This window comes from Lolium perenne, chromosome 3, assembly GCF_019359855.2.
Source record: "Lolium perenne isolate Kyuss_39 chromosome 3, Kyuss_2.0, whole genome shotgun sequence".
NCBI classification, from domain to species: Eukaryota; Viridiplantae; Streptophyta; class Magnoliopsida; order Poales; family Poaceae; genus Lolium; species Lolium perenne.
The window spans coordinates 302,055,619-302,127,707 of NC_067246.2; the positions used below are offsets into that span (position 1 = coordinate 302,055,619).

General features: G+C 42.0%; 1 long non-coding RNA gene across 1 annotated transcript; it reads left to right on the forward strand.

Annotated features, from left to right (window-relative positions):
• Positions 1–28,568: 28,568 nt before the first annotated feature.
• On the forward strand, positions 28,569–37,347 carry LOC127340218 (uncharacterized). The gene is made up of 7 exons (XR_011756184.1): positions 28,569–29,133; positions 29,222–29,470; positions 31,596–33,227; positions 33,316–33,564; positions 34,834–34,917; positions 36,264–36,945; positions 37,046–37,347. It is a non-coding gene; the product is annotated as an uncharacterized lncRNA (long non-coding RNA).
• The last annotated feature ends 34,742 nt before the right edge of the window (positions 37,348–72,089 follow it).

Here is a 72,089-nt window from a genome sequence, read left to right on the forward strand (position 1 = left end):
AAATAATTTTTATCTATTTAAAGTAATTCTTGGTCAAACAAAAAGCTCGTAAAACGAGGGCGCCTTATTCCTTGAAACGGAGGTAGTAATTCAAATGGGGTATGTGATACATGTAAAATGCATACATGAATTTTGTCCTTTATCACATATTTGCAGCATATATATGATGATAATACCATATTTTACATTAATTTATGGGGATTTACCAATAATTCCCTTTATTTGGTTTATAACTCTGCAGAATAGGAATTCCATGTTTTGTGTATTTTTTCAGTTTCAGAGATTTATACAGAGTCAAATTGACTTGAGATTTTTGGAGCGTCATTTTTTCATCGAGAGAAACACCCTGGGACCTGGAAGCTCACCTAGAAGGGCCTGAGGCCCAAAAGAGTCCAGGTGCCCGCTTTTGGCCATCGATCGTCCAAATTGCGTGATCTTTTCCTCCAGCGACGTATTTGGACCTAAAATTCACCATATATATATGGCCCCGAAGAGAGGAGAGCTCCGAAGAAGACAGAAACACGAAAACAGAGGCAGCAGCAACGAAGATTGGATGGGGAAACTACGCTGGACCCGTCGGAGGGATCTCCACCTTCTCCAATGTCTTCATCATTATCACCATGATCAAAGGGGAGAAGTCCACCTCTAAACTACGGGTTTGTGGCAGTAGTTTGATCTATTTCTCCCATGTTCTTCATTGTTCTTAGTGCCATATGAGCTGCCCAATATGATTGTGGCCATATTTGTAATACCTATGTGGTGGATCCTTACTCTATGATATTGTGATATGAGATCTGAACATATTATGTGTAAGATGTATTGTTAGATGCATATTATGTATTGGTTCTATACCTGGGCATTCTTCGGGCCGGGCCAGGCTTTGTGCCGGGCCTAACAAAGCCTGACGCAAAAAACCCAGGCCCAGGCCCAACCCGACCATCGGGACTAACTTTTAGGCTCAAGCCCGACCCATCACTGCAAAAGCCCGTCGGGCCTCGGGCCTCGGGCTGGGTCTCTTCCCTATTTCATGCATTTCTCAAGCTCGGGCCCGTCCCATCAAAGTCATCGGGCCTAAATTTTTGGCCCAGGCCCGGCCCACAAGCATGCTCCGGCTGGACCAAACCCGGAAATTTCGGGCCGGGCCGCGTGATACGTCTCCAACTTATCTATAATTTCTTATGTTCCATGCTAGTTTTATGACAATACCTACATGTTTTGCTCACACTTTATATCATTTTTATGCATTTTCCGGGACTAACCTATTAACAAGATGCCGAAGCGCCAGTTCCTGTTTTCTGCTGTTTTTGGTTTCAGAAATTCTACACAGAAAATATTTTCGGAATTGGACGAAACAAAAGGCCACAGCCCTATTTTCCACAGAATGTTCCAGAAGTCCGAAGGAGAGACGAAGAGGGGCCACGAGGCGGCCACACCATAGGGGGGCGCGGCCCCACCCCTGGCCGCGTCGCCATATGGGGTGGGCTCCTCGGGACTCCACCGACGTTGCCCTTCCGCCTATATATTCTCCCAGATGCGAAAACCCTAAGGCAATAAGTCATATTCCACGAAGAGTTCCGTAGCCGCCACCATCGCGAAGACAAGTTTCGGGGGACAGAATCTCTGTTCCGGCATGCCGCCGGGACAGGGAATTGCCCCCGGAGTCATCTCCATCGACACCACCGCCATCTTCATCGCCGTTGTTGTCTCCCATGATGAGGAGGGAGTAGTTCTCCCCCGAGGTTGAGGGCTCTACTGGTAGCTATGTGGTTCATCTCTCTCTCCCTGTTGCGGTCAAAACCCACCGGCGGGCAGCGACGGGCAACACAGTAGAGCCGGGAACAACTTAGGGCTGCGGCTGGCCCTGGTCCCTCCGAGCGACGGCCCGCAAAGCCTCTGGTACACACGTCCGATGCTAATGCAAGGGCGTGCCACCTGACCTATACCTGGTCAGGAAGGTGATGGAGATGCCTCGCTTAGTTTCCTGCATGGCATACACGTAAACATTAAATACGAGCCTCGATCGGCTCTCAGGTTATCCTGTGAATCGGCTCAAGGAGCCGATCCACCCATGATTCGTACGAGGTGCACGAATATATGGTGGTCCTGCTTGATCAAGATAAAGCTAATGCGATCTACGACGATTTAGGGTTTTCACCGCATAATCGGATCATCCTACTCACGATTGGGCCTCGCGGCCACGCACGGTGATCGTAAGCCGATCCTAGACAAGGTCTAAAAACCAACACGAGGTTGATCCCCGGAACATCCTGTCTAGGACTAGCAAACGACACCCTACGTGCCGCTGGATCCTCCAACCCTTTGTAAGGCCTAACTATTGCAGATATTAAACTAATCCTTGAAGAACAAGGAGCAACCGTAACGGATCGGATCTACTAAATAATGATCAAGCGGGGTGCCGCCCCCACACCTAAGATAGGTGTGAGGGCGGCTAGATATGCAAGGGTTGCACTACGATAGCATGTAATACGAGGAACAATGCTAACCCTAACATATCTAAGATAACTACGTTGCTCGCCATCAAAAAGGCTTCAGTACGAGCAACGCATGAACAACATAAAGCTTCTGCTGCCTAGATCGCAAGATGCGATCTAGGCAGCATGATGCTTACCGGTAGAAACCCTCGAGACGAAGGAGTTGGCGATGCGCCGAGATTGATTTGTTGGTTGAACGTTGGTTGTTGTTTATTCCATAAACCCTAGATACATATTTATAGTCCAGGGGACTTTCTAACGTGGGAATAATCCCCACCGTGCACGAGACAAACTCTACCTAAACGACACGTATCCTACTATGTTACAGATACACGGGCCAACTAGCCCAAATTTTGCATGTAAGGCCGATTCACGTTATTCTTCCATGTATATTCTTCAAATCCATCTTGATCGCGGCCCACCTCTGACTCGGTCAAATTCTGGTGATAACACATGCCCCCCTGGTTTTGGAATTGGTAATTCCAAAATCACTCTGCCTTTTCTTCGTCGGGTCATGTCGTGGCAGAACCGTTGCAGTATCCTTCATCATGATGCCTTGCCTTCTCAACTTCTCCGCGTGACCTGGCAGTTTTTTTTTTAGGCACCACTTCCTCGAAAACTGCTGTGGCATTGAATTTCCACTATATCCCCTTTTATTTAACCGCTCCGAACAGTTTATTTCCGCATCCCCTTCGCATTAGCACTCCCAAAAGCCCTCCTGCGCCACCATGTCTTCTTCCTCCTCTGCGCCATCGGATCTTTCCAGTCAGTCCTCCTCTTCCCGCGAGCCGACGCCGGAGCCGAACCAGGAGGAAGTCCACGCGGCGAACATCCGCAGCGCCATCGAAGCCGGGGAGGAGTCTAGCCATGACTTCTCCATCGGGTCGGAGGACGACAAGTCCCTGACCGACGGGGAGAGCGACCTCCGCTTCCTCGCCAATGGGGAAACGGAGGAGGAGAGCGATGACGGTCGCTTCTCCTGCGATGACTTCACCTCTCCCGAGGAGGAGGAGGAGGAGAAGGAGGAGGAAGAGGAGGAGGACGACACCCTCTCCGACGAGCCGCCGGCCAAGCGCTTCTGCCCCTGGCCGGGGAACCTCAGCGACTTCGACAGCGACGACGACGACGCTGACGAGGAGGACGAGGACAACGAAGGCCCGGTCGGCGGCCGCTGGAGCAGCGACGACGAGCCCGCCGGGAGTAGCGCCGACAGTGGCGACGACGGCGACGATGAGGGCAGCGACGGCCCATAGATAGGACCTTTAGTATAGGACCAGTAGTAGTAGATGGGGCAATGTACCCCCTAGTACTTCCTTTTGAGAGCAATCAGCTCTTTATGTAAGAAATCTCGTTTATCAATGAAGAACTTCTCCCAATTTGATTTTGCCGATTTCCTTTGAGCTTAATTTAGCCGATTTCCTCTCATACTGATCCTGCCGATTTGTCCCCTTAGCCAATGCGTAATGAGCCGATAACCATGCATCGGTCCTTTAAAATTCACTCTTCAATTCTTCAACTGATGATTTTTTGAGATCTGGTAGACAATGTAGAGTCTTCAGGAAAGCCTTTGAATTCTTCCAACCAAACCTAATGGTCACTCATCATTTTGTGAAGAAGGTTGCGACGAAAGATCAGCCGATGGTCCCCCAATCGGCTCCTGAACAGAGCATCCACCAGGCCTGCTGCCCCCCGAGCCCTTGCATCGGCTGTAAAAAAATTTTTACTGGCCGATTTTTCCTATCAGCCCCAATATTTTACTGCACAAATGTTCTCCTCTGCATGTTCACATGTTCATCTGGTTTAGGTGCCCCCCGAGCCGAATCTGCCAGGTGACTGCAGATATCGGCTTTGTGGTTAGCCAAGGCACTGCACTTGCACGTCGGCTCTGCTAGGATCCGTGTTGACTTTCATCCACCGACGTGACCGCTGCCCAATAGATCGATGTTGAACACAAACAGAACATGTGGTGAAGATAATTTTGGCCGATTGCTGGAATCGGCCTCCATATTGATTGAAACGCTCAATGAAGGTCTTGTAATGTTCCTCCATAACTCTTTGGAGCCGATCCCAAGGATCGGCCTCGCCATGTTTGCTCATTGTTCTGCTCTTGCTACATGGTCAGGCCAGTGGATAAAACCAGCTTAACCCTTCCCTTCATCACGTCGATGCGCTCGCAGTCGTCCAAATTGATACCTGATAGTGGCTCTTGGCCTGCTGCTTCCCAAGCGTTCATGCCAGCCGTTGAAATTTCGGCTGAGTCATCGGCCTGGACGACCTCTACCTCATCTCTATCCCACTGTATTATGCATTGGTGCATCGTGGAGGGAATGCAGCAATTGGCGTGGATCCAATCTCTTCCTAGCAGAACAGCATAAGTGCTCTTGCTATCGACGATGAAGAACGTCGTAGGGATAGTTTTCCTTCCTACGGTCAGATCCACATTCAGAACACCTTGTGCGTCAGATGCTTGGCCGTTGAAATCGCTCAGTGTCACGTTGGTCTTGATCAGATCTGAGCTAGAGCGTCCCAACCTCCGTAGCATAGAGTAAGGCATAATGTTGACTGCCGCTCCGGTGTCCACCAGCATCTTATTGACAGGCCTCCCATCGATATAACCTCGCAAGTACAAGGCCTTCAGATGTCTGTAGCTTCTTTCTCGTGGCTTCTCAAAGATAACCGGCCGTGGGCCGCAGTCAAGTTGTGCCACAGGTGCCTCGTCAAATCCTGGAGCACTGAACTCCGAAGGAAGGATGAACACCATGTTTGTGCCAGCCGATGTTTCATCATCGGCTTTCCTTTGCTTGGGGCGCCACTCCATTTTCCGTGGACGACCCTCTTCATCCAGGGTTCGCTGAACTTTCGCAGCCAGATCAGGTCGCGCCTTCCTTAGCGTATGCAGGTATAACCTTTCGGCTTCCTCCAAGCCGCGCAATCGCTGAACCCTGCGCTTTTGGGAATGGCTGAGCCCGTCAGGGCACCACCTTGGACGGTGGTACCTGTCTTCTTCTTCTTCTCCCTCGTCTTCTGAATCTTCGAGATCTTCCAATCGAGGGGACTCAGCGCGTTTGCTTTGTGTCGGGAGAGGCCCTAGACGTTTGAACACGGACACGTTGGCTGCCTCCTTCTTCTTCTGGTTGCATTCTGGGCAATTGCCGATTGTGGGCAATCGGCTCATTCCTGAGTCCCAGCAGTGTCTGAAGAAAGGGCAGTCCCAGTGCCTATCGTTGTCGTCTTGCTCCCTTGATTTTCCTTTGGCACGGCGCTCGTGCTCCTCCTCATCGCGATCATGCCGACGATGTCTTCTGTCTTCTCTAGCCAGACGATCTCTTTCATCTTCATCACTGGATCGTCGGCGTCGGTCATACTGACTCACATACTTGTTGAGGAGGTGATCAGAGAGGGGTCGCTGATATCTTATGTTCTTCACTTCTCCCTCTGTGACGTAGCGCTTGCCATCATGACGGAGCCGATCGCATGGAGCGGCCTCCTCTGTTCCTTGCTACGAGAGCAGCTGCCCTCGTCTCCATCCTTGCCAGCGTGGTTTCCAAGTCCTACCATGTTGATGCTGAACGAGGATCCTGGCTGGCAACCTTCAGGGTAAGTGCATTCCACCATGTTAACGGCGGGAAAGGGTTGGGTGTCGACCTTCATGGCGTACTGGTTGAAAATCAGACGTCCTTGTTCTATCGCCATTTGGATCTGCTGACGCCACACCCTGCAGTCGTTGGTGGCATGGGAGAGCGAGTTATGCCATTTGCAGTATGGCTTTCCGTTCAGCTCTTGTACCGTGGGGAATTTGAGACCTTCGGGTATCTTCAACTGCTTCTCCTTGAGTAGGAGGTCGAAGATTTGCTCAGTTTTGGTCACGTCAAAATCAAAACCCCTGGGCGGACCTGGTGGCTTAACCCATTTGCAGGACACGGGGGTTGCCCCCCGAGTCCATTCAGCCACTGCTACCTCTTGATCTCCCGCAGAAACTTCGTCTTCCTCTGCCTCGACCAGGACTACTGCACGCTTGAATTTGTCCTGGTACAAGTCCGGGTGGCGCTGTTCATATGCCGACAGTTTCGAACCATGTGCGCCGGTGAGGGGTAGTCTGCTTGGGAGGCCATGTCCTTGAGCGGTGCTGCAAGGCCCGCTACGCCAACTCGATCGCTTCCTTTTCGATCACACGAACCGAATAACATCGGTTCCTAAGATTCTGAAGCGCTGGATGTATTCTGTCACGGTTTCTCCACGCTTCGACGTATTTGTGCTAGATCGGCAAGGCCGGACTCGGAAGCCTCGAGTGGTACTGCGTATGGAACTGTTCTTCCAAGCTTCCAAGTCCGGATCGCGTCTCGGTGGCAACGAAGTGTACCACCCGAAAGCCGATCCCGTGAGGGACTGTGAGAAGAGCCTCACGCGTAGTGGATCCGACACTGAGGCCGTTCCTAGCTGTGCCAAATATCGGCTCACATGCTCGATGGAGCTGGAACCATCTGATCCACTGAATTTGGAGAAATCAGGGAGCCGATATTTAGGTGGTAGCGGGATCAACTCGTACTCGTCGGGGTACGGCTTGGAATAGCCGATTGCCCTCCTTTTCGGCACCATGCCGAACTGGTCTCTCAGTATGGTACTGATCTGATCCGCTGTGCTGGCTGCAGGAGTTGAACTACGAAGATTCGCCGGGGTGGCGTACTTAGCCAGCCATGCTTGCTTTTCCAGCTCGAGCCAACCGCAGGAGCTGAGCTCACGGAGGTTCGTCGGGGTGGCATATTTAGTTAGCCACGTCTGCTTCTCAAGATCTGTTGCTGACGTTCCTCCTGTTTTCCCAGAAGTCCCTGATGTTGTGGCCTGGTTTGTGAGCGCCCAGTTACCGCAATCTGGCACATACGTGCACATGTACCCGTGAGGGATCTCCTTAGGCGCCTCATGCAAGAACTGGCAGTCACTAGGGTCACCACCGATCTTGTAGACGATGAATGCCGGTGAATTCGGCACTTCTGGTGCTGCCAACGCAAATGGCAGCGGTGGACGGGACTGGAGTGGCAACTCTCCTTGATGCGTCCCGAGAGCTGGTCCTGACGGCGAGTACTGGTGCCTCATGATCTCCTGGATCACCCGAAGAGCGACACGCTCCAACGTGTTTACCAGGTTCTCAGAGTGGCGGTGTAGCGAGTGAGCCACCAAGTAGTTGATCTCCTGCCGCAGGGACCTGGTGCGTTCTTCTGACGGGGCGGAGAGGTCTATCCCATCGAGTGCACCATCAGGCGTGAACCCCTTCCACCTGATGCCATGTGAACGGGTTCTGTGGAAAGAGCCGATGAGGTCGGCTTCGAGGATCGCTTTGACCTCGTCATACTTCTTCTTGAGCTCGTCGGTCAGATCCGCGTACGTGACTGGAGTGCCGTCCGCCATCTCAGATGTAGATGGCGATGTGGTTGATGAAGAAGCTTGTCCCACCGGGCGTGCCAGAATGTGTTGCGGTCAAAACCCACCGACGGGCAGCGACGGGCAACACAAAGAGAGCCGGGAACAACTTAGGGCTGCGGCTGGCCCTGGTCCCTCCGAGCGACGGCCCGCAAAGCCTCTGGTACACACGTCCGATGCTAATGCAAGGGCGTGCCACCTGACCTATACCTGGTCAGGAAGGTGATGGAGATGCCTCGCTTAGTTTCCTGCATGGCATACACGTAAACATTAAATACGAGCCTCGATCGGCTCTCAGGTTATCCTGTGAATCGGCTCAAGGAGCCGATCCACCCATGATTCGTACGAGGTGCACGAATATATGGTGGTCCTGCTTGATCAAGATAAAGCTAATGCGATCTACGACGATTTAGGGTTTTCACCGCATAATCGGATCATCCTACTCACGATTGGGCCTCGCGGCCACGCACGGTGATCGTAAGCCAATCCTAGACAAGGCCTAAAAACCAACACGAGGTTGATCCCCGGAACATCCTGTCTAGGACTAGCAAACGACACCCTACGTGCCGCTGGATCCTCCAACCCTTTGTAAGGCCTAACTATTGCAGATATTAAACTAATCCTTGAAGAACAAGGAGCAACCGTAACGGATCGGATCTACTAAATAATGATCAAGCGGGGTGCCGCCCCCACACCTAAGATAGGTGTGAGGGCGGCTAGATATGCAAGGGTTGCACTACGATAGCATGTAATACGAGGAACAATGCTAACCCTAACATATCTAAGATAACTACGTTGCTCGCCATCAAAAAGGCTTCAGTACGAGCAACGCATGAACAACATAAAGCTTCTGCTGCCTAGATCGCAAGATGCGATCTAGGCAGCATGATGCTTACCGGTAGAAACCCTCGAGACGAAGGAGTTGGCGATGCGCCGAGATTGATTTGTTGGTTGAACATTGGTTGTTGTTTATTCCATAAACCCTAGATACATATTTATAGTCCAGGGGACTTTCTAACGTGGGAATAATCCCCACCGTGCACGAGACAAACTCTACCTAAACGACACGTATCCTACTATGTTACAGATACACGGGCCAACTAGCCCAAACTTTGCATGTAAGGCCGATTCACGTTATTCTTCCATGTATATTCTTCAAATCCATCTTGATCGCGGCCCACCTCTGACTCGGTCAAATTCTGGTGATAACACTCCCATGTGTGATCTTTATGTGATCATGAGCTTTGTAATCTAGTTGAATATGTACATGTTACTCTTGTCTATTATGCACTTTAGAGGTTACTTTAATATGAACTCCGGAGTCACTCTCCACGGTGTGATGGTGACAGTGTGCGCATCGTGTGTGATTCCTTTATGACGTTGTGGAGCTTGTTTACTTCGGCTTGAGGTGTGCTTTTGTAGCCCTACACAATGAATGGTGTTTGTTATCCAACAAGAGAGTGTTTGAGAGTAGCATCTATTTATTCAATTATGTGATCATTATTGAGAGTGTCCACTAGTGAAAGTATGATCCATAGGCCTTGTTTCTAAGCATTGAAACACCGTTTCCAACAAGTTCTGCTACATGTTCGCTTGCTGCCATTTTTATTTCAGATTGTAATTACTACTTATAATCATCCATATTACTTGTATTTCACTATCTCTTCGCCGAACTAGTGCACCTATACATCTGACAAGTGTATTAGGTGTGTTGGGGACACAAGAGACTTCTTGTATCTTAATTGCAGGGTTGCTTGAGAGGGATATCTCTGACCTCTACCTCCCTGAGTTCGATAAACCTTGGGTGATTCACTTAAGGGAAACTTGTTGTTGTTCTACAAACCTCTGCTCTTGGAGGCCCAACACTGTCTACAGGAATAGAAGCGTGCGTAGACATCAAGCTATTTTCTGGCGCCGTTGCCGGGGAGGTAAGGTAAAAGGTATTCACATCCTCCGACTACTAAGCTATTTCCTAGCACTATTGCCGGTGTGTGAGTGTTCGAAGCTATTTCCTTTAGATTCTGCAATTATATCTTTTTGTTTCTTGTTTTTATTTCACTAGATAGGCTTAATGGAAAACAACAAAAAATTAGAGATCTTTATGAACTTTATCTTGAATTAGGACATGATGTGTTTGAAGAGAGAATTAAAAAACCCATGGAACTTTGTTTGCAAAATAGTTGTGGCAATGTTATTAGTATGAATGTTTTGAACACCATTGTTGCTAATGCTATGGAAAATTCTAAGCTTGGGGAAGCTTGTTTTGAGGAGCATGATATTTTTAGTCGTCCAAGCATGGAGGAGAAAATTTACTTTGATGATACTTTACCTCCTATATATGATGATTACAATGATGACTATCATATTTTCAGTCCACCTACTATTGAGGAGAAAATTAATTATGATTACAATATGCCTCCTATTATGATGATTATGGTGATGAGAATAATAATGATAGCTATCTTATTGAATTTTCTCTCACTACAATTAATAGTAATGACTATGCTTATGTGGAGAATAATAGTTTTATGCATGTAGCTCATGATAAGAATGTTTCATGTATAGTTATATTGTTGAGTTTGTTCATGATGCTACTGAAAGTTATTATGAGAGAGGGAAACATGGTTATATGCATCTTAATAATATTAAGTTTCCCCTCTTTATATTGAGAATCTTGAAGTTGCGCTTGTGTTGCCTTTCTATGCTTGTTGCTTTGTGCTTTCAGTACTTGTTCCCTTACAAGATTCCTTTTCATAGGAAGTGGGTTAGACTTAAAAGTGTTTCTTATTTACTTTTGATGCACTCTTTTGCTTCAACTCTTATTTCTTGCGAGAGCATCATTAAAATTACTGAGCCCATCTTAATGGCTATAAAGAAAGCACTTCTTGGGAGATAACCCATGTTTTTATTTTGCTACTGTTTTGTTGTGTCTTGGAAGTTGTTACTACTGTAGCAACCTCTCCTTATCATGTTTATTTCTTTTTTGTGCCAAGTAAAGTCTTTGATAGAAAAGTTGATACTAGATTTGGATTTCTGCGTAGAAACAGATTTTTAGCTATCACGAATTTGAGTTGATCTCTCTGTAGAAAACTCGTAAAATACTGAAAACCTTCATGCGTAATCCTCAGATATGTACGAAACTTTCATTAAACTGGAGCTTTTCCATCTGAGCATGTTAAGTGCCTCGAAAAAATTCATCTTTATGGACTATTCTGTTTTGATAGATTCTGCCTTTTATTTTGCATTGCCTTTTTACTGTGTTGAGTGGATTTCTTTGCTCCATTAAATTTCAGTAGCCTTGGGTGATATCCAGAAGTGTTGGGAATGATTGTGTCCTTGCTGAACATGTGAATTTTTGATTATGCACTAACCCTCTAATGAGATTGCTTTGAGTTTGGTGTGAAGGAAGTTTTCAAGGATCAAGAGAGGAGAATGATATGATATGATCAAGAAGAGTGAAAAGTCTAAGCTTGGGGATGCCCTCATGGTTCATCCCTGCATATTTCAAGAAGACTCAAGCATCTAAGCTTGGGGATGCCCAAGGCATCCCCTTCTTCATCAACAACTTATCAGGTCACCTCTAGTGAAACTATATTTTAATTCTGTCACATCTTATGTGCTTTACTTGGAGCGTCTGTGTGCTTTTATTTTCGTTTTGTTATTTTCATTCTCTGAATAAAATCGGATCCTAAACATCCTTGTGTGGGAGAGAGACACGCTCCGCTTTTTCATATGAACACTCGTGTTATTCGTTTTTCATGTTCATGGCGAAAGCTGAAAGCCGCAGCACTTATTGTTATTTTGTTGGAAACAGAAAATGCTTCATGTGGTAATAATTTGATACTTGGCAATTTTTTTGAGCTCTCAAGTAGATCATGTTTAAGCTCTTGCATCATGTAGTTTAAATCTATCAATGGAGAACTACTGTAGAGCTTGTTGAAATTTGGTTTGCATGATTGGTCTCTCTAAGGTCTAGATATTTTCTGGTAAAAGTGTTTGAGCAACAAGGAAGACAGTGTAGAGTCTTATAATTCTTGCAATACGTTCTTATGTAAGTTTTGCTGTACCGGTTCATACTTGTGTTTGCTTCAAACAACCTTGCTAGCCAAAGCCTTGTATTGAGAGGGAATGCTTCTCGTGCATCCAAAACCTTGAGACAAAACCTATGCCATTTGTGTCCACCATAACTACCTACTATGTGGTATTTTTCTGCCATTCCAAGTAAATACTTCATGTGCAACCTTTAAACAATTCAAAACTTTATTACTCCTTATTTGTGTCAATGTTTTATAGCTCATGAGGAAGTATGTGGTGTTTTATCTTTCAATCTTGTTGGGGAGACTTTCACCAATGGACTTGTGGCATATGCATCCGCTTATCCAATAATTTTGCAAAAAGAGCTGGCAACGGGGTGCCCAGCCCCAATTAATTAACCTTCATTAATAATTCTCTTCACATGTTTTGCCCTGATTTATCAGTAAGCAACTTAATTTTGCAAATAGACACTCCTCCATGGTATGTGAAATGTTGGAAGGCACCCGAGGATTCGGTTAGCCATGGCTTGTGAAAGAAAAAGGTTGGGAGGAGTGTCATCCATAAATAAAACTAAAGTACATGTGTAAACAAAAGAGAAGAGGGATTATCTACCTTGCTGGTAGAGATAACATCCTTCATGGGAGCCGCTCTTTGAAAGTCTGTTTGACAAGGGGGTTAGAGTGCCCACTACCATTCGTTGACAACAACAAACACCTCTCAAAACTTTATTTTTATGCTCTCTTTATGATTTCAAAACTTGAAAAGCTCTAGCACATGATTTAATCCCTGCTTCCCTCTGTGAAGGGCCTTTCTTTTACTTTATGTTGAGTCATTTTACCTACTTCTTTCTATCTTAGAAGCAAACACTTGTGTCAACTGTGTGCATTGATTCTTACATGTTTACTTATTGCACTCATCATATCACTTTGTGTTGACAATTATCCATGAGATATACATGTTGAAAGTTGAAAGCAATTGCTGAAACTTAAATCTTCCTTTGTGTTGCTTCAAAACCTCTTATTAAGAATCTATTGCTTTATGAGTTAACTCTTATGCAAGACTTTTTGATGCTTGTCTTGAAAGTACTATTCATGAAAAGTTTTTTGCTATATGATTCAGTTGTTTAGTCATTATCTTTTTGTTAGCAAACTATAGACCATTGCTTTGAGTCACTTCATTTATCTCATATGCTTTACAATAGTATTGATCAAGATTATGTTGGTAGCATGTCACTTCAAAAATTATTCTTTTTATCGTTTACCTACTCGAGGGCGAGTATGAACTAAGCTTGGGGATGCTTGATACGTCTCCAACGTATCTATAATTTCTTATGTTCCATGCTAGTTTTATGACAATACCTACATGTTTTGCTCACACTTTATATCATTTTTATGCATTTTCCGGGACTAACCTATTAACAAGATGCCGAAGCGCTAGTTCCTGTTTTCTGCTATTTTTGGTTTCAGAAATTCTACACAGGAAATATTCTCGGAATTGGACGAAACAAAAGCCCACGGCCCTATTTTCCACGGAATGTTCCAGAAGTCCGAAGGAGAGACGAAGAGGGGCCACGAGGCGGCCACACCATAGGGGGCGTGGCCCCACCCCTGGCCGTGCCGCCATATGGGGTGGGCCCCTCGGGACTCCACCGACGCTGCCCTTCCGCCTATATATTCTCCCAGATGCGAAAACCCTAAGGCAATAAGTCATATTCCACGAAGAGTTCCGTAGCCGCCGCCATCGCGAAGACAAGTTTTGGGGGACAGAATTTCTGTTCCGGCACGCCGCCGGGACGGGGAATTGCCCCCGGAGTCATCTCCATCGACACCACCGCCATCTTCATCGCCGTTGCTGTCTCCCATGATGAGGAGGGAGTAGTTCTCCCCCGAGGCTGAGGGCTCTACCGGTAGCTATGTGGTTCATCTCTCTCTCCCATGGTGTGATCTTTATGTGATCATGAGCTTTGTAATCTAGTTGAATATGTAGATGTTACTCTTGTCTATTATGAACTTTAGAGGTTACTTTAATATGAACTCCAGAGTCACTCTCCACGGTGTGATGGTGACAGTGTGCGCATCGTGTGTGATTCCTTTATGACGTTGTGGAGCTTGTTTACTCCGGCTTGAGGTGTGCTTTTGTAACCCTACACAATGAATGGTGTTTGTTATCCAACAAGAGAGTGTTTGAGAGTAGCATCTATTTATTCAATTATGTGATCATTATTGAGAGTGTCCACTAGTGAAAGTATGATCCCTAGGCCTTGTTTCTAAGCATTGAAACACCGTTTCCAACAAGTTCTGCTACATGTTCGCTTGCTGCCATTTTTATTTCAGATTGCAATTACTACTTATAATCATCCATATTACTTGTATTTCACTATCTCTTTGTCGAACTAGTGCACCTATACATCTGATAAGTGTATTAGGTGTGTTGGGGACACAAGAGACTTCTTGTATCTTAATTGCAGGGTTGCTTGAGAGGGATATCTTTGACCTCTACCTCCCTGAGTTCGATAAACCTTGGGTGATTCACTTAAGGGAAACTTGCTGCTGTTCTACAAACCTCTGCTCTTGGAGGCCCAACACTGTCTACAGGAATAGAAGCGTGCGTAGACATCACCGGGCTTCCCATGGCCAGGTATGATTGGTTTCGATCCAACTATTATGCAAGAATGTTTGTGGGTGATGTGTGTATTATATTGAATAACATGGTTTTACTGATGGAATAGTGACAACAAATTCTTGATCTATTATGGCTTTGCCTTTTCTTTTGCTATCTCACTAGGCATAAAATGAATGCATGTGCTATGTTCGTCACATATTTGATATTCAAGGTAGCATATTTGATATTCAAACATCATGTCAAAGAACTAAACGTCCAAAATACGTTGGCCAATTTTTATGAAAAAGAACTAACAAGCAAAGAATAAAAACAAGCAAGCAAAGACTAAAAACAAGACAAATAAAATATGATGTAAAATCTAAAAGAGATAAGAGATCTCACAGTGGTGTTACCTCCCCAAACTTAGGTGAGACATAGTTGTAGGAAGATTCTTCTAGAAAATACCTCTTACGCAGCAACCACTATGATGTAACTCTTTTCAGTTCCCTGGCAATGACGCCAGAAAATATCTTGATGGTGCTGGGACTTCAAGTGCTGAGTGTTGCGTTAGCAAAGTATTTTCCCTACAAGGGTGACTCGAGGGTTATATCGAACTCTCGGAGAACTGAGCAAAGAGTATTACCTTCTCTCTTCTTCTAGCAATCTAGCAAACTAAAATAAAAGCCTTCTCTCCCCATTTCCACCGCTTTCTTGTAAGTAAATAAAACACAAGTAAAAATAAAGCGAGTAAAACTAGATAAAATATAGTAACTAAATAAAAACTTTAATGGGTTAATTGTTTTTTTTTCGATGCAAATAATAAAAATAAACATTTTTGTATTTTCAATTAAAATAGTGCAACAAATAAAAAACAACATAAAAGCAAGATAAAGGTGTTTCTTATGATAAAAAGTGTACCGGGGTTCATGGGTTCACTTGACTGTTCTCTCTTTTAATTTGTAGTGGATAAATAGTAATTCATCAATGAGATGTGAGACTGCAAAATAATAACATGAGTAAGATACACATTCATATGGGCATCACGTCCTAACATAGAGATGATGCAACACATCTCTCTTGTACTCCACAAGAAAGTGAAAATTCATTGTAATCTTGTATTAAGAAATAACAAAACATAGCCATAAGTACTTTGACATGATTTTTGAATATCAAATATGCTACCTTGAACAAACAAGATCATAACTTTTGTCACGTGACGAGCATAGCACATGGATTCACTTTATCCCTAGCGAGGTAGAAAAAGAAAAGGCAAACCCACAGTAGATCATGAATTTGTTGTCACTATTTAATCTCTAAAACCATGCAATTCCATCTAATACACACATCACCCCACACACGCTATTGCATAGATGTTGGATCAGAACAAATAATTAATAACGGGGTACATAATATGTATCTATCAATACATCTTACACATAATATGATCAGATCTCATAGCACAATACCATAGAATAAGGATCCACCACATATGTATTACAAATATGGCCATACTCATGTAGGGCAGCTCATATGTCACTAAGAACTATGAAGAACGTGACAGAAATAGATCAAGCTACTGCCACAAACCCGTAGTCCAGAGGTGGACTACTCCCCCTTGATCATGGTGATGATGATGAAGACGTTGGAGAAGGTGGAGATCCCTCAAGCGGTGATTGCGGCGGAGTTTCCCCCTCCCATCTTCTCTGTCGCAGGCCTCTGTTTTCGTGTTTCTATCTTCTGCGGCGCTCTCCTCCCGAGAACTCTTCGGGGCCATATATATAGTGATTTTTAGGTCAAAATACGTCGGTGGGCGAAAGAATCAGGTCAATTGGGTGATCGATGGTCGGAAGACCTCGGGTGGCGCGCCCTACATGTTTGGGCACGCCACCTGATGTATTTTAGGCTTCGGGCCCATCTAGGACTCCTCCAAAGCTCGAGGGTGCTTCTCCCGATGAAAATGTGATGCTCCAAAAATCCCAGGCCAATTTGACTCCATATAGGTCTCTCAAAGTGAAAATACGTAAACTAGGGTTTTCCTGTTCTACTGAGTTATAAACTAAATAAAGGGGATCATTGGTAAATCCCCATAAATCACTGTAAAACATGTTATTATCATCATGTATGTTGCAAATATGTGGAAATTCAATACGATAAAGGACAAAGTTCATGTATGCATTTTACATGCATCAGCAGCACATCCCGAAGTTCGTTGTAAGGAACCTCAACATACCACACAAGGCTGCTACTGCTTGATACCACTGAAGATGGTAAACATGATTATGAGGAAGCAGAGTACTACACTTCCGGTGATGGCCGGATCCGTTTTGACAATGCCTGGAAGACTTTTGCTGAGAGGATTCTTCTTGGCCTAGGGGATGTTGTTGTCATGTTGTTTGACATGATTGACGACTGATGACCCACAAGTATAGGGGGTGTATCGTAGTATCTTCGATAAGTAAGAATGTCGATCCCAACGAGGAGCAGAAGGTGTTGACAAGCAGTTTCGATGAAGGATTCACTGTAATGCTCACAGACAAGTATTCAGGGGTTTTTGATGTAACAGATGAATAAAGTACGAGTAAGTAAAGTGCAAGAGTAACAATTGCAGCGAGTGGCCCAATCCTTTTTAGCACAAAGGACAAGCCGGTTTGTTTACTTATAATGACCAAACGTTCTCGAGGACACACGGGATTTTAGTCTAGTGCTTTCGCTACATACGGCTAATTAATCTTCATTGTTTTGATAAGTGTTGTGTGGGTGAACCTATGCTAATGTACCGCCCTTCCTAGGACTAATACATACTTGTGATTATACCCCTTGCAAGCATCCGCAACTACAAGAAAGTAATTAAGATAAATCTAACCACAGCCTTAAACTCTGGGATCCTGCTATCCCTCCTGCATCGATATACCAACGGGGGCTTAGGTTTCTGTCACTCCGGCAACCCCGCAATTGGCAAACGAGTACAAGATGCATTCCCCTAGGCCCATAAAGGTGAAGTGTCGTGTAGTCGACGTTCACACGACACCACTAGAAGAATAACACCACAACTTAAATATCATAACATTGAATATTACTCAACCATACTTCACTACTAACATTTAGACTTCACCCATGTCCTCAAGAACTAAACGAACTACTCACGAGACATCATATGGAACATGGTCAGAGGTGATATGATGATGAATAACAATCTGAACATAAACCTTGGTTCAACGGTTTCACTCAATAGCATCAATAACAAGTAGAAATCAACACCGGGAGAGTTTCCCCTATCAAACAAACAAGATCAAACCCAAATTGCTACAGCGGTGACGATGTGCAGCGGTGGAGACGGCGGTGATGATGATGAAGATGATGATGATGGTGATGGAGATGATGTCCAACTTGATGGCGGTGACGATGGCGTCGATTTCCCCCTCCGGGAGGGAATTTCCCCGGCGGATCTCAGCCCGCCGGAGAGCCCTTTTCTCTGTGGTGTTCTCCGCCTCGCAGAGGCGGCTGTAACTCTTCGCGAGGTACCCTCTGGAGCTTAGGTTTTCGGGACGAAGGCGTTCGCGAAGAAAAGGAGGCGAGAGTGGGCTGTGGGCCCCCTCCTCACAGGGCGGCGCGGCCAGGCCTTGGTCCGCGCCGGCCTATGGGGTGGGCCCACCTCGGTTCCCCTCGGCTCCCCCTTCTAGCTCCCTTCGTCATCTGGAAAAATAGGATTTTTGATATAATTTCCATCAACTGTTGATCTTCCGAGATATTGCATTCTGACGGCGTTTTTTCCAGCAGAATCCTGGCTCCGGTGCTCGATCCTCCAATAATCATGAAACATGCAAAATAGATGAAATAACAAAAGTATTATGTCCAAATATGAAATATATCAATGAATAACAGCAAATTATGATATAAAATAGTGATGCAAATTGGACGTATCAACTCCCCCCAAGCTTAGACTTCGCTTGTCCCCAAGCGAAACTGAACTTACTAAACAGGACCACGTGTTTATGGAGTGAAGAGTCGATAAATAAAATACGGACAAGAAGCATCATATTCATTCACACAAGACATTCTAGTAAACAACTTCCTCATATAACTCAACTTGAAACAAGTATAAGGTAATCACAAATAAAGGTGCATAAGAAATCATAGTTGGTGATGGCAAACTTCGTTCTTCGTCAGAGAACAATTAACAGGTTATTCTTATCTATCGAGCAGCGCTCTCATGTTAAAGTTTATATGGCACAACTTGCATACTCAATCATAATAGTCTCTTCATGATCATTGATAACTTGCAAAGCTATATTCATTTAGATAAAACTTGTACTAAACAAGGAAGAATAAAAGACATGATGAAGCAAATCACAATATAATGGTTTGATCACAACTACTCAAATGCTTGCTCAAGATGGAGGGAAATAGGTTTACTGACTCAACATAAAGTAAAAGACAGGCCCTTCGCAGAGGGAAGCAGGGATTAAATCATGTGCTAGAGCTTTTTCAGTTTTGAAATCATGTAAAGAGAATGAAAGTAACATTTTGAGAGGTGTTTGTTGTTGTCAACGACTGGTAGCGGGTACTCTAACCCCCTTGCCAGACAAACCTTCAAAGAGCGGCTCCCATGTTATTTTTATGTGGCACTCCTTCCAACCTTTCTTTCACAAACCATGGCTAACCGAATCCTCGGGTGCATGCCAACAATCTCATACCATGAAGGAGTGCCTTTTTATTTTAGTTTTATTATGATGACACTCCCCCAACCTTTGCTTACACAAGCCATGGCTAACCGAATCCTTCGGGTGCCGTCCATCAATCACATACCATGGAGGAGTGTCTACTTAGGTTAATTAATTTGGGACTGGGAATCCCATTGCCTGCTCTTTTTGCAAAATTATTGGATAAGTGGATGAAGCCACTAGTCCATTGGTGAAAGTTGCCCAACAAGAATGAAAGATAAAACACCACATACTTCCTCATGAGCTATAAAACATTGACACAAATAAGAGATAGTAACTTTTGAATTATTGAAAGGTAGCACACGAAGTATTTACTTGGAATGGCAGGAAATACCATGTAGTAGGTAGATATGGTGGACACAAATGGCATAGGTTTGGGTTAAGGTTTGGATGCACGAGAAGTATTCCCTCTCAGTACAGGTCTTTGGCTAGCAAGGTTAATTAGCAAGCATAAGAGTCGAGGGAAACAAAAAAATATACATGTGATAGAAACAATCATGCATCTTCCTTGTAAGCACAAACAGTTTTAACTTCAGAATAATAAGCTATGAGCTAACAAGAAAGAAAGATAATGAAACAACTATATGTATTCCTCTTTTCTACTTAAACCTCAAAGTGTTGTTTCTATTGACCAATGCTAAGTTTGCCAAAACCAAATAGATTTATTCAATGCTCCCAAAGTGATACCAATACTAATAACAAGATCAATCATATAATAAGGATTGCAAACTAAAATAAGATGTGCAATATGTAAATGATAAGACTTCTCATTAATATTTCATAACGATAACTCACACCAAGGGATACATAGACAACCAACTAAAGGAGAGATACTTCCAAACTGCAACCCATCTTATATGATAACTTCCCTACTCATGATATGACACTACTTGACAGTAAAAAGTAAAAGATAGTGATGATGTGATACCGCGGCACTCCCCCAAGCTTGGAACAAACCAAGGGGATGCCAATACCGATGATGAATTACTCCTTCGGCGATGGTGGTGATGAATTCCCATCATCAGACTTCCAAGGAAGAGGCTCTCCATCAACAAACGACATCTTGGTCTCGGGAATCCTGAAACTAGCAGCATGGCTTACGTGTTTAAACATGTTTTCATACTCACAGTTCTGATTCTGAACGTCATAGAGTTAAGCTTGGAGTTTGTTGGTGGTGTCGTGAAGTGAGAGGATGTCACCCCATAGCTTTGCAGTTTCCTTCTCGTGTTCAGCAATGAGTTCAGACACAATCTTGTGGAAGATATCCACCTCACGCTCAGCCATCTTCTTGTATTTGAAGACCTCTTGTTCTAGCTTCTCCATCCTGTCTTCCAAGCTTCCTTCTCCTTTAGGACCTTGGACATCCTTGATCTGTAGTTCTCCCTCAACGAGCAGCAACTCCTTGGGGTGCATCCTCAGCTCCTCCATGTACAAGTTGTCAACGTCCTTGCAGGAGCTGTCCCTCGGAGTTTCCGACGAAGACATGATGGCTCTAGATCCGAAGCAAATCCTGGCAGAAACAGCTTGAAACAAAACACGTCGAGAAAACGATATACGGACCTCCAGGGGTCCGGGGGATTATATAGCAAAAAAATTCAAGACAAAAGGAAAGTACCAGGTCGAACCAGAGTCGGAAAAAGGCGATGAGGCGGCCAGCTCATAGGGCGGCGCGGCCTGGCTGGGGCCCGCGCCAGCCTATGAGGGCACGCCCTCGTGCGTCTCCTCCACCCCGTTTCGATCTCATAATTTTTCATATTTTCCAAAAACAGCAAAAACATTGTTCGAAAAGTAAATTGCGAACTTTTCATTACCAGTACTGTTACCTATTCAAAGTCGAGTTAAGTGATTTGTCAATTTGACCTTTGATGAAAGCTTCCGGTGTTTCCACTCGAATAATATCAACATCTACATTATAAGAATCACCTGAGATATAATGCTTGAGTCTTTGTCCATTCACCACTTGTGTGGCATTGCCTTGGAGAGAGCTAATTTTAATTGCTCCTGAACGATACACCTCCTCAACAACATATGGTCCTTCCCATTTCGAGAGTAATTTCCCTGCAAAGAATCTGAGACAAGACCGATACAATAGGACTTTATCCCCAATATTAAATTCTCTTTTGATAATCCTTCTATCATGCCATTTTTTTAACTTTCTCTTTAAAGAGTTTAGCATTTTCATAAGCTTCACTTCTCCATTCATCTAGAGAACTCAATTGCAGCAACCTCTTATTACCGGCAAGTTTAGGATCTTTATTTAATTCTCTAACAGCCCAATAAGCTTTGTGCTCTAGTTCTAAAGGTAAATGACAAGATTTTCCATAAACCGTTTTATAAGGTGACATTCCCATGGGGTTTTTATAAGCAGTTCTATAAGCCCATAGTGCATCCTTCAATTTACTAGCCCAATTCTTTCTAGTTTTATTAACAGTCTTTTCCAAGATAGATTTAATCTCTCTATTTGATAGTTCTACTTGCCGACTAGTTTGAGGATGATAAGCGGAAGCAATTCTATGATTAATACCATATTTAGCAAGAGTTTTTCTAAAACCACCATGAATAAAATGAGAACCTCCATCAGTCATAATATATCTAGGAACTCCAAATCTAGGAAAAATAATATCTAAAAGCATTCTTAAAGAGGTCTCACCATCAACACTTTTTGTAGGTATGGCTTCCACCCATTTAGTAACATAATCAACAGCAACAAGTATATGAGTGTTACCTTCTGAAGAGGGAAAAGGTCCCATGAAGTCAAATCCCCAACAATCGAACGGTTCAATAACGAGAGTATAATTCATAGGCATTTCATTGCGTCTGGAGATATTACCAACCATTTGACATTCATCACAAGATAAGATAAACTTCCTTGCATCTTTGAAGAGAGTCGGCCAATAAAAACCTGATTGTAGAACCTTTTGCGCGGTTCTATCTCTGGCGTGATGTCCTCCATAAGCACTACCATGACATTTACTCAATATCTCTTGCTGTTCATATTCGGGAACACATCTTCACAGAATACCATCCACTCCTTCTTTATATAAGTGTGGGTCATCCCAAAAATAATGCCTCAAGTCATAAAAGAATTTCCTCCTTTGCTGAGCTGAAAAGGTTGGAGGCAAGTACTTGGAAACAATAAAGTTAGCATAGTCAGCATACCAAGGACTGTCTCGCGAGCTCACCTTTATTACAGCCAATTGTTCATTTGGAAAACTATCATTAACAGGAACAAGATCATAAGCAATATTTTCCAATCTAGACAAATTATCAGCAACAGGATTATCAGCACCTTTCCTATCTACAATATGTAAATCAAATTCTTGCAACAGAAGTACCCATCTAATAAGCCTTGGCTTAGCATCTTTCTTTTACATAAGGTATCTGATTGCAGCATGATCAGTATGTATAGTAACTTTTGAATCAACAATATAAGATCTAAACTTATCACAAGCAAAGACTACAGCTAACAATTCCTTTTCAGTAGTAGCATAATTTCTTTGAGCAGCATCAAGAGTTTTACTAGCATAATGAATAACATTCAATTTTTTTTTACTCGCTGTCCAAGAACAGCGCTACAGCAAAATCACTAGCATCACACATAATTTCAAATGGTAAGTTCCAATCAGGAAGTTCAACTATAGGAGCAGTTGTTAAGGCTTTCTTTAGAGTTTCAAAAGCTTCCTTACAATCATCATCAAAAACAAAAGGTACATATTTTTGAAGAAGATTAGTAAGAGGCTTTGAAATCTTGGAGAAGTCTTTAATAAACCTCCTATAAAACCCAGCATGACCAAGAACACTACGAATACCTTTAACATCCCTAGGGTAGGGCATCTTCTCAATTGCTTCAACTTTAGCTCTATCAACTTCAATACCTCTCTTGGAAATTTTATGTCCCAATACAATTCCTTCATTAACCATAAAGTGGCATTTCTCCCAATTAAGAACAAGGTTAGTTTCTTCACATCTCTGCAAAACTTTATCAAGGTTTCACAAGCAATTATTAAAAGAATTCCCATAGACATAAAAATCATCCATGAATACCTCTACAATACTCTCGCAAAAGCCATGAAAAATAGCAGACATGCATCTTTGAAAAGTAGCAGGGGCATTACATAAACCAAAAGGCATACGTCTATAAGCATAAGTTCCATAGGGACAAGTGAAAGTGGTTTTCTCTTGATCCTTAGTTCTAACAGCAATTTGTGAAAACCCAGAATAACCATCAAGAAAGCAAAAATGAGTATTTTTAGATAACCTTTCTAACATTTGATCAATAAAAGGCAAAGGGTAATGATCTTTTTTAGTAACCTTATTAACTTTTCGATAATCAATGCACATTCTATACCCTACAATTACTCTTTGAGGTATGAGCTCATCATTATCATTAGGCACAATAGTCATTCCTCCTTTCTTAGGAACACAATGCACAGGACTAACCCATCTACTATCAACAATAGGATATATAATACCAGCTTCAAGAAGTCTTAATACCTCATTTCTTACCACATCCTTCATCTTAGGAATTAGACGACGCTGAGGTTCAACAACAGGCTTCGCATCATCTTCCATATTAATGGCGTGTTGGCAAATAGAGGGAGAAATCCCCTTCAAGTCATCAAGAGTGTAGCCAATAGCACCTCGGTGTTTCTTCAATATTTCCAATAACCTTTCTTCTTCAAACTCTGAAAGCTTAGAACTAATAATAACATGATATATTTTCTTATCATCAATATGAGCATATTTAAGATTATCAGGCAATGGTTTTAAATCAAAGACAGGATCTTCCTTTGGTGGTGGTGTTGTACCCAGATCTTCCACCGGTAAATCATGCTTAAGAATAGGTTGACGACGGAAAATTTCATCAAGCTCATCTCTTTCTTCCCTAAAAACTTCACTCTCACTATTCTCCAAATGTTGCTGCAAAGGATTATTAGGAGCAAGAACAATAGATGCACACTGTTCAACTTTAAAATCATTATTAGGCAAATCAGCTTTATAAGGAGTTTTGGTAAATTTAGAGAAGTTAAACTCATAAGATTCACCAGCAAATTTATTCAAAATTTTCTCTTTCTTGTAATCTATAATAGCTCCACAAGTATTTAGAAAAGGTCTACCAAAAATGATAGGACAATATTTACTAGCAGCAGAACCAAGTACCAAAAAGTCAGCAGGATATTTAATATTACCGCATAGAACTTCCACATCTCGAACAATACCAATTGGAGAAATAGTTTCTCTATTAGCTAGCCGAATAACCACATCAATATCTTCAAGTTCACAAGAACCAATTTCGTGCATAATCTCCGTGTAAAGCTCATAAGGAATAGCACTAATACTTGCACCAATATCACATAAACCATAATAACAATGATCACCAATTCTAACAGATAGCATAGGAACATGTGGTGACCCGGCATACCACTGCATGGTGTAGTATGCAAGTCTGATATAACACCAATGAAAGACCGTTCCACTAGTATTATATCGCTCAGAGTGGTACAACAGAAACATATGCGGGTCCAAGGCATGTCTATAGAATTACAACATTGACTCTATTACATAAGATCAGCATAGCCTCCTACTTTACAAGGAGGTAAAACTGCAACTAAATTCCAGAAGAACGACTCGTAGTCTAGTCTTATCACGAACTCTATTTGTAGAGTATTTTACTAACTACAGAGGCTAAGAATAGATTCTAGCTAAATAGGAGCTAGGTTTAGGAAGCTAGTTCTCTTCTATAGCTAACTATGTTTTCTCCTCGTTGGAAGTGATATCTGACTCCACTGACGGGGTCCTGTCTCTTGAAGTAGTTGTTGACTCCTCGGCCTTTGAGTTGCACTGTAGATCCTCCTTCGATGCCTCCATACCTAAGCAGGGGATTTAAGAGTGGGATGAGTACGAGCGTACTCAACAAGTTCATTATAGGAAAGAGGTGTTTAATGCACTAGCTACGGCATTAGACCGGAAAGTCTAATACCAATGCAGGTTTTCATAATCATTTCTTCAAGAGGTTGCTTTTATTCAGAAGAACTATGTCCGTCAGCCTTCACCGGTTTACTAGAACTTCATGGAGCTCCTTTCCGGCCGCGTTCGCAGTTCCATATCCCGGAACAGGGAGTGACAGGTCACGGTTCTTTACACTCTGCAGAGGTGTGTTGCTTTACCCATAAGAGATCTTAACCTTGGTGCCAACCGGGCGCGCAACCCGTCCACACTTCCTATGGTGTGAGGCCCGGTATAAGGTCTAGCCAATCATGTTCCTCCGCTACCTCGAACACCCACCCTTTGTTGCATGCCCTGACCCTGGGTCCACGCCGGTCCCATTATTCCCGTAGATTTCAGGGGTGGACCACGACCACGACGACGATGCCGGGGATCGAACCAAACTCCTTCGCCGGTAGCTGCAACCCATCATAGACCGCAATACCGTGGGGACTTAGAATGGGTTCCCCACCCACAAGTTGTTCCGCAAGCCGCAACCGCTACGGTATGCACAGCATAACCGTGGGGACTTAGAATGGGTTCCCCACCCACAAGTTGCTCCGCAAGATACAACCGCTACGGTAAGCGCATCCGTTGATGAACAAGAGGTGGAAACACTTTTGACTACTCCGTCCCACTCCGGATCTTATGGTTAACACGGTTATTACGGCACAAGAATCACTGGCGACATTTGTTGTTTAATCCTAGATGGATATAAACCCTTGCAATGGAACCTCCACCATATCAACACAATCCATGGTTCCATTGCCCACCACATAGTCATATTCATAGTTATGAAAATAGTGGTTTTGCTTTTTATGCAATAGTGATAACCATAATACTTTGCAAGTAATTTGATAGAAATACTCAAATGACATGAGCAAGTGATGAACTTGCCTTTTTTGGCTGCAAGATTATGCAGACAAGGTCTTCGATGCGTAATAACTCCAAATTCTGAAATAGCATCATCGTCCGGTAAGGACGATGTTTAAAAGATTGGCAAGGATGCAATAATGCATAAGAATGAGATGCAATCGCTCTAAGCGTGTCCTAACCCCGATGATTTAGGATTAGTGAGTGGTAATGATTGGTTTAGGGTGTGTTGCACTTTTAGAGTGATTCACATACAAGGTTCTTACTTAGGTGTGATCACTTGGTATTATAAACAGGTAGATAATAAAGCATAATACTCAATTGAGCACACAAGGAATGATAATTGGCATAATGTTAACAAGTAAAGAACAGTGGTCAGTTTTAGTACTATATGGCATGGTTAATGATTAATTATCATATACTTTAAAAGAATAACCTTTGAAGAACATGTTCTTTAATAAATAACAAGTATGATAATTAGGTTGAAGGGGTTCTATGGTTGACTATGGTTTCATTTAGTTTCTGGAGTAAGTATTAGATGGATCCCAACAAAGTTGGATTCATCAACACCTAGGGCTTGTAAGGTTAAGATAAGCCTAGGTATCCTAAGAAATTCATTATACATGGTTGTTGTCCAGGTTGGTTTATCTTGCTAGTGATAGCTGGTTAGGGTTTATAGGTCCTTATAAGTAGGGTTGGTGATGATTCCCTATTTTCTTCAAAAGAATAACTTTTGAAGAACATACTTCTTAAATAATAAGAAGTATAACAATTAAGGTTGAGGTTGGCTCATATTAGCCATTGGATCTCTAAGTAGAGAATGGTTGGTTCCTAAATAGGATGGTTCATAAGTATCTCACACTAGTAGGGTTTAGTGGAACAGGGTTATGTAAAGTAAAATAGTAGGTGTGGTTGCTATTAGGGTTCATCACAATGGTGTGATGCTAAATATGGATAACTAAGGATGGTGGTCTTTGGGATAGGAACTAGGGTTTTCACTTGGTTAACCCTACTTGATTATTTAGGTTTGATGAGCATATGGGATGCTATTTAGTAGTGGTAGGGTTCCCATATTTTATGTGGATTCGAACTAATATTTAGTTGCTAGATATGAATCTATGATAACTAATGAAGTGACATGATCACATGTTATTTGGGTTTTTTAAATACCCTAAAGTTCTTGAATTAATAACTTCACTTTAAGGTTGAAGTTATTATTAACTTTGGAATAAAATTAATATTGGATTTGGCATTTTATTATTTTTAAATAATTAATAATTAAGATAATTATTAATTAGGGTTTAAAATCCTCCTAATAAGGATTTAATAAATTAATAGTGAAGGGAAATTAATTTTATTGTTTTCCTTATTTACTTTACTGGTTTTTATTTATTTTATACCTTTTTCTAAATTATTGAATTTTAATTGAATTTAGAATTAAAATTAAAGGCTTAAATAACAAGTATTAAATAATTGAATTTTTATTAAAAATAAAAATTTCATTTTATATTTTTATTGGATAGAGTTTTCTTTTCTAAGAATTTTAATATCTCATTTATATTTTTCTGACTTAAAATGAATTTTCTAAATTCTTTTAAAGTTTCTGGAATTATGAAATTGAATTAAAATGAATCTAAATACTAATGTTACCCGGACAGAACACCCACACAGTCAATGACTGGTGGGGCCGTGTCCACCTCACCTGCCACGGGGCTCTTGACCAAGTCAAAATCGCCACCGTGGCAAGGAGGCCACTGACCGGCGGCCAGGCGAGATCGCCGCCGGCGATAGGGTGTTCCCGCGGGCGTGAGAAGAGGCTCATTGGGCAATACTCACCGAGGCGAGTCTAGTGGTGGCAGCGCCACCCCCTATTGGTCACCGGAGCGGCGGCGACGGTGATGCCCGACGGCGATGCTCCCAGGCAAGTGGTGCGGCGAGGCTACGGAGTGCTAGCGAGCAAGGCGAGCATGCTAGTCGGTAGAGGGGCTCACCAGGAGCACGACGAGCTTGACGGCGAAGCGAATGGAGCTCGGACAGCGACGAAATCATCCGAGAACCTGGCGGCAGTGGTCGGAGAAATTGGCCAAATTCGCCAGTCCAGGGGCTCCTCATCTTGCAAGCTTCGACGAGAAGAACGAGGAGAGGATGGTGGTGCTGGGAGTATCCTCGGCGAGGCTCAGGGATGCCTTAATCACCGACGGTGAACGGAGGCCGGCGGGCTAGGGTTTCGTCATTGGGGGAGAATGTAGCGGCCCAGGAAAATACCCCTATTAGATTTTGGTTGTTCTTTTTCTTTTGTGCATCATCATGGCATATGCATCATATCATTCACAAGATTTTGTCAAATAAAAATTATTTCTAAATAAAAACTATTTTCTTTTCCCCCTCATATGGTTTCTATATAAAAATCCTCCCTCGTTCTTTTCTTATTTTAACAAACCCCGAAATAAAGAAATTTGCAATATTTTGGATGAACTTGTTTTAATAAAATATGGTTTCAAAAATGTGATCATGCTTCCCCGTTTTTCTTCATCCTCCTCTTCCTTCTTTTGCATGCTCCATCCATTCTACCCTTCTCTCTTGTTTTTTCTGCTATGAATACGTGACAAGCTTCCTGGGCATCTTGCCTTGAGCCCAATAACCGATCGTGGCAGCTCAACCTTTTTTCTTCTTCTTCCTAGCTTGGCTTGGTCCTTTCCTTCTAACTCAGCAGCCCACTGCAAAACGTCTACTCCTCAGCCCATCTATCAACGGAAGCCTTCGTGTCGCCTTCTTCCTCGTACGGCTGCCCATCCGAGCACTCCACGTCGACAGTGCATGGATGTGACGGCCAGTGATCCAGCTCTTCCTCTATAAAACAGCCAGACGGCCGTCCCATCTCAACCCTAGTCCCTTTTCCTTTTTCATCGCCGCCGCCACTCTCTTCAGCTTCTTCTTTCTCCCGCTAGTTTCCAAGTCGACCACGCCGCCTCCGTCGCGGACGTCCAACGCTTCCCAAACCTCTCTGTCTGGTGAGCTCCGCGTCCTCCTGAGCTATTCCTTTCTCCTTTCTTATTTTCTTGCCGTGCTACCGGCGTTGATCGCCACACTCTGCCGCAGGTCCTCCTCGTTCCGGCACAGCTCCGCCGTCTACTCCACACCACCGTCGTCATGGCCGCCGTCGACGCTACATGAGCCGTGGAACGGAACCCTGCCTTCCTCCTCTACGTCCTCGTCTACTTCCCGGAGCCAAACGCGCCAAGAACTGCTCGAGATCTTCCACGTCTGCATCGTCTACGTCCCGGCCACCTCGTCTTCCTCGTCGCCGGCGACCTTCTCCGCCGCTTCCTCGTCTCCGACCACCCCAGGGTGAGCAGCGTCAGCACCTTCTCCTCCTCCCCTTCGCATGGTCCCTGCATCCTCGAACGTTGAGAAGAAATCAAACGGAGACGAACACGAAAACACACAGTTTTATTCTGTTTCACGGTCTTGACTTCCGACGAAGATCCCTGTTGACACAGGCCATCTTAGCACACACCGTTTGCTCCATTCGATGCACAACATCACCCTATCTCCGCCGGTATTTGAATCGCCCAAAACGGTGCAGTATCGGCGATGTTATCGTCTTTCCAAAGTTAGCTCCAGAAGCTGTTTTCAGTTTTCGGTTCATTGTCGCTGTCTCGTGTTACAGTTTTCCGGCGAGCCTCCCCGTCGCCACCGTGCGCCGTTTACCACCAAGTTGGTTCCTTTTGAATCATGGCACTACCTTCTTACTCAACCTTGTTTGTTTCGCTCAAAACTCTGCCAAAATTCGTCTCGGCCACAGCTTTAATATCTGTGCACATTCGCTATCTACAGGGACGCGCTGTCGTGATCTTCAGTTCGTAGTGTCATATTCAGTTATCTGTTCCTACCGTTGTATGCCTCCAGGTTGCGCACGCAAGGGCCACCTCGCAGCAGCCAGCGCTGCCTCTTTCTCCCAGTGTGAGACACAATCGATCTGGCCAAACCAATTAAGTGCAACGCCTCCTCTTATCCTTTTTATTCAGCTAGCACATCTTGCAAATCTTGGATCCATCCATCCAGCAGCTTGCGTGCTTGCTTGGCTAGCTCGCAGCTGTTCCCTATTTTGGGTTGGCACTCAATTAAATTCCAGTTAGCACTTTCTGTCTTATACGTGTCTGCCCCTGTTTTAATTTAAACTTCCAATTTTCAACTTTGGTTTATATTTGTATACAACTTAAAATAAAATGTGTTATATATGAACCTTGATAATAAAATGCTTTAAATAATAATATGACATTCATATGCATGTTGTATCTCACAGCATATCATGTTGTTGTAGTTGCATCGCACCTAATATTTAAATGCGGAGTATTTTGAAACACCGATTTGGTTTTCCCCGCTCCATTTAATATTGAAGTAGCGAACCCCTGCCATGTTATGCCATGCTAACAACCACTTAACTTTGTCGGTAGAAAATGCAACTCCAACTCTAATTGATTGTCCGGGGTTCCGACTCCGCTTAAATTGGATAAGTGCATCGCATCATATCTTCCATGTCATGCATGCATATCATTTTGATCATGCCGGTTCTTCTTCTGTAGTTATAAGCTTTGCATCCGATGTTTGTTGTAGCACTTGCTTCTTCCCGGATAGGATCGCGAAGTGGTGTGTGAGATACGCCAAGTCCTTCGGATGTTCCTCGGCAAGCTTTAACAGGCAAGCATTTCCCTTATACTCCTGCCCCTGCAGAAGTCGCTCACCTATTTTATTTTGCCTTCTCCCTCATGCTATCCTTGAGTTGCGTTCTTGTCACGTGTCCCTTCCACTTGTTACCTCAAGCAGCCCATATTGCCACCACCAACCACCAACCTCCTACAGCTGTTGTTTGGTTATCGGGTCTGCCTTGCGAGTCATAGTGCATGCTAGTGCTGTTTATATCTCGTTACCGTTACTGCTATCTTATCGGTTATCTGTTGGGAATTGCGTGTGGGCACATTCGGGCACCCCTGCAGGGTAAAATCTTATCGATAAGCCGTGTCCGCGGTTATGGACGACTTGGAGCTGTATGACTCGACCATAGACAACTACACCTGTTGATTCAATCATAATAACTTGTGTAGTAAGTAGCACAACTTCAATAATAAATGGTTAAAACTTGACAACAGTGTGAGTGCCTTTGCCAGTACTTCTTGGCGAAGGGGGAACACGTTGGCTGTGTTATGTTTGCAGAGTATAGAACTGTTAGTTTATGCGCTCTCTCACCTTCTCTGATTAGACGACTGTTGTAGAGTGTCTCTATAGGTTTTTAGTGCTTGCGCGCTGCCGCTTAATCCCACCATATTTCCTATGACGTTCCTCTTGCGTCCTCTAAGTCCCCTGCGTGCCTCAAGTACAAAGGACGACTGGTTGACGAATGCTTATACGTCTTGAAGTCTTGTTAAGTACGAACCCGTACTTATTGCTGCTTCTACGGGATATAACCGGGCAGGTATGAAGATATGTTCGATGAAGACGACGTTAGCGAGGTTACCCTTCCGGTTTGGCCTGGGCAGGGTTATGGACGCCACTGGTTATCTTCAGGACTCTTAGTCCAATTTGTATCTTGTCCGTACTCGGACGCATTTGATCTTCTGTATGATTTGGATCTTTGAATTGTATCTATTTGTATCTTGACTCGTTGGAGTCGTTGTTGTAATATATCTGTATCTTGTGGGCTCTATTGTAATCCTGTTGTAATGTTACCGCTCGTGATTGATTCCACCCGCATCGCGTGCATGCTTCGGCGTGTACGAGGCGCTTGGTGGTGCGTCTCCTAAAATCGATATCGTGCGGATTTCGGCGGATTCGCTGGGATCCTCATGGTACCGGTTTTGGGGCGTCACAAGTTGGTATCAGAGCGTCAGGCTGACGGTACCCCACTAGTCCAGCCTGTAGGATAACCTTGCCAACGGTCGTTGAGTTTAGAGAGTCCAAACTATTTTCTAAAATTCGTTGGATAGTTCTGATTAGCTCTGATTTTTCTCCTTACCTCTGTTCTTTCTCCCCTTGCCTTTGCGAGTTTTGAGTCTTCTCTCTTATCTGAGTTCTCTGAGTCTTAGGTCTCTACGCGGGTTGGACGATCCTTGCTCCTCACCTATTAGGTTCGTTCTTCAGAGGATCTCGACAGCAGCGCATCATCAACAGCGGAACAATGACTTCTTGTTAGTCGTGTCGACCGAACAACATGGAGCAAGAACTCTTGTTAGTGGTGTCGAGGAGATCGACACGTCGCCTGAAGATCCGATAGTTCACTTCTCTCCCCCCCTACCTGGACGTGGGATCTCGGGGCGCGATCCCTTGTTAGTGGTGTCGATTGTAGCGGCCCAGGAAAATACCCCTATTAGATTTTGGTTGTTCTTTTTCTTTTGTGCATCATCATGGCATATGCATCATATCATTCACAAGATTTTGTCAAATAAAAATTATTTCTAAATAAAAACTATTTTCTTTTCCCCCTCATATGGTTTCTATATAAAAATCCTCCCTCGCTCTTTTCTTATTTTAACAAACCCCGAAATAAAGAAATTTGCAATATTTTGGATGAACTTGTTTTAATAAAATATGGTTTCAAAAATGTGATCATGCTTCCCCGTTTTTCTTCATCCTCCTCTTCCTTCTTTTGCATGCTCCATCCATTCTACCCTTCTCTCTTGTTTTTTCTGCTATGAATACGTGACAAGCTTCCTGGGCATCTTGCCTTGAGCCCAATAACCGATCGTGGCAGCTCAACCTTTTTTCTTCTTCTTCCTAGCTTGGCTTGGTCCTTTCCTTCTAACTCAGCAGCCCACTGCAAAACGTCTACTCCTCAGCCCATCTATCAACGGAAGCCTTCGTGTCGCCTTCTTCCTCGTACGGCTGCCCATCCGAGCACTCCACGTCGACAGTGCATGGATGTGACGGCCAGTGATCCAGCTCTTCCTCTATAAAACAGCCAGACGGCCGTCCCATCTCAACCCTAGTCCCTTTTCCTTTTTCATCGCCGCCGCCACTCTCTTCAGCTTCTTCTTTCTCCCGCTAGTTTCCAAGTCGACCACGCCGCCTCCGTCGCGGACGTCCAACGCTTCCCAAACCTCTCTGTCTGGTGAGCTCCGCGTCCTCCTGAGCTATTCCTTTCTCCTTTCTTATTTTCTTGCCGTGCTACCGGCGTTGATCGCCACACTCTGCCGCAGGTCCTCCTCGTTCCGGCACAGCTCCGCCGTCTACTCCACACCACCGTCGTCATGGCCGCCGTCGACGCTACATGAGCCGTGGAACGGAACCCTGCCTTCCTCCTCTACGTCCTCGTCTACTTCCCGGAGCCAAACGCGCCAAGAACTGCTCGAGATCTTCCACGTCTGCATCGTCTACGTCCCGGCCACCTCGTCTTCCTCGTCGCCGGCGACCTTCTCCGCCGCTTCCTCGTCTCCGACCACCCCAGGGTGAGCAGCGTCAGCACCTTCTCCTCCTCCCCTTCGCATGGTCCCTGCATCCTCGAACGTTGAGAAGAAATCAAACGGAGACGAACACGAAAACACACAGTTTTATTCTGTTTCACGGTCTTGACTTCCGACGAAGATCCCTGTTGACACAGGCCATCTTAGCACACACCGTTTGCTCCATTCGATGCACAACATCACCCTATCTCCGCCGGTATTTGAATCGCCCAAAACGGTGCAGTATCGGCGATGTTATCGTCTTTCCAAAGTTAGCTCCAGAAGCTGTTTTCAGTTTTCGGTTCATTGTCGCTGTCTCGTGTTACAGTTTTCCGGCGAGCCTCCCCGTCGCCACCGTGCGCCGTTTACCACCAAGTTGGTTCCTTTTGAATCATGGCACTACCTTCTTACTCAACCTTGTTTGTTTCGCTCAAAACTCTGCCAAAATTCGTCTCGGCCACAGCTTTAATATCTGTGCACATTCGCTATCTACAGGGACGCGCTGTCGTGATCTTCAGTTCGTAGTGTCATATTCAGTTATCTGTTCCTACCGTTGTATGCCTCCAGGTTGCGCACGCAAGGGCCACCTCGCAGCAGCCAGCGCTGCCTCTTTCTCCCAGTGTGAGACACAATCGATCTGGCCAAACCAATTAAGTGCAACGCCTCCTCTTATCCTTTTTATTCAGCTAGCACATCTTGCAAATCTTGGATCCATCCATCCAGCAGCTTGCGTGCTTGCTTGGCTAGCTCGCAGCTGTTCCCTATTTTGGGTTGGCACTCAATTAAATTCCAGTTAGCACTTTCTGTCTTATACGTGTCTGCCCCTGTTTTAATTTAAACTTCCAATTTTCAACTTTGGTTTATATTTGTATACAACTTAAAATAAAATGTGTTATATATGAACCTTGATAATAAAATGCTTTAAATAATAATATGACATTCATATGCATGTTGTATCTCACAGCATATCATGTTGTTGTAGTTGCATCGCACCTAATATTTAAATGCGGAGTATTTTGAAACACCGATTTGGTTTTCCCCGCTCCATTTAATATTGAAGTAGCGAACCCCTGCCATGTTATGCCATGCTAACAACCACTTAACTTTGTCGGTAGAAAATGCAACTCCAACTCTAATTGATTGTCCGGGGTTCCGACTCCGCTTAAATTGGATAAGTGCATCGCATCATATCTTCCATGTCATGCATGCATATCATTTTGATCATGCCGGTTCTTCTTCTGTAGTTATAAGCTTTGCATCCGATGTTTGTTGTAGCATTTGCTTCTTCCCGGATAGGATCGCGAAGTGGTGTGTGAGATACGCCAAGTCCTTCGGATGTTCCTCGGCAAGCTTTAACAGGCAAGCATTTCCCTTATACTCCTGCCCCTGCAGAAGTCGCTCACCTATTTTATTTTGCCTTCTCCCTCATGCTATCCTTGAGTTGCGTTCTTGTCACGTGTCCCTTCCACTTGTTACCTCAAGCAGCCCATATTGCCACCACCAACCACCAACCTCCTACAGCTGTTGTTTGGTTATCGGGTCTGCCTTGCGAGTCATAGTGCATGCTAGTGCTGTTTATATCGTGTTACCGTTATCGCTATCTTATCGGGTTATCTGTTGGGGATCATGACACATGGTTATATCTGTTGAGGGAATCATGGTTACTTGTTAATAGTTGTTAGCGGAGGCATCGGTGGGTCAGCTGATCGTTTTGTGACGGCTCACTTGTGTTTCCTAAATATCTTAGGACCCCGAGTTCTTGTTATCTGTTCCGAGACTGAGCGCTCTAACCACACGTGGGCATGTTTCTGGGTCTCCCCTCGACCACTGCCGGAATCTACAGCTTTGTCCAGTGGCCACAACTAGTTTACATGTTTTACCATTTGTTGTTTGCGTGCATGCTAGCCTGTTACTTATTTACTTTGGGAAGCCCCTGGGTGCCTTGTATCCCTTGTTTCTGGTATGCACGTATAGGTTTGCGGCCTGAGCGTTTATCGCATGCTGAAGCGGGTCATTCGCCCCTGTGTGTGTTTTGACCCTCGGAAGCCGTGCACGCAATAGCTAGGTCCGCTTCGGAGATTCGGCCGGACTTCGATACGGGTTCAACTTAGTTAGGTGGCTTCCTGGACATTGTTGTCGTGACGGAGAGTGCGAGTCGTGATGCTCCACCTTTTTGCCATTTGCCTTTGGAGTGATCGTGCGTGTAGGCACATTTGGGCACCCCTGCAGGGTAAAATCTTATCGATAAGCCGTGTCCGCGGTTATGGACGACTTGGAGCTGTATGACTCGACCATAGACAACTACACCTGTTGATTCAATCATAATAACTTGTGTAGTAAGTAGCACAACTTCAATAATAAATGGTTAAAACTTGACAACAGTGTGAGTGCCTTTGCCAGTACTTCTTGGCGAAGGGGGAACACGTTGGCTGTGTTATGTTTGCAGAGTATAGAACTGTTAGTTTATGCGCTCTCTCACCTTCTCTGATTAGACGACTGTTGTAGAGTGTCTCTATAGGTTTTTAGTGCTTGCGCGCTGCCGCTTAATCCCACCATATTTCCTATGACGTTCCTCTTGCGTCCTCTAAGTCCCCTGCGTGCCTCAAGTACAAAGGACGACTGGTTGACGAATGCTTATACGTCTTGAAGTCTTGTTAAGTACGAACCCGTACTTATTGCTGCTTCTACGGGATATAACCGGGCAGGTATGAAGATATGTTCGATGAAGACGACGTTAGCGAGGTTACCCTTCCGGTTTGGCCTGGGCAGGGTTATGGACGCCACTGGTTATCTTCAGGACTCTTAGTCCAATTTGTATCTTGTCCGTACTCGGACGCATTTGATCTTCTGTATGATTTGGATCTTTGAATTGTATCTATTTGTATCTTGACTCGTTGGAGTCGTTGTTGTAATATATCTGTATCTTGTGGGCTCTATTGTAATCCTGTTGTAATGTTACCGCTCGTGATTGATTCCACCCGCATCGCGTGCATGCTTCGGCGTGTACGAGGCGCTTGGTGGTGCGTCTCCTAAAATCGATATCGTGCGGATTTCGGCGGATTCGCTGGGATCCTCATGGTACCGGTTTTGGGGCGTCACAGAGAATGGAGCAGAGAGAGGAAAAATGGAGGGTGTCTGGGCGTTTTATACCTTCTCCGCCATGCGCTGGCGGTCAATATCGGCGGCGGGGACGCGGGACGTGGCGACGTTGGCTCGGTGGCGAGCTCCTGTGCGCCCAGAGGAGAAGACGAAGACGACGACCTCCCACCTCGTCTTTATCCACCGCGAAGGGGTACGGGCTGGTGTTGGGTTATGTTTTGAGCTGGGCCATGCTGCTTACTGGGCTGTGTTGCTGGGTTGCTGAGGTGGGCTGTGGTGGCCTGGCAGGTAAGCCACTTTTCTTTCTTTTTCTTTCTATATTTTTCCTGTTTTCATTTTCTATTTTGCATTTTATTTTTAACTCGATTTGAATCATTCTATTTTGCAGGTGTCTAACAACTGGAGTTTCATGAGGACTAATAAGAAGAACATTTTATATGTGTTATGACACCATTGTTTATTACAAGTTATGAGAGTTTGGGAATGGACATCTATATAGACATAATTTGTAATTATCAATTTAGGGTGGTCCCACTATTTTTAAATAGGTCCTTCTAAGTACCTATTGATAGTTAAGTTCTTGTTACCTTGCAGAAACAATTTACAAGGCATAGTTCCTTATTTAGTTTCTTATTTGAGAATTTGATCTCATGACTTTATTGCATGTGCTCATGATGGTTAGGGATTTGGAAAATTGTTGAAGGCTATTTTAAAGTATTAATGTCATCTTCTAAACCCTTAGTTTTAAAGTGGTTTAGATGGATATTATTCCTCTCATGAGGCTTTCATTTATTTGGAAACAATAGTTGGTATTCCTATATATGCAAAGTTTGAATAGTAGGTTGGGTTTATATCTTGATTCCTGTTAAGATCTTTATAGAATTGATACTAGAGTTTTCTTATGTTTATGAGATGAAGCATAAGTGCAATAGGGTATTAGGTATTATTGTTTCCTAGTGTGTGTTGATCATATGTTGAGTGGTTTAGGTTTACTCTACCTTACCATTAATAGGATGCTTATCTCAAATATTACTAGGGTTCTAATCATTTTCACCTAATGACACATGGGTTGGAATTTAAGTGTGGATTAGGTTTTAGTTGTGATCACCAAATAATTCATAAGTTAGTTTGAGATATGGGCATAGGTTCTATATGTGACTTAACACCACATTACTCTGGCTAGTGTTGCTCTTTCTCACCACTTATAAGATGAATCAATTCCCAGATCATTTAGATGGATATAGGGCTGAACTATACAAAGGTTGTTAATATACAGTTGTCTCTATAATTAACCTTTGTGAAATGGTTTAGGTTTGCTAGTATTTCCCCTATGATTGCCTGTACTGGATTATATATGCTTAACCTACTAAGGTTTAATTGGTAGTGATGTATCTCCAAGGTTTGATTATGAATTAGACATGATCAACTTGTTCTTAATGGCTTCTACTACAAGTTCTTAGAGTTTATGCTCATTACTCAATTTATAATGATCAAGGTTTGGCTTCTTAAGGTATCTCTCATTAAATAAGTTTCTCACTCCCATGATCAAGCATTGTTTTGATCAACTAGGGTATAATATCTCTCTTATAGTTTCTTGGTTGGACATGGATATGGTAGTCTCAATAGATTTATATCCCATGAGAATACCTGAGATATTCTATTAGGGTTCTACTTGAACAGTGTTGATATTATCATCTGGTTATATGGATAGTTCTCTCCCTCACATTCAAGTGTTGGCTCAACTAACTTGAGTGTAACACCAGATCTTGAGCCCTCTTATATAGGAATGGATTATTCTAGGTTCTATGGTATGTTCACAAGATCTCATTAGATAGGAAAGGGTTAAGTCTCCACCTAGATGCTTAGTTGGATTAGTTGCTACTTTATTTCATCAATTCATGGATATGATCTTACTCCATTTGGTATTGGCTAACTCACCACTCCCAAATGATATGGTTTAACTCCTAATACTTTAGTTCAATGGTTGTCCTTTATTCTTAAATAGGTAAAGCTAAGATTGGTATGAGTGCTCTCTCTCATTTGGGGAAAGACTTTAATACTATCCTAAGGTTAGGCTCCATATGGATTGATGTGATCATCAATATCTATGTTTAAAAACAGATGGTTTCTCTCTCCAGGAATGTCTTGAATAATATCCTAGGGTTAATCTTAAAGATGGTGATTGAATACTTGGATGCATATCCAAGGTTTAGCTCAAGGTTTGTTATTGCTTCTCTAATAATTATAATAGAACTCTCACCTCTCTAGGTTTGATGCTTAACTATTTGGAATAGAGAAGAATATATATTTCTAGAGTTGATCTCCTTGTCTTATTTCCAAGATTAAAGTAGAATGGATGTCATAGGGTTTATGATAAGAGCATGGATTAGTTTAAGGCATGGAAAAGATAAGTGAAGAATGGTTTCCCAATTATTGTTACTTGATTTCCAATTAATTGTAGGTTCATATGTTATGGCAGGGAATTCCATATTATGATCTTTTATAAGATCAAGCAATTGATCATTGAGTAAAGTGTTGTTGTGTTGATTATTAGTTCCATTTGATCTAACCCCTTAGATCAAATCATCTCTACCCAAAACAAGGTTTTATCAAAGTCACATTGAGGTTTATAGCGCTTGACTTGATGAGCTACTTCAATTCCACCAAGGTCAAGTGAAACTTCATTTACTGTGACTGTTTTACTTTAAAGCGCGAAAATTCCCCAGATTTTCTATGCATGAATGCAATGCACACATCTATTTCCTCTATTTTTTGTAACCCCATTACCTGGGATATTACAGTCTCTACCCCTTAAACTAAACTTCGTCCTCGAAGTTTGAACTCTCTCACGTTTCCGAAGTGTGGTTCTGACTTATGCAGACTTAGACTTTTCTAGAACTCCGTGGTGATCTCACTGGATATAATTGTATATATCCCTTGTCCAGATTCTTCCTGGAATCCATTAGAGTTTGTCTCTGAACATTAGTTTCTTACTCCAGTTCTATGCTTTTTTCTGGAATCTAATAACACCTGTCTCTGAGCCATGGCTTCTAGCTTTAATTCCATTGATTTCTTTCAATATCATAATCTTGTTTCCTTTCTCATTGAATATTCAATGATTGGGACTTCTTCTTGTCCTAACAGTCTTAATTGAGGACTAATTGGATAACAATCTCCTATTTGATAAAATAGGTCTTGGTTTTTCCCTTACTACCAAAACTGCAATAATGGTACTTGGTAAGGTACTTACTATGGAATTGATCATGGTGGTTTATTCCTCTAAGAATGAATTAGACTCATTTAGTCTATCCAATCATGGTTTATAGTTGATACCTATAACTATTGTTGGTTATTTAGGTTCCATGAAAGGAATCCTTCAAATAGACTTTAGTTTTGGTATAGTCAATCTACTTCAGTCTTTGGACTTCTTGAGCTGTATTTGGTGTATGGTATTTTCTTCGTCCAACTTCTTTAACCTTGGTTTACTTGAGCTATCGTACTTCTCAGTAAATATTACTCACTTTCTCAAGTTATAGTCCACTTCTTAATTCCTCGAGGTATAATCCTCGGCTTCTGGTCTGACATCTTTCTGAAAGTAGTGTTCAACAATCTTATGAAAGTAAGATTGAACTTCCTCTCAGTTCAGACATTCTGCTTCTATCAGGCTTAAAGTATTGAGTTATTGTATACCCAACTCAATCTTTACTCTACCCCTTAGAGTTTTCTTATGATCTTCAACTCCTATTATTCCAATCATTGAAATTATGGTTAGAATATTGGTCTAGGTCTAGCTTATGGTTTGTATTCTTCTAAGATCCTGCGAAGAATATCTGTGGTGTATCCACTCAATTGTGGATATCCAATGTGAATCCTTCAACTAAATGATTATAGGTTATTGTTATTTGGCTAACGAAATTTTATTTGTTCATAACTTCTTGGTATGAATACTCCAATGGTGGACTACTGGGTACCAATGGTGGCTATTTGTTATCTAAAAATGGATTCTATTATAGGCTTTGATTAATTGGACGAGACATCCTCTACTTTATCTCGCAGTATTAATCCTATATCAACTGTGGTCTTCTGGTATCAACTATGGTCTTCTTATATCTGCTATGGGGTTCATAGGTCATCTTCCTTTCTTCAAGGTTTATTTTGCAAGAAAACCACTAGCTGACACTATGATTATAGTATCCTGAGTGATTTCCCATGCATTCCCTCTTCTGTGTTGACTATGGATCTGCTTTAGCTTCACCATAATCACAAGATTTCTCACCTTCATGCTTCTTCCGTACTAAAGTACTCCTCTATTAAGGCAAAGCATGATTTTTGATTGATACTACCTTCTGAATATTGTGGTTGCTTCCCACAACTTTGTTTCCTTTCTTCTAATGAACCTTCATCTTGTCTTGAGAATCTCCAGAATTCGTCACTTCCTCACATGAATACCATTACCCTCTAGATCTATAGCACCAAGTAAAGACTTGATATTGCAACATGCATTTGCATATCAAAGTCAAACTTCATGTATGGATCTAGTCAACCAATGAAAATCCAATAAAATCCAAGAAGATTCAGCTTTGTGTTTATAATACACACCATCATAAGCCTGAATATAATAGTTGAGTAAGACATCTCGAAACATCAGGCTGAGATGTGTAGTATATAACACCACATAAGATAGGTTGATATCGTGATACTTAGCACGAGTACATGGGATTCTACTATTTGTCTCAATATTTACCTTAATTGCACAATTGCAATGAGATAAACTTGAAACAAAGTGGTCTAGAATAGTTGTGGTTGACCTAAAGTTCTTTGGAAGAATTAACTTAGCTTCCATTTTGTTGGGGACTACTTCATATGATATGTCTAGGTTCTAACATTGCTACTCTAAACACCTAACTATGAAAATATAGCTCCTATACTTCCAAGTGTTTTTACCATAAACCTATGGTCATGATGTGCTTGGCACACTTCCCATGGTTTTGGAACGCAATTCCTGCACTTTTGTTGAACAACTGGATTCTTATTATTCTCCTCCTAAATGTTTATGATGTTCTATTCCCTCACATAATGATTCTCAGGTGAATCATATATGATTAACAACTCTACCATGTAAGTAGACCTATATTATTCCTATCTCTCTTCCTTACCTCCCATGATTGACTCATCATGGTCTATACTACCTCACATAACTCAGAGTTCTCCCTTACTATCAATTGTTTCACACGTCTCGATAATTTTACTTATTCATTACTTATTTGGGTCTACATCTTCTATTAGGGTATCTTAATTATCTTCATCATTTGATATTACTTCTAATGCAGGTCTGAGTAATTCTTATTTAACTATAACATGTGTTGGGTACACATCTTCCAATAGGATATCTTCCTTATGGTTGTATCCTCTCTTTGAACTACCAGGTATTGTATACCAACTGTGATCTACTCATCTATTGTTTTAAGGACTTATTGATGCTCTACATACTTGGGATTGGCTATCTTTACTTTATCTTGGTAAGCTAGGTAAGAAATGTTGACTCAAGTGTGTCAGGATTATTCTCAAGTGAATATCCATCTCAAGTCAAAAGAAGTATTTGGTTTATCTAAAACAACTTCCTATAGACACTACCAATCCTATAGGTCTCCTTTAAAGGGTTTTAATCCTAGGGTCAAAGCATTTGCTCTGATACCAACTGTGGTGACCCGGCATACCACTGCATGGTGTAGTATGCAAGTCTGATATAACACCAATGAAACACCGTTCCACTAGTATTATATCGCTCAGAGTGGTACAACAGAAACATATGCGGGTCCAAGGCATGTCTATAGAATTACAACATTGACTCTATTACATAAGATCAGCATAGCCTCCTACTTTACAATGAGGTAAAACTGCAACTAAATTCCAGAAGAACGACTCGTAGTCTAGTCTTATCACGAACTCTATTTGTAGAGTATTTTACTAACTACAGAGGCTAAGAATAGATTCTAGCTAAATAGGAGCTAGGTTTAGGAAGCTAGTTCTCTTCTATAGCTAACTATGTTTTCTCCTCGTTGGAAGTGATATCTGACTCCACTGACGGGGTCCTGTCTCTTGAAGTAGTTGTTGACTCCTCGGCCTTTGAGTTGCACTGTAGATCCTCCTTCGATGCCTCCATACCTAAGCAGGGGATTTAAGAGTGGGATGAGTACGAGCGTACTCAACAAGTTCATTATAGGAAAGAGGTGTTTAATGCACTAGCTACGGCATTAGACCGGAAAGTCTAATACCAATGCAGGTTTTCATAATCATTTCTTCAAGAGGTTGCTTTTATTCAGAAGAACTATGTCCGTCAGCCTTCACCGGTTTACTAGAACTTCATGGAGCTCCTTTCCGGCCGCGTTCAGCGATTCCATATCCCGAACAGGAGTGACAGTCACGGTTCTTTACACTCTGCAGAGGTGTGTTGCTTTACCCATAAGAGATCTTAACCTTGGTGCCAACCGGGCGCGCAACCCGTCCACACTTCCTATGGTGTGAGGCCCGGTATAAGGTCTAGCCAATCATGTTCCTCCGCTACCTCGAACACCCACCCTTTGTTGCATGCCCTGACCCTGGGTCCACGCCGGTCCCATTATTCCCGTAATTTCAGGGTGGACCCTGACCACGACGACAGTCTGGGATCGAACCAAACTCCTTCGCCGGTAGCTGCAACCCATCATAGACCGCAATACCGTGGGGACTTAGAATGGGTTCCCCACCCACAAGTTGTTCCGCAAGCCGCAACCGCTACGGTATGCACAGCATAACCGTGGGGACTTAGAATGGGTTCCCCACCCACAAGTTGCTCCGCAAGATACAACCGCTACGGTAAGCGCATCCGTTGATGAACAAGAGGTGGAAACACTTTTGACTACTCCGTCCCACTCCGGATCTTATGGTTAACACGGTTATTACGGCACAAGAATCACTGGCGACATTTGTTGTTTAATCCTAGATGGATATAAACCCTTGCAATGGAACCTCCACCATATCAACACAATCCATGGTTCCATTGCCCACCACATAGTCATATTCATAGTTATGAAAATAGTGGTTTTGCTTTTTATGCAATAGTGATAACCATAATACTTTGCAAGTAATTTGATAGAAATACTCAAATGACATGAGCAAGTGATGAACTTGCCTTTTTTGGCTGCAAGATTATGCAGACAAGGTCTTCGATGCGTAATAACTCCAAATTCTGAAATAGCATCATCATCCGGTAAGGACGATGTTTAAAAGATTGGCAAGGATGCAATAATGCATAAGAATGAGATGCAATCGCTCTAAGCGTGTCCTAACCCCGATGATTTAGGATTAGTGAGTGGTAATGATTGGTTTAGGGTGTGTTGCACTTTTAGAGTGATTCACATACAAGGTTCTTACTTAGGTGTGATCACTTGGTATTATAAACAGGTAGATAATAAAGCATAATACTCAATTGAGCACACAAGGAATGATAATTGGCATAATGTTAACAAGTAAAGAACAGTGGTCAGTTTTAGTACTATATGGCATGGTTAATGATTAATTATCATATACTTTAAAAGAATAACCTTTGAAGAACATGTTCTTTAATAAATAACAAGTATGATAATTAGGTTGAAGGGGTTCTATGGTTGACTATGGTTTCATTTAGTTTCTGGAGTAAGTATTAGATGGATCCCAACAAAGTTGGATTCATCAACACCTAGGGCTTGTAAGGTTAAGATAAGCCTAGGTATCCTAAGCAATTCATTATACATGGTTGTTGTCCAGGTTGGTTTATCTTGCTAGTGATAGCTGGTTAGGGTTTATAGGTCCTTATAAGTAGGGTTGGTGATGATTCCCTATTTTCTTCAAAAGAATAACTTTTGAAGAACATACTTCTTAAACAATAAGAAGTATAACAATTAAGGTTGAGGTTGGCTCATATTAGCCATTGGATCTCTAAGTAGAGAATGGTTGGTTCCTAAATAGGATGGTTCATAAGTATCTCACACTAGTAGGGTTTAGTGGAACAGGGTTATGTAAAGTAAAATAGTAGGTGTGGTTGCTATTAGGGTTCATCACAATGGTGTGATGCTAAATATGGATAACTAAGGATGGTGGTCTTTGGGATAGGAACTAGGGTTTTCACTTGGTTAACCCTACTTGATTATTTAGGTTTGATGAGCATATGGGATGCTATTTAGTAGTGGTAGGGTTCCCATATTTTATGTGGATTCGAACTAATATTTAGTTGCTAGATATGAATCTATGATAACTAATGAAGTGACATGATCACATGTTATTTGGGTTTTTTAAATACCCTAAAGTTCTTGAATTAATAACTTCACTTTAAGGTTGAAGTTATTATTAACTTTGGAATAAAATTAATATTGGATTTGGCATTTTATTATTTTTAAATAATTAATAATTAAGATAATTATTAATTAGGGTTTAAAATCCTCCTAATAAGGATTTAATAAATTAATAGTGAAGGGAAATTAATTTTATTGTTTTCCTTATTTACTTTACTGGTTTTTATTTATTTTATACCTTTTTCTAAATTATTGAATTTTAATTGAATTTAGAATTAAAATTAAAGGCTTAAATAACAAGTATTAAATAATTGAATTTTTATTAAAAATAAAAATTTCATTTTATATTTTTATTGGATAGAGTTTTCTTTTCTAAGAATTTTAATATCTCATTTATATTTTTCTGACTTAAAATGAATTTTCTAAATTCTTTTAAAGTTTCTGGAATTATGAAATTGAATTAAAATGAATCTAAATACTAATGTTACCCGGACAGAACACCCACACAGTCAATGACTGGTGGGGCCGTGTCCACCTCACCTGCCACGGGGCTCTTGACCAAGTCAAAATCGCCACCGTGGCAAGGAGGCCACTGACCGGCGGCCAGGCGAGATCGCCGCCGGCGATAGGGTGTTCCCGCGGGCGTGAGAAGAGGCTCATTGGGCAATACTCACCGAGGCGAGTCTAGTGGTGGCAGCGCCACCCCCTATTGGTCACCGGAGCGGCGGCGACGGTGATGCCCGACGGCGATGCTCCCAGGCAAGTGGTGCGGCGAGGCTACGGAGTGCTAGCGAGCAAGGCGAGCATGCTAGTCGGTAGAGGGGCTCACCAGGAGCACGACGAGCTTGACGGCGAAGCGAATGGAGCTCGGACGGCGACGAAATCATCCGAGAACCTGGCGGCAGTGGTCGGAGAAATTGGCCAAATTCACCAGTCCAGGGGCTCCTCATCTTGCAAGCTTCGACGAGAAGAACGAGGAGAGGATGGTGGTGCTGGGAGTATCCTCGGCGAGGCTCAGGGATGCCTTAATCACCGACGGTGAACGGAGGCCGGCGGGCTAGGGTTTCGTCGTTGGGGGAGAATGGAGCAGAGAGAGGAAAAATGGAGGGTGTCTGGGCGTTTTATACCTTCTCCGCCATGCGCTGGCGGTCAATATCGGCGGCGGGGACGCGGGACGTGGCGACGTTGGCTCGGTGGCGAGCTCCTGTGCGCCCAGAGGAGAAGACGAAGACGACGACCTCCCACCTCGTCTTTATCCACCGCGAAGGGGTACGGGCTGGTGTTGGGTTATGTTTTGAGCTGGGCCATGCTGCTTACTGGGCTGTGTTGCTGGGTTGCTGAGGTGGGCTATGGTGGCCTGGCAGGTAAGCCACTTTTCTTTCTTTTTCTTTCTATATTTTTCCTGTTTTCATTTTCTATTTTGCATTTTATTTTTAACTCGATTTGAATCATTCTATTTTGCAGGTGTCTAACAACTGGAGTTTCATGAGGACTAATAAGAAGAACATTTTATATGTGTTATGACACCATTGTTTATTACAAGTTATGAGAGTTTGGGAATGGACATCTATATAGACATAATTTGTAATTATCAATTTAGGGTGGTCCCACTATTTTTAAATAGGTCCTTCTAAGTACCTATTGATAGTTAAGTTCTTGTTACCTTGCAGAAACAATTTACAAGGCATAGTTCCTTATTTAGTTTCTTATTTGAGAATTTGATCTCATGACTTTATTGCATGTGCTCATGATGGTTAGGGATTTGGAAAATTGTTGAAGGCTATTTTAAAGTATTAATGTCATCTTCTAAACCCTTAGTTTTAAAGTGGTTTAGATGGATATTATTCCTCTCATGAGGCTTTCATTTATTTGGAAACAATAGTTGGTATTCCTATATATGCAAAGTTTGAATAGTAGGTTGGGTTTATATCTTGATTCCTGTTAAGATCTTTATAGAATTGATACTAGAGTTTTCTTATGTTTATGAGATGAAGCATAAGTGCAATAGGGTATTAGGTATTATTGTTTCCTAGTGTGTGTTGATCATATGTTGAGTGGTTTAGGTTTACTCTACCTTACCATTAATAGGATGCTTATCTCAAATATTACTAGGGTTCTAATCATATTCACCTAATGACACATGGGTTGGAATTTAAGTGTGGATTAGGTTTTAGTTGTGATCACCAAATAATTCATAAGTTAGTTTGAGATATGGGCATAGGTTCTATATGTGACTTAACACCACATTACTCGGCTAGTGTTGCTCTTTCTCACCACTTATAAGATGAATCAATTCCCAGATCATTTAGATGGATATAGGGCTGAACTATACAAAGGTTGTTAATATACAGTTGTCTCTATAATTAACCTTTGTGAAATGGTTTAGGTTTGCTAGTATTTCCCCTCTGATTGCCTGTCGGATTATATATGCTTAACCTACTAAGGTTTAATTGGTAGTGATGTATCTCCAAGGTTTGATCATGAATTAGACATGATCAACTTGTTCTTAATGGCTTCTACTACAAGTTCTTAGAGTTTATGCTCATTACTCAATTTATAATGATCAAGGTTTGGCTTCTTAAGGTATCTCTCATTAAATAAGTTTCTCACTCCCATGATCAAGCATTGTTTTGATCAACTAGGGTATAATATCTCTCTTATAGTTTCTTGGTTGGACATGGATATGGTAGTCTCAATAGATTTATATCCCATGAGAATACCTGAGATATTCTATTAGGGTTCTACTTGAACAGTGTTGATATTATCATCTGGTTATATGGATAGTTCTCTCCCTCACATTCAAGTGTTGGCTCAACTAACTTGAGTGTAACACCAGATCTTGAGCCCTCTTATATAGGAATGGATTATTCTAGGTTCTATGGTATGTTCACAAGATCTCATTAGATAGGAAAGGGTTAAGTCTCCACCTAGATGCTTAGTTGGATTAGTTGCTACTTTATTTCATCAATTCATGGATATGATCTTACTCCATTTGGTATTGGCTAACTCACCACTCCCAAATGATATGGTTTAACTCCTAATACTTTAGTTCAATGGTTGTCCTTTATTCTTAAATAGGTAAAGCTAAGATTGGTATGAGTGCTCTCTCTCATTTGGGGAAAGACTTTAATACTATCCTAAGGTTAGGCTCCATATGGATTGATGTGATCATCAATATCTATGTTTAAAAACAAATGGTTTCTCTCTCCAGGAATGTCTTGAATAATATCCTAGGGTTAATCTTAAAGATGGTGATTGAATACTTGGATGCATATCCAAGGTTTAGCTCAAGGTTTGTTATTGCTTCTCTAATAATTATAATAGAACTCTCACCTCTCTAGGTTTGATGCTTAACTATTTGGAATAGAGAAGAATATATATTTCTAGAGTTGATCTCCTTGTCTTATTTCCAAGATTAAAGTAGAATGGATGTCATAGGGTTTATGATAAGAGCATGGATTAGTTTAAGGCATGGAAAAGATAAGTGAAGAATGGTTTCCCAATTATTGTTACTTGATTTCCAATTAATTGTAGGTTCATATGTTATGGCAGGGAATTCCATATTATGATCTTTTATAAGATCAAGCAATTGATCATTGAGTAAAGTGTTGTTGTGTTGATTATTAGTTCCATTTGATCTAACCCCTTAGATCAAATCATCTCTACCCAAAACAAGGTTTTATCAAAGTCACATTGAGGTTTATAGCGCTTGACTTGATGAGCTACTTCAATTCCACCAAGGTCAAGTGAAACTTCATTTACTGTGACTGTTTTACTTTAAAGCGCGAAAATTCCCCAGATTTTCTATGCATGAATGCAATGCACACATCTATTTCCTCTATTTTTTGTAACCCCATTACCTGGGATATTACAGAACACTAGCTTGCTTGGACTTATTAGGATGTGAAACAATATTAGAGGCATCTTCACAGAAAATAATATGACCATCCTCCACATTTTCAGTCACAAGATCTTTAACTATTGCAACAGCAGGTTCAACTTTTATTTGTTCTTCAGGTTCTATAGGTTTCTTTTCACTTTTATGAACCGCACTATTTATAACAGAATACTCCTTCATTTTAGCAGGAAAAGGAGTTTTTTCAATATAAGCTTCAGGAATAACATGATCAACAGTTTCAACTACAACACATTTATTAATAGATGAATCAATTTTATCTTTATACGGTTCATGATACTTATCAAAATTCTTCTTAGGCAATTCATAATGAGAGGCAAAAGCTTTATAAAGATTTGCAGCAACTTGAGAATCAAGACCATAAGTAGCACTCATATTACGAAATTTATCAGTATCCATAAAAGCTTCAATGCATTTGTAATCATAATTTATACCTGATTCTCTATCTTTGTCGTTCTCCCATCCTTCAGTATTTTCCTGGATCCGATTAAGAAGGTCCCTTTTAAACTCTTCTTTGTTGCGTGTGAATGATCCAGAACAAGAAGTATCCAGCAAGGTCTTGTCTTCAAAAGAAAGTCTTGCATAGAAATTATCAATAATAACATTACCGGGAAGCTCATGAATGGGGCATTTGAGCGTTAAAGACTTCAATCTCCCCCACGCTTGGGCAATACTCTCTCCATCATGAGGCCAAAAATTATATATGCGATTCCAATCCTTGTGAATCTCACTTGGAGGATAGAACTTAGAATAAAACCGGGGCACAATATCATTCCATTCAAGAGAATCCCCATTATACAGTAATTTATACCAATGCGCCGCTTTACCAGACAGCGATATAGAGAATAGTTTCTTCCTCACTTCATCCATAGCAATACCTGCACACTTGAATAAACCGCATAATTCATGTAAGAACAGCAAATGATCTCCAGGGTGGACAGTTCCATCCCCTGTATAACGGTTATCCACTACACGTTCAATAATTTTCATAGGTATTTTGTATGGTATCTCTTCCTCACCTGGCGCCTCATCCACTACCTTTGTAGTAGTAGCAGATTTTCCAAATAAAAACTCAAGAGAAGATCTCTCCATAATGAATTATGGCAGCGGGCAGAAATAAAATCAGCACAAACAGTAGAAGTTTCCCTTACCAATTCCACTTACCAATAGCGCTTCACTCCCCGGCAACGGCGCCAGAAAATAGTCTTGATGACCCACAAGTATAGGGGGTGTATCGTAGTATCTTCGATAAGTGAGAATGTCGATCCCAACGAGGAGCAGAAGGTGTTGACAAGCAGTTTTGATGAAGGATTCACTGTAATGCTCACAGACAAGTATTCAGGGGGTTTTGATGTAACAGATGAATAAAGTACGAGTAAGTAAAGTGCAAGAGTAACAATTGCAGCGAGTGGCCCAATCCTTTTTAGCACAAAGGACAAGCCGGTTTGTTTACTTATAATGACCAAACGTTCACAAGGACACACGGGGTTTTAGTCTAGTGCTTTCGCTACATACGGCTAATTAATCTTCATTGTTTTGATAAGTGTTGTGTGGGTGAACCTATGCTAATGTACCGCCCTTCCTAGGACTAATACATACTTGTGATTATACCCCTTGCAATCATCCGCAACTACAAGAAAGTAATTAAGATAAATCTAACCACAGCCTTAAACTCTGGGATCCTGCTATCCCTCCTGCATCGATATACCAACGGGGGCTTAGGTTTCTGTCACTCCGGCAACCCCGCAATTGGCAAACGAGTACAAGATGCATTCCCCTAGGCCCATAAAGGTGAAGTGTCGTGTAGTCGACGTTCACACGACACCACTAGAAGAATAACACCACAACTTAAATATCATAACATTGAATATTACTCAACCATACTTCACTACTAACATTTAGACTTCACCCATGTCCTCAAGAACTAAACGAACTACTCACGAGACATCATATGGAACATGATCAGAGGTGATATGATGATGAATAAGAATCTGAACATAAACCTTGGTTCAACGGTTTCACTCAATAGCATCAATAACAAGTAGAAATCAACACCGGGAGAGTTTCCCCTATCAAACAAACAAGATCAAACCCAAATTGCTACAGCGGTGACGATGTGCAGCGGTGGAGACGGCGGTGATGATGATGAAGATGATGATGATGGTGATGGAGATGATGTCCAACTTGATGGCGGTGACGATGGCGTCGATTTCCCCCTCCGGGAGGGAATTTCCCCGGCTGATCTCAGCTCGCCGGAGAGCTCTTTTCTCTCTGGTGTTCTCCGCCTCGCAGAGGCGGCTGTAACTCTTCGCGAGGTACCCTCTGGAGCTTAGGTTTTCGGGACGAAGGCGTTCGCGAAGAAAAGGAGGAGAGAGGGGCTGTGGGCCCCCTCCTCACAGGGCAGCGCGGCCAAGCCTTGGGCCGCGCCGGCCTATGGGGTGGGCCCACCTCGGGTCCCCTCGGCTCCCCCTTCTGGCTCCCTTCGTCATCTGGAAAAATAGGATTTTTGATATAATTTCCATCAACTGTTGATCTTCCGAGATATTGCATTCTGACGGCGCTTTTTCCAGCAGAATCCTGGCTCCGGTGCTCGATCCTCCAATAATCATGAAACATGCAAAATAGATGAAATAACATAAGTATTATGTCCAAATATGAAATATATCAATGAATAACAGCAAATTATGATATAAAATAGTGATGCAAATTGGACGTATCAACGACATCGTCCACATCAACATCACCGATGTGGCCTAGATTTGAAGCTCGGCCACTATTATATTATTTGGTTTTACAATTTAAGTATGATGATATTACTAATCAACAATTGAAAGAATCAAAAGGTCTCAATAGCCTTGTTCATGATACAATCAAATGCGATGCAAGAATTTTACTTTTGGCTACTACCAATTAATCATGTCCAGATAGTGTTGACATATAGTACCTTCCTTACACCATGCATGGATCGAGGATTATAAACATAGTGCATATTTAGTAACACTTTTTCATTCATTTATGAAGTTATGTATTGAATACTTGCCATGTTAAAAAAATTATGCATGCATAGATCAAAGTCCTTGTCAAAGTCTTTTATCGATTCTACACTGCATTAGAGTTGTTTGAGGACAAACATCGAGCTAAGCTTGGGGGAGTAGATACATCTAAAATGTATCTAATTTTCCGAGCACTTTACTCAACGATTTACTCTGGAATCTCAGCATACTTGGATAAAAACTGCTGAATCTGATGTTCTTTTTAGCAAAGTCTCCTTTTTGTCAAGTTTTCACATGAAGTAAAATCGGGGGGAAATACCACGGAAGTTTTTCACCAAAAGAAGGGCCCTGGAGATTTGGATCACGAGAGGGGAGCCACGAGGCCCGAATGAGGCTAGGTGGCGCGCCCTACTTCTTTGGGCGCGCCACCAGGGCTTGTTCGGCCCTCTGTCGTCGTCTCGCCTCCCCCCTTTGCGAGGTGTCTTATATACCCTAAAAATGATGCACCTGGAAGCACAAGACGTTTCGCGAAACAGAGTGCTGCCACGACCACGATCTTCATTCTGGGGGTGAGATTGGTCCTACTCTCCATCTTGGATAAAGGGATTTTGAGGGCTTCTTCATCATCACCGCCACCGCCATCATCACCAACCATCATGGACTCACTCTCCATCACCATGAGTGAGTAGTTATCTGTAGGCGTAAGATGTGGATGGGTTTTGGATGAGATTGATCATGTAATCCTCCATATGTATCGAGATTTTAGGTGTTCTTCTTGAAGATATTCTTGTATGAGTGTTGGTATACCTTTGCTATGTTTAATGCTTCTGACTAGGGCCCCAATGACATGATTTTAGTACTAGACATATATTGCTTTATCATATATATGATGTTGGTATGTATCTGCAAAGTGTATTACTTGTTATTATGTTGATCCTACGAATCCCTAAGGTGGGGAAAACAAGGGGGAGATTTGAATATCTCAAGGGTTATGCGTGTTCATCAATCCTAATGCTTTGTTCCGGTCTATTCGGAAGGGTAGACCTTAATTGCTTGTAGTTCCAAGTTGGCCCGGGTGAAAAGGGCAAGCTGAAAGATGACTGCAAGAACACATCTCAGTTGTAGCTAGTTTCAAAATAAGAGTATCGAACCATGAGGAGCTATTAGTTAGGGTCTTAATGCCCCTTGTTACTTTATGCTAAAGATTACTTAATAATTGTTTTCTAGTCTCAAAATACTTAAAAGGGGGTGATACATCTCAAACGTATCTATAATTTTTGATGCTCCATGCTTGTTTTACACCAATTCCACTATGCTTAATTTGCTTACACTTTGTTGCACTTTTATACATTTTCTGGCACTAACCTATTGACAAGATGCCACAGTGCAAGTTCCCTGTTTTCTGCTATTTTTGGTTTCAGAAAAGTTGTACATGAAATATTCTTGGAATTGGACGAAACAAAAGCCGAAGTCAATATTTTACCGTAACGAAGACGAAGTTCGAAGGGGAGTGTGGGCCACCCTGGCCTCCACCGACCTCGTCCTTCCACCTATTTATTCACGATCTCGGTAAAACCCAGAATACCCGAGACTCCATCGACGAAAATTTTCGTCGTAGCCGCCATTGTAGAACCCATCTCGAGAGGGTTCTGAAGCTCTTCCCGGCACCCTGCCGGAGGGGAAGATCATCGCCGTAGGCCTCTACATCGCCATGCCCACCTCCAAAGTGATGCATGAGTAGTTCACCCCTGGACTATGGGTCCATAGCAGTAGATAGATGGTTGTCTTCTCCAACTTGTGCCTCATGTTTAGATCTTGTGAGCTACCTATCATGATCAAGATCATCCTTATGTAATGCTACATGTTGTGTTTGCTAGGATCCGATGAATATTTAATACTATGGTTGAGATCGATTATATTCATGTCATATGTTATTTGTGATCTTGCATGCTCTCTGTTGCTAGTAGATGCTTTGGCCAAGTAAATGCTTGTGACTCCAAGAGGGAGTATTTATGCTCGATAGTGGGTTCATGCCTCTAGTTTTCTGGAAGAGTGACAATAACTTCTAAGATTGTAGATGTGCTATTGCTACTAGGGAGAAAACAACAATATTTTATCCAAGGGCAATTCTATTGTTTACTTTACACACATTGCTTAATGCGATAATCTGTTGCTTGCAACTTAATACTGAAAGCGGTGCGTATGCTAACCGGAAGGTGGATTATTAGTCATAGACGTAGTTTGATTACAGTCTATGTATTATGTTGTAATGCCCAAACGAATCTCATAGTAATCATCTTGTCATGTATGAAATTTATTCTTTCAATTGCCCAGCTGTAATTTGTTCACCCAACATGCTATTTATCTTTATGGAGAGACACCTCTAGTGAACTGTGGACCCCGGTCCTTTCTTTTACATTGATACAATCATCCTGTTCTATTTACTTACTGCAAGCACTATTGTCTTTTTATTCGCTGCAAACATCTCTTTCCACACCATACGGTTAACTCTTTGTTATCAGCAAAACTAGTGAGATTGACAACCACACTGTGAGTTAGGGCGAAGTATTGTGATTGCATTGTTTGCAGGTTCCACGTTGTTTCTGACGTTGGTAGTGCGCCCTGCCAATAGTCAGCTAGCAACACCTTTAGAAAACCTTGGTTTCTTACTGAGGGAAAACTTGTTGATGTGCTCATCATACCTTCCTCTTGGGGTTTCACAACTGCTTGCATTGAGCGCCATCAGGGGGTATTGTAAATGGTTGCAAATAAAATAAATAAAGCAGTAAAAAATGTTATAAAAATGGGTTGAAACTTAATAGGACAAAGTGTTCTCATGGATTGTTGGATCCACCTCTAGCATTAGGATTTATGTTAAGTAAGATAAAGTATGCTTTTAACTATATTGTGTGTGGGAGAGCTCCGTAATAAGATGCACCCAGAAAGCCATCGGTCATCTCATATCTAAATAACCACATCAACTAGCCTTCTGCAAGCCACATATTGACTATTGCTATTAAAGGGTTTAGCCCGCGGTTATCGATATGAGCTTTGTGAATCCCTCTTATCCCCCTTATTCATGTGTCATAGCGTCGATACAGTAATGTCACTTCCCTCCGTTCACTTTACCACACTTCAAAGAGTAGTTCCCTCTCAATACCATAAGGCATATATTACATGGTGCACAACACATAATATCGAGAGAGAGAGAGAGAGAGAGAGCTAACATACATCAATACTTAAAACCATAAATCATCTTCTATTCATCTCATATTCATGCTAGGGTTTATCCATCACCCCAAGAACTAATAAGACTACTCACACATGGAGACAATCAAGAACATCACCATAATCTTGTGGAAGGAATTAAAGGAATGGAACGAATTCGAGTACACATCCACAATAACAATCAAGATTACAACTATGGTTGGATGATGATGATGAAGGTGCAACAGTTGATGATGATGAAGGGGATGATACCTTGCCCTCCGATGATCCACGTATCAGCCTGGATCTTGTCTTCTCCAAGTTCCTTCTTGAGATCTGATATGGGTGGTATTTCTCTATTTCGCGGAGTTGTGTGCTTCTGATCTCTTATTAGTCTGCGGGAGGTGAAAGTATTCGACGAGGCGGTGCTTCCGGAGGGTGGTACGGGCGGATGATACGGGTAAGGCCCGCCCGTACCGATGCCAGTTAAAGTTACTGGAGGTTATCCTCACATTGTCCTTTCGCGCAAGTGCATAATTAAATACAAAAATGATTTCTATCACATCAAAATGCCAGAACATGACAGTTTTCATTGATATTTCATTATTGACTTATTATTTTGAGATCCTGTGTAGACAAGCATAAAAGGGCGTGGTAGCGCGGTGAAATACAAAAAAATCCTACCACTACTCGATGATATCTTGACAAAATAATAATGCAAAAACATGCTAAAAATTCACTCATCAACTTCCCAAAGCTAGACTCTTGCTTGTCCCCGAGCAAGATAGAAGCTTAATGGACAGAGTCATCTTTTTTTATGAAGCAAGAGTCGTTAAAAGAAATGAGGCATTTTCGAGAACGAAAATTATACCATCGAATGTAGAACTAGAGAATGAATGACACCATACTATTCTCAAACTCAAATAACTTAAAGGCCTCCATAATAGAAGACAAGAAGGTTACTTTATGTAAATATCATAAAATCATGAAGTTAGCTTTTCTTCACAAATTTTACTACTCCCTCCGATTCATATTAATTGACTTCAATATGGATGTATCTAGAACTAAAATATGTCTAGATACATCCATATTAGAGTCAATTAATATGAACCGGAGGGAGTAGCAATTCTTTTTTCTTTTTGCACTTATTCTTTCCTCTCTTCTTTTATTTCACATTTTTCTCTTTCTCTCTTTGTTCTGTTTTTTTACATGAAGGAACCAGTGATCATAAAATACTTTGTAAATAATTTCTTATATCCTATCAAAGCTTTTTGGTGTGGAGGACTATAAAATCATTATGATGATTCAAGTACAATTATACTCATCCTAATTCATACATCTAATGCAATAATCATAATTCAAGCATACTTCAGATAAGATAACGACTGAAGATTCATTGGATAGAAATCCTTCACTCTCCAAGGAAAACTAACAAGTGCTAATGCAATCCTTATCTAAATTCGAACTAAATGCATGTTGGAAAGTAAATATTCGAACTAAAAGGGATAGATTACAAGGTGTTATAGATCTCCCAAAGCTTGGAATAAAGCTAGGTGGGATCAAATCCTTTTACTTCCAAGGGGCTTCTCCTTCAAGCCTTCTGATCTTGGTCTACAGCGCAACGGTGAAGGCTTCGAGGTAGATAATGAGACAGAACGCTCTTTGGCTAACTTCTACATAAGAGCAATATAGTTCTTGCTCACTTCAAGCGTATTCTTCTGCGTATCAAGAGAAAAAGACAAATATCAAGGTTAGCCTCCAGCCCTTTGATGATATTTTCATCCATATGGTCCAGGTAGTGTCACAGAAGTCGGACATGTTCTGCGGATCTGGGGGCCTTCTCTTCAATTCTCTTGATGAGATTGTCTAGCTTATCCAGGGATTCCTGCATGTCCCGGTCTTCCATCTTCAACTTGTTAATGAGGCACAGCCCCTCATCCTCTTCGATGCTCATATCGATTTCGTCATAGTCATCATCCTTACCTACAACCAAACCAAAAGCTCTACGACCTCCAATGATCTTCTCTCCCAGCTTGAAACCTTCGTTTGGGTCACTTTTATCCCTCCATCGTTCTGCCTCCTTCTCCCTTGTAGCGTCCTTCTTCAAGGCATCAGAGGTTCCTTGCTTCCCATAGGCTGAGGACACGATGCTCCAAGGATGAGACATGATGACAACGGTAGCGATTGTGGTAAGCTTGGATGAGATCTGTTAGAATATGAGAAGAGACTCGTCCAAGGGTTATGAGGGCTTATGAATAGGAAAAAATCGTCAAATTAGAATTGTGGTCACACAGAAAAAGAATCCCAACAAATTGGAAAGATATAAACTTGAAAAAGGAAATTCTAGGTAGCACGGCGGTTCGTGGTACGAGCGTAGACTGTACCGTCCGCCCGTACCCGATGTCCTGCCAAAATTCGGAACAAACAAAGTTGGTTCTAGGCTTCGGTACGGGCGGGTTTGTACCGTACCGTCTACCTATACCGATTTACCAGCATAAGAAAGGCGGCGATTTTTTTTTAAATATCCATAACGAAGTGAAAGCTTATGAAACTTAAATGACCGGTCGTATGGGAGAAAATGGTCGTACTGCCTGCCCGTACGGCAAACAAGGTTAGAAAACACACTTCATTGAAAATGTAATGGAAGTTTCACGCCCACTGGTACGGGCATAAATGACTGCACCGTCCGCCCGTACGGCAAACATGGATAGAAACGTGGGTCGATGAAAACTTACTGAAAGTTTGGCGACCACTGGTACGGGCAGAGCCGGTCGTACTGCCCTCCCGTACCGATGTCACAAAAACTCCCTGCAGCTCACAAAACTATAAGGACCTCGAAACTGCAAACAAAAGAATGAAAAACTAAAAACTTCAAACAATAAAACTAAAGAAAACTCTCTTGCAATAGTTAGGAGTAAATGGTACCATACTTTCTCGACCATCACTTTGTTCCTCCCCTTTTCCCATAGATGGTGGCTAGCAAATACTTTCTTGCACCATCACAAAGAATAGGAACAACTCCTTCCCAAGTACGAAGTGTACCTGGTGGAACAAAAACTGTAGATATGCTACAGGGTAATGCTTCTTTGTCCACGGATTCTTGATCTTCAAGTCGTTCTTCACTTCTCTGTATAATCTGCAGATCAAAATCTTGCAAAAGCAAAATCCACCGAATCATTCTAGGATTAACATCAGTCCTTTCGAGGATTTCTTTCAAGCCCATACGATCAGTTTAGACTCTAAATTTTTAGTAAGTGATATATGATCTAAACTTTTCATAGGCAAATACAACTGCAAAGAACTCCTTTTATATTAGAGGATAATTCATTTGTGCATCATTTAGAGTTTAGCTAGAGGGATATATTAACTTCATCACCATCCTGCTGATATAAAGTGGCTCCAACAGATTCATGGTTTGGCTCACAAAGTAGATCGAAAGGTTTATTCCAATTAGGTGGTTGTATCATAGGAGCTTTAAGTAGAGCTTGCTTAAGAATGTTGAAAGCATTGAGAGAATTTTCATCAAACTTAATCCGAACATCTTTTTGTAATAGATTAGTAAGGGGTCTTGCTATCTTAGAAAAATCTCTAATGAATCTTCTATAAAATCCAACATGACCAAGGAAACTTCTTATACCTTTGATATCTCGTGGAGGTGGGATTTTCTCTATGCCCTCCACTTTTGACTTGTCAACTTCTATGCATTTTTCCCGAGATCTTGTGTCCAAGTACTATCCCTTCTTGAACCATAAGGCACTTTTTCCAGTTCAGGACTAGATTACTATGTTCGCATCTCTGCAACACTTTATGCAAATTACGCAAGCAACGGTTAAATGAAGTTCCATAGACAAAAAATTCGTCCATGAACACTTCCATTATATGTTCAATATAATCGGTAAATATAGCAGTAATGCATCTTTGAAAAGTAGCTAGAGCATTTCATAATCCTAAAGGCATCATACGGTAAGCATATAATCCAAAAGGACAAGTGAAAGTTGTTTTCATTTGGTCTTCCAGATGAACAACTATTTGGGAGAACCCAGAATATCCATCAAGATAACAAAAATGTGAATGTTTAGCAAGTATTTTCAAAGTTCAATCTATAAAAGGCAACGGGTAATGATCTTTTCTAGTTTCGTTATTCAATTTTCTAAAATCAATGCACATACTATGTCCTACAATAGTTCTGGTTGGGACCATTTCATTGTGTTTATTTGGTACAACAATAAATCCTCCTTAATTGCTTAGGGACACAATGGACGGGACTCACCCAGTCACTCTCTTTGACATGATAAACGATACCATTATCGAGGAGGCAGATGATTTCTTTTCTTACCACTTCCTTCTTTTTAGGCTTAAGTTTTCTCTATTAATCTGCAATTGGTTGGGCTCCATCTTCCATGAATATTCGATGAGTGGATATTGAGGGACTGATCCCCTTCAAGTCATCCAAGAAATACCCAAATGCCTTACGATGCATTTTAAGTACCATCATTAACTGTTCTTCCTCCTTTTCAGAAAGTTTAGTACTCACAATAACCGGATATTTATTTGTTTCATCTAAAAACTTGTATTTTAATCTGGAGGAAGATGTTTCACTTCTAGTGGTGGTAAATCTGCATCATCCCCTTTTCTTTTAGGTACTTCATACTTCTCATTAGTTGAGTTATCAGCTATAGGGAGAGATTCCAAACATTTTTCTATATAATTTTGATCTATTCCTATCATAGCCTTTTCATTTCCAAGTAAACTTACCTCTAAATCATCTTCAGGAGTATTATAAAGCATTTCAGAAAGATTAGCAAGATTAACTTCCTCCTGGAAGTCCTCCTTGAGAAATGGAAACTCATCACTTCGTCCCCAAACTTAAGACATATAGTTTCTTTCCCGCAGTCAATATTAGCTCATGCAGTGTTTAAGAAAGTTCTTCCAAAAATGATTGGACAATAAGAATCAATTGGCATATCAATGACAACAAAATCAATGGGATAAGTGTAAGATCCTATTGTAATAGGTACATTCTTTGTTACTCCCATAGGAACTCTAAGAGTCTTATAAGCTAGCATTATTTTCATATCACTATCTTCTAATTGTGATTTCTCAAGTTCATCTTGGATAACAAAATAAAATCTATAAGGAATAACATTAATGGCGGTTCCAATATCACAGAGTCCATAATAAGAGGAACTACCAAAAGTGCAAGGTAAAACATGTTTACCCACACCTTTTGCTTTAACCATACCTTCTACAAACTATGAGGCTTCGAAATCGAGCTCAACTACGTTGCAATGTGCGAGCATAGCCAAAATACTTTCCTTAGTTACCTCACTTTCTCTATTTGCAACTTAATAGGTAAGTGCCCCATTACTCATTTTAAACTCTAGTGCTCTTACCTCTCTTACCTCTTTTTCCTTTTGTTCTACAAGGAGTTGAGCTCTAATATACCTGTTGCTGTCATTGCCTCATTGGTAAAGGGAGCATATCATGTAAGGCATCCTTTCAATAGGTACCACTTTGGGTATTTGATACGTCTCAAACGTATCTATAATTTCTTATGTTCCATGCTACTTTTATGACAATACTCACATGTTTTATACACACTTTATATCATTTATATGCATTTTCCGACACTAACCTATTGACGAGATGCCGAAGAGCCAGTTGATGTTTTCTGTTGTTTTTGGTTTCAGAAATCCTACAAAGGAAATATTCTCGGAATTGGACGAAATCAACGCCCAGGGTCTTATTTTTCCACGGAGCTTCCAGAAGACCGAAGAGCATACGAAGTGGGGCCACGAGGGGCCCAGACCATAGGGCGGCGCGGCCTGCATGGGGCCCGTGCCAGCCTATGGTGTGGGGCCCCTGCGCCGCCTCCAACCCTGCTCTTCCGCCTACTTATAGCCTCCGTCGCGAAAACCCCTGTACCGAGAGCCACGATACGGAAAACTTTCCAGAGACGCAGCCGCCGCCAATCCCATCTCGGGGGATTCAGGAGATCGCCTCCGGCACCCTTCCGGAGAGGGGAATCATCTCCCGGAGGACTCTTCATCACCATGATCGCCTCCGGATTGATGTGTGAGTAGTTCATCCTTGGACTATGGATACATAGCAGTAGCTAGATGGTTATCTTCTCCTCATTGTGCTATCATGTTAGATCTTGTGAGCTGCCTATCATGATCAAGATCATCTATTTGTAATGCTACATGTTGTGTTTGTTGGGATCCGATGAATATGGAATACTATGTCAAGTTGATTATCAATCTATCATATATGTGTTGTTTATGTTCTTGCATGCTCTCCGTTGCTAGTAGAGGCTCTGGCCAAGTTGATACTTGTAACTCCAAGAGGGAGTATTTATGCTCGATAGTGGGTTCATGCCTCCATTGAATCTGGGACAGTGACAGAAAGTTCTAAGGTTGTGGATGTGCTGTTTCCACTAGGGATAAAACAGCAATGCTTTGTCTAAGGATATTTGTGTTGATTACATTACGCACCATACTTAATGCAATTGTCTGTTGTTTGCAACTTAATACTGGAAGGGGTGCGGATGCTAACCCGAAGGTGGACTTTTTAGGCATAGATGCATGTTGGATAGCGGTCTATGTACTTTGTCGTAATGCCCTGATTAAATCTCATAGTAGTCATCGTGATATGTATGTGCATTGTTATGCCCTCTCTATTTGTCAATTGCCCAACTGTAATTTGTTCACCCAACATGCTATTTATCTTATTGGAGAGACACCACTAGTGAACTGTGGACCCCGGTCCATTCTTTTACATCTGAATACAATCTACTGCAAACATTGTTCTTTACTGTTCTTCGCAAACAAACATCATCTTCCGCACTATACATTTAATCCTTTGTTTACAGCAAGATGGTGAGATTGACAACCTCACTGTTACGTTGGGGCAAAGTATTTTGATTGTGTTGTGCAGGTTCCACGTTGGCGCCGGAATCCCTGGTGTTGCGCCCCACTACACTCCGTCACCAACGACCTTCACGTGTTCCTTGACTCCTACTGGTTCGATAAACCTTGGTTTCTTACTGAGGGAAACTTGCTGCTGTACGCATCACACCTTGCACTTGGGGTTCCCAACGGGCATGTGCTTTACGCGTATCAAGCTAAATTTCTGGCGCCGTTGCCGGGGACGTGAAGGAAAATTACACCACAGAGATTTCTAACTCCCACGTCAACTGCACACCAGCAAATAAATTTCTGGCGCCGTTGCCGGGGAGATCAAGACACGCTGCAAGGGGAGTCTCCCACATCCAATCTCTTTACTTTGTTTTTGTCTTGCTTTACTTTATTTTATTTACTGCTTTGTTTGCTCTCTATATCAAAAATACAAAAAATTAGTTACTTGTTTTACTTTATTTACTGTCTTGTTTGCGTTCTCCATATTAAAAAACACAAAAATTAGTCACTTGCATTTACTTTATTTAGTTCGCTTTATTTACTACTGCTAAAATGAGTAATCCTAAAGTTGAAGTTCGTTCGTTTAAGCAACAAGGGGGAGAATGTTTAAAAGATGCTTGGTATAGGATTAGTGATGCTCATAATAGGTGCACTAAGAAACACTCCACTATTATCCTACTTAGGAATTTTTATGTTGGTATCTCTAGCTGGAATAGGTATGTTCTTGATACTCTTGCGGGAGGTAATTTCCTAGGCACTCCTGCTTTAGAAGCTAGTTGCATTATTGAGAGTCTAGTTGGAATACCACCTGTTAATGAACCTAAAATTGAAATTTCTCTTGAAGATGTCATAAAAAAGTTGGAGACCATAGAGCAAAATCTTCCAAGTATTAATACCAAATTGGGAATATTACTTAATAGCACTGATAAACTTGATAAATCTCTAGGTGGAATCAATGAGAGAATCGCCGTCTTAGAAACTTGTGCTACTCATGATAATCAAACCCATAGGATTAGTGAACTTGAAGAAGCTATGGGAACCTTGGGTTCAACTTTTTCTTCTCTTAAGTTTAAGGAGAAAGCTTATGTGGGTAAGGAGCAAAAGTTCATGTATGTCTCTAAGGTGCCTAAGCCAAAAAACTATTATAGGCCTAAATTTGACAAAGCCCTTAGTACCACTATGGATAATGGAGCATCTAATATACCTATTGTGACGAATTCTGAAAGATATGATGTTGATGCTTCATCTCTTGATAATACTTGATTCACACTTTCTGCGCCTAGCTGAAAGGCGTTAAAGAAAAGCGCTTATGGGAGACAACCCATTATTTTACTTCTGCATTTTTGTTTTACATTTGAGTCTTGGAAGTTGTTACTACTGTAGCAACCTCTCCTTATCTTTATTTTATTGCATTGTTGTGCCAAGTAAAGTCTTTGATAGTAGGGTTGATACTAGATTTGGATTACTGTGCAGAAACAGATTTCTTACTGTCACGAAATTGAGCAGCCCCGTCTGTAGGTAACTCAGAAAAATCTGCCAATTTACATGCGTGATCCTCAGATATGTACGCAACTTTCATTCAATTTGAGCTTTTTCATCTGAGCAAGTTAAGTGCCCCAGAAAAATTCGTATTTACGGACTGTTCTGTTTTGACAGATTCTGCCTTTTATTTCGCATTGCCTGTTTTGCTATGTTTGATGGATTTCTTTGTTCCATTAACTTTCAGTAGCTTTGTGCAATGTCCAGAAGTGTCAAGAATGATTATGTCGCCTCTGAATATGTGAATTTTTGATTATGCACTAACCCTCTAATGAGTTTGTTTTGAGTTTGGTGTGGAGGAAGTTTTCAAGGGTCAAGAGAGGTGGATGATACAATATGATCAAGAAGAGTGAAAGGTCTAAGATTGGGAATGCCCCCGTGGTTCATCCCTGCATATTTAAGAATACTCAAGCATCTAAGCTTGGGGATGCCCAAGGCATCCCTTCTTCATCGACAACTTATCCGGTCACCTCTAGTGAAACTATATTTTTATTCCGTCACATCTTATGTGCTTTACTTGGAGCGTCTGTATGTTTTTATTTTTGTTTTGTTTGAATAAAATCGGATCCTAGCATTCTTTGTTTGGGAGAGAGACACGCTCCGCTGTTGCATATGAACACATGTGTTCTTAGCTTTACTTTTAATGTTCATGGCGAAGGTTGAAACTGCTTCATTCATCATTATTATGGTTGGAAACAGAAAATGCTTCATGTGGTAATAGGTATAATGTCTTGAATAATTTGATACTTGGCAATTGTTGTGCTCAAATAGATCATGTTTAAGCTCTTGCATCATGTACTTTGCACCTATTAATGAAGAACTACATAGAGCTTATTAAAATTTGGTTTGCATGATTGGTCTCTCTAGAGTCTAGATATTTTCTGGTGAGGTGTTTGGACAACAAGGAAGACAATATAGAGTCTTATAATGCTTGCAATATGTTCTTATGTAAGTTTTGCTATACCGGTTCATACTTGTGTTTGCTTCAAACAACCTTGCTAGCCTAAGCCTTGTATTGAGAGGGAATACTTCTCGTGCATCCAAATCCTTGAGCCAAAAACTATGCCATTTGTATCCACCATACCTACCTACTACATGGTATTTCTCTGCCATTCCAAAGTAAATTACTTGAGTGCTACCTTTAAAAAATTTCATTCCTTGTCTTTGCAATATATAGCTCATGGGAAAATAGCTTAAAAACTATTGTGGTATTGAATATGTAGCTTATGTATCTTATTTCTTATAAGTTGCTTGTTGAGCGGTAACCATGTTTCTGGGGACGCCATCAACTATTACACCTTGTTGAATATCATGTGAGTTGTTATGCATGTTCGTCTTGTCTGAAGTAAGGGTGATTTATCATGATCAAATGGTTTGAGTGTGCATATTGTTAGAGAAGAACATTGGGCCGCTAACTAAAGCCATGATCCATGGTGGAAGTTTCAGTTTGGACAACAATCCTCAATCTCTTATGAGAATAGTATCTGTTGTTGAATGCTTATGCATTAAAGAGGAGTCCATTATCTGTTGTCTATGTTGTCCCGGTATGGATGTCTAAGTTGAGAATAATCAAAAGCGAGAAATCCAATGCGAACTTTCTCCTTAGACCTTTGTACATGCGTCATAGAGGTACCCCTTTGTGACACTTGGTTGAAACATATGTTATGCAATGATAATCCATGTAAATCCAAGCTAATTAGGACAAGGTGCGGGCACTATTGGTAATCTATACATGAGGCTTGCAACTTATAGGATGTCTTATGCATAACACATATGAATTATTACTACCGTTGACAAAACTGTTTCTATGTTTTCAAAATGAAAAGCTCTAGCACAAATATAGTAATCCATGCTTCCCTCTGCTAAGGGCCTTTCTTCTAGTTTTATGTTGAGTCAGTTTACCTATTTCTTTCTATCTTAGAAGCAAACACTTGTGTCAACTGTGTGCATTGATTCCTGCGTACTTGCTTATTTACATTCATCATATTACTTTGTGTTGACAATTATCCATGAGATATACATGTTGAAGTTGAAAGCAACCGCTGAAACTTATATCTTCCTTTGTGTTGCTTCAAAACTTTCTACTAAGAATTTATTGCTTTATGAGTTAACTCTTATGCAAGTCTTATTGATGCTTGTCTTGAAAGTACTATTCATGAAAAGTCTTTGCTATATGATTCAGTTGTTTAATCATTATCTTTACCATTGCTTCGAATCACTGCATTCATCTCATATGCTTTACAATAGTATTGATCAAGATTATGATAGCATGTCACTTCAGAATTTATCCTTGTTATCGTTTACCTACTCGAGGGCGAGTAGGAACTAAGCTTGGGGATGCTTGATACGTCTCAAACGTATCTATAAGTTCTTATGTTCCATGCTACTTTTATGACAATACTCACATGTTTTATACACACTTTATATCATTTATATGCATTTTCCGGCACTAACCTATTGACGAGATGCCGAAGAGCCAGTTGATGCTTTCTGCTTTTTTTGGTTTCAGAAATCCTACAAAGGAAATATTCTCGGAATTGGACGAAATCAACGCCCAGGGTCTTATTTTTCCACGGAGCTTCCAGAAGACCGAAGAGCATACGAAGTGGGGCCATGAGGGGCCCAGACCATAGGGCGGCGCGGCCTGCATGGGGCCCGCGCCGGCCTATGGTGTGGGGCCCCTGCGCCGCCTCCAACCCTGCCCTTCCACCTACTTATAGCCTCCGTCGCGAAAACCCCTGTACCGAGAGCCACGATACGGAAAACCTTCCAAAGATGCAGCCGCCGCCAATCCCATCTCGGGGGATTCAGGAGATCGCCTCCGGCACCCTGCCGGACTGGGGAATCATCTCCCGGAGGACTCTTCATCACCATGATCGCCTCCGGATTGATGTGTGAGTAGTTCATCCTTGGACTATGGGTCCATAGCAGTAGCTAGATGGCTGTCTTCTCCTCATTGTGCTATCATGTTAGATCTTGTGAGCTTCCTATCATGATCAAGATCATCTATTTGTAATGCTACATGTTGTGTTTGTTGGGATCCGAGGAATATGGAATACTATGTCAAGTTGATTAGCAATCTATCATATATGTGTTTTTTATGTTCTTGCATGCTCTCCGTTGCTAGTAGAGGCTCTGGCCAAGTTGATACTTGTAACTCCAAGAGGGAGTATTTATGTTCGATAGTGGGTTCATGCCTCCATTGAATCTGGGATAGTGACAGAAAGTTCTAAGGTTGTGGATGTGCTGTTGCCACTAGGTATAAAACATCAATGCTTTGTCTAAGGATATTTGTGTTGATTACATTACACACCATACGTATTGCAATTGTCTGTTGTTTGCAACTTAATACTGGAAGGGGTGCGGATGCTAACCCGAAGGTGGACTTTTTAGGCGTAGATGCATGCTGGATAGCGGTCTATGTACTTTGTCGTAATGCCCTGATTAAGTCTCATAGTAGTCATTGTGATATGTATGTGCATTGTTATGCCCTCTCTATTTGTCAATTTCCCAACTGTAATTTGTTCACCCAACATGCTATTTATCTTATTGGAGAGACACCACTAGTGAACTGTGGACCCCGGTCCATTCTTTTACATCTGAATACAATCTACTGCAAACATTGTTCTTTACTGTTCTTCGCAAACAAACATCATCTTCCACACTATACATTTAATCCTTTGTTTACAGCAAGCCGGTGAGATTGACAACCTCACTGTTACGTTGGGGCAAAGTATTTTGATTGTGTTGTGCAGGTTCCACGTTGGCGCCGGAATCCCTGGTGTTGCGCCGCACTACACTCCGTCACCAACGACCTTCACGTGTTCCTTGACTCCTACTGGTTCGATAAACCTTGGTTTCTTACTGAGGGAAACTTGCTGCTGTACGCATCACACCTTGCACTTGGGGTTCCCAACGGGCGTGTGCTTTACGCCTATCAGTATTTCAGCTTCAACTTGTGTTGCTTCAATGATTTGAGGTGGTGGAGTGTAATGCTTCCATTCTTTCTTTGGTGCTTCAATGCATTCTGTCAAATCTTGAAGAACATCTAATACCATAACATCATCAAGATTAAGCTCATTGGCTGTTTATTTTAATTGCCCGGTGTTTTTATAAGAATTTAAACAATCATATTCAACTTCTATTTGTCCCTCACTCCAAGATCAAATCCCCATGATACTATATTTCTATGAACTTTGTCTAAGCGTATCCAAGCTTACGCGGCTGTGAGTTCCATAAAGGATCCACCGGATAACAAATCTAATTCTTTTTTATTATTTTGTTCATGTCCTCCATAAAAGACATGTAAAACATACCAAGGTGGTAAATCATGATGGGGACATTTTTGAACCGTAAATTTAAACCCGAGGTAGGATCTCATTAAGCTTTCGCCGATGCGATTCTTGAAATTTGTTATAAACCTTCTTGCTTCAGCGGACTAGACTTTGGGATAGCATCAAAATACAAATTCCTTCATAAGATTCTCCCAAGTATCAATCTTTTCTTCTGGGAAAGTTCTATACCAAGATAATGCAGCGTTGGTTAGAGATTGACTAAACAATTTAAGTTTTAGTTCATCACCAGTGTAGTTTTTCAATTTAATTGTCCAACACAACTCAATAAAAGAATGTAAATGACTATAAGGATCCTCATCAGGATCATCTCCTGCAAAACTATTCTCCTTCATAATAGCAATAAAGCGTGGATTAATATCATACTCCACATCACTCACATTGGGGAATTCCTTAACGAACCCTCGGTTGAATCTCCCGAGATATTCAGCTGCATCTAGCTTATTCATAAACCCGAGAGCAACCATGGTATTACCTGAAATTATTAAATAACTTCAATAAAAACAATAATAGATAAGAAACTAAGAACAAAGATCAAAAACGTTGAGCTCCCCGGCAACGACGCCAGGAAATAGCTTGATGACTGCAAGAACATAGATCAGTTGTAGCTAGTTTCAAAATAAGAGTATCGAACCACAAGGAGCTACTGGTTAGGGTCTCAATGCCCCTTGCTACTTTATACTAAAGATTACCTAACAATTTGCTTTCTAGTCTCAAAATGCTTAAAAGGGGGGTGATGTAAATGTTTGCAAATAAAATAGTAAAAACATTATAAAATGGGTTGAAACTTAATAGGACAAAGTGTTCTCAGGGATTGTTGGATCCACCTCTAGCATTATGGTTTATGTTAATTAAGATAAAAATATGCTTTTAACTATATTGTGTGTGGGAGAGCTCCGTAATAAGATGCGCCTAGAAAGCCATTGGTCATCGCATCTCTAAATAACCAAAACAACTAGCCTTCTGCAAGCCACATATTGACTATTGCTATTAAGGGGTTTACCCCGCTGACAAGGGATTAACTTATCAATGCCTACGGGTTGTAGACTAGGGTTTAGTTAGAAGTAGAGGGCAAGTAGATCTCGAAGGTTTCAGCCGAAAAGTACTCGACGATATGAAAACTAGGGTTTGTGAGACAATGAATTGATGCTTTCTTTGTCCCTCGACTCCCCCTTATATAGGAGGTAGAGCCGAGGGATTCGTGATGTACAAGTTACAGAGTCCGGGAAGGTTTCTAACTCCTCCCGCAATATTACAAGTGTTCTCTCCTTATACAACTCTAGCTTTCCTTAACTAGCAAGTTGGGATTCCGAATTCTTCTTATCCTTCGGGTCGTGGGCCTTCAGTAAACCCCGGGTACCATCTTCGGCAGGCCCATTGGGGATGCCTATGTCAGTAGCCCCCGAGATTTTGCTTGAATCGTAGAGTCAGGGAAAATCTCCACCTTTATATTTATTCGATAACTCTGATCTTCACCACATATCTTTGCATACAAATTTCTATATTGCACAGGGATAATGGTAGTTGGGGCTAGTTCATCTGACGGATCAGGTATTAGTTAACTGCTCTAGTGGCAATACGCAAAAACCTACTTCAAGATCACGTCCCTGGACATGATCTCGGGATACTGGTGTAAACTTCGACAGGTGCCGCTTAAGGCCTTACCATTCTGTCGAGTCCCAGTCATATTTATCGGGTACCTAACGCGTCTGTTAGGATTTTTCTTCGTATCTGTTGATACGGAAAAAAGTAGCAAACCGTCGTCATAGACGGCGCCACGCCACACAGAACGGATCCGGTGTCTTACCTTCGCAAAGTTTTGCGGCATTCGGAAATTGTTCGCAACTTTGGCGTTCTTAGAATATATTGTCGAGTGTTTTTTCGGCTGTTGGAATAGCACATTTTATTGAGTCAACGGATGACTTATATTGCTTTCCCGATGGGAGTATATGTCGAGTTATTTATATAACTCGAAATATACTCACTTTTTCTTCTTCTTTCTCTCTTTTTTTCTTTCTTTCTTCTCTCTTTTTTTTTATAATTTCATCGGGCACGCGAACAGCGTTCCCGATGGGAGTAGCCCCCGAGGCTACAGCCAAGGACTTGTGCTTGGGTGTAGGCTCCACGCCTTATGTCGCTATATTTTTCATCTGTCGCATAGTTTTTCAAATCTCTCTCGGGTGCGCGAACAGCGCTCCTGATGGGAGTAGCCCCCGAGGCTGTGAGCAAATACTTGTATTTGATCATAGGCTCTCGCCATTTCTATTTTGTCTTTCTTGAATTTTTCATTTTTCCAAAGTAGCCCCCGAGCATTTGATCAAAAACTTCTGCTGTCGCCTTTTTTATGAAGCTGTTGAGTCAAAATTTTCTCTTGCTAAGGTGACATCATTGCTGACAATAGCCACGACCGCTGTTCCTGGAAAACGCGAGAAGTTCTCTCTCGCTGCCTTGCGGGCCCAAATTACGCATCGTATTGACACGTCGTGCAAGTGGGGGACACACATCCTCCGCTTTTCCTGGCGCACATACTGTAGCTCATGTGCTTTCGCGCATGTATGAAATTACTTTTTACCCCTTGTCCACATGTACACCATCAGTCCCGCAAGCTCTCAATCCAACGGCGCGTCGATTCGCCGCACCTCTATATAAAGGCATCTTCTTCCTCCTCTAGTCCTTTCGCTCGCGCCGCCCCTCTGCTTCTCCTCTGCAAAATCCTCCATTGCTCCCATTGCTTCAAGTGCTCAACCACACTCACACTCTTCGCCGCCAAGTTCATTGATGCCGCCTCGCATCCGTTTGACAAGGCACAGCACTCCGGAGTCAAGAATGGCGACGGCGGATCTGGGAAGCGCGGAGTGGGAAAGATCCAAGATCTCTGCCCAAGACATCAATCTGCTGAAGAAGATGGGATTCAGCAAGAAGGAGAACTCGCTCCGCTTCCACAAGGAGGAGAGCTATCCAAAGCCTCCAATCGAATATCGGGTCAGTTTTGTTGACCACCTCATCCGAGGTCTTTCTCCCCCAATCCGTGAGTTTCTTAGGGGTCTTCTGTTTGTTTATGGGCTTCAACTGCATCAGTTGACGCCCAACTCCATCCTCCACATGTCGATCTTTATCACATTGTGTGAGTGTTTCCTCGGGGTCCAACCTAATTGGGCTCTGTGGAAACATATTTTCTGCCTCCGCCGTAATGGCTCCCACAACATCGCCTACAACATTGGTGGCGTTGTTATCTGTGTTCGTTCTGACGTCGAATATTTCGACGTCAAATTCCCCGACTCTGTCCAAGGTTGGCGAAAGAAGTGGCTATATATCCACAAAGAAAGCTCCAATCCAGTGGAGGACAACATCGCCCCTTTTGACGGAGAAGCCAAAATCCTTCGCTGCCGTTCCTGGGATGCTGGAGCTACCGAAGCTGAGAAGTTGGCGACAAAAGCGCTGATGACTCGCATCCCCGAGCTTCAAAACACCCGCGGCAAGGAACTTTCGGGCATTGAGATTACTGCCTATTTCCTTAGGATTAGAGTGCAGCCTCTCCAAGCTCGCAAAAATCCCCTCTGGAGGTATGCTGGTGAAGAAGATGTCGACAGGCTCTCAAAAGACCTTCCTTTGAAGGATTTTGAAAAGCTTATCCGCAAAATCTCATCGCTCAACAAGAATGATCCAATTCCATCTTCTTGCCGCATCACGCCATATAGTGGCGCCAATCCTCTTCCTGAGGTAACTTTTCCTCTTAGTTGCTATATTGCCTCCTCGAGTTTTAATATTTCATCGACTACTGTCTTGCTAGCTTCCTTTGCATAACTTCTTTTTTATCGACACTTTTTCTCAGAACCACCCTGTTCTCGCTTCTCTTCCTCCTCTTCCTGAGGGTGGAGAAGTTGAAGACCGCACCGTTGTCGATGATGACAACCAAGGCACCTCGCGTCCTGAAAGTGAAGTCGTGGGTTCTCACAAATCCGCAGCTTCTTCTGAAAAAGACGCTGAGTCTGAAGCCACCGCCTCGACACACTCCCTTCCTCCTGCTGTTTCTCCAAGGAACAAAAGGAAGAGGGATGAAGTTGAAGATTCCGGCACCTCCAAAGCCGAAGAAGCTGTTCCTTCAGACAAGAAGGCAGCTTTCAACCCATATGATGATGCCCTCGTCAGCTCGTAAGTTACTCCTGGCTTCTTACTGTTTTGCTCTTGTCATATTTTGT